General features: G+C 28.7%; 1 protein-coding gene across 1 annotated transcript; it reads left to right on the forward strand.

The window, feature by feature from the left end:
- Positions 1-2326: 2326 nt before the first annotated feature.
- Positions 2327-60717, forward strand: hwt (SH2 domain-containing adapter heavyweight). Its single transcript, XM_075301372.1, has 8 exons — positions 2327-2524; positions 16140-16274; positions 49134-49839; positions 50383-52982; positions 53045-53246; positions 53760-53943; positions 54008-54127; positions 58910-60717. Exons 1-8 carry the CDS (start codon positions 2327-2329, stop codon positions 59094-59096), a joined length of 4332 nt encoding a protein of 1443 aa, XP_075157487.1. The 3' UTR covers positions 59097-60717.
- The last annotated feature ends 11372 nt before the right edge of the window (positions 60718-72089 follow it).

Genomic DNA, 72089 nt, shown 5'->3' on the forward strand with positions numbered 1-72089 from the left:
TACGAGTATAAGGGAATATACCCATAAGCAACTGTTTGAAAAGCAATGAAAAATAAAATCGGTCGGCTGTACAGATTTGATAAGAAAAATCAAACTGTAAAAAGAGAGTAAAGGAATTAAAAATTGTAAAAATCAAATGGTTAAAATTCTTCTATGTGTGTGCCTGCATCAACTGGTACCCAGTAAAAAAGCGTCGCCAAAAAAGGTAGTGAAAATGTGCTTTTTGGATCCGGAAATAGTGCAAGAACAGGGGCTTGTCATAGGACGGATGTCCACAATTTCAAGAGCCTTGCATAGAATCTGCATCATTTCTTAAGGTGTGATCCGAATTCAGTATTTTGGATGTTAATTTAAAAAAATTGTGATATTTTGCAAAATAAAAAAAATTATTTTTTTTTTGATTTTTTAGCATTCTAGCCATTGTCTGACCTCAAATATTTTCAAAAATTCTGAAATTTTCTAGAAAAAAATTAGTCTTTTTTTTCGAAAAAAATGTAGTAATTTATACCATTTTTTTGAAGCAAAAAAGTTAATATTACCCATTAAAAATATGAAAAAATGGAATTATAAAAAATTGTATTAAAAGAAATTCCTGTGTAGTCAAAATAAAAAACATCTTTGGGAGGACATTTTTGGAAGTGTTTCCAAAATTCCATTTTTTTCTGGGTAACATACTGTAATTTTTTAGTCTACGCATCATCTAGGGTTAGTATAGGGCATCGTACATTCGAAACCACCAACCTCCTCCTTATTTGGTTTTATCAAAACGGTTTTATATTGGCATTTATTTGCCCATGATGGCCATGCATAAGTTTTTTATTATTTTCTTATTTTTTCTCCTTCTCTTAAGATTTTTCGCATTTCGTATGACCATCATCCCTTACCAATAGGTTGATTACCAGTTAATATTTGTAAACCTCTAGAATCCACTTTAGTTCTGTAACCAAAGCATGATTGCAGGATAATAAGCTATAAGCAACAGGATAACAACATTGATTCTTTCGCTAAGAGATTTCGGTGTTGAGTTGCCCAATAGCTAAAATATTTTTACTGTCCTGCCCTGCCCAGAACCAGCTTGTGGAACCTTGGAAACTCTATGAGAGGGCTAAAGGATTCGTTGCCTTGCCGTTTTCCAACTCCCCTCCCAACATTTTCGTTTTTGGGCTAACAAGATTTTTTCATTAATTTTAAATGAACTTTGTGTTCTGTGGAAATGCGATGACTACGAACTTTGGTTATTCTCCGGTTGCCTGAACTACTTTCCTAGGAAGGCAGCAGCAATACATGATGTGTTTTTTTTGCTTACCAGCTCCTTTCAATTCTAGTTACAAAGCTTGGTGTTATATTGGCATTGGTAACCAGAGCAAGTTGGTTCAAAGAATTTTTGTCATACTCTGGGTGGATTGCAGCACATGAAAATATTTAACCAGAAACATTTTGTGGCCAAAGGACTCGAGCGCAAAAGATGCATTACCCATTTTAGGGCTGCGATGCTGATGGTGGTGATGACGATGATGATGATTCCGCCATGGTGGTATGAATCACTTCAAATCCTTAGAGTTCTAGTAAAATTGTGCAATTCGTTTGCTGGCTTGCCCTCAGTCAATTTGGCCTAAGTCCAAAAACAAGAATCATGTCAAAGAATTGCCCCAATGGCTATAGGGCCATATGGTGGCAAATGTCGTCTTAGTTTTTCTTTTTTTGAAGCAAGTGAATTTCTGCCATTAAAAGAAAACCTCAAAACGTGTAGCCTCTAACACCCGGTCTCTCTATCCTCTTCCTCTATGATTAGGTGGGTGTTATTAGAAACATTTTTAAATATTTATGGCCTAGCATTCAATGGCCCTGAATGGATGTTCCATATCACTTTTCTCCATTGAAATTATGAATACCAAAAAAAAAAAAATATAAAAAAAACCTAAAACAAATGACCAGCCTAAGGCCATTCTTTTTTGTTGGTTGGTTGCATCTATGACGTGGATGGATACATGAGAGCAAATATTGTGAAATCCTTGAAGACACCATGCCTCAGTTCATTATCTAGAAAAAAATATTCTCCATCAGTGAAAGCAAACATCAGAGTGAGGTGAAAAGGGCTTAGCTTTTTATAAATTTTAATGACTCTCTTGGGGGAAATGGTAACGGAAAAACAAAGAAACAATAACAGCAGATGCTGTTTTTAGCTACGGCTACGAAGCAGACCATCACCAACTTTGGTGCTTGCTTAAGTTACTTAATACTTTTTACACTTTAGTGGCCACAGACAGTTTGCCAAGTAATTTCTTAACGTTTGCACCTGGCCATCACTTATACGCAAAATCTCGCTATGTTTTGCCGTCGCTGTTGGTTAGATTTTAAACCCAAAGATACAACCATTCAATGTTCAGGTCCTTGTGCCTGGTTCTATCATCCTCAGTGTGTGCAAGTCCCATTAGAGGTGGCCAGAGAAAAGCAAAACAATTCGGAATTGGAGTGGTATTGTTGGCAGTGTCGTCAATTGTATCGTTTGCAGTTGTATTTTGAGGTATATCCCCCAATCCTTTGTCAAGCCCTATATATACCGAAGATCCTTTTTCCTATGAATAAAATAAAAGTGTTGATGAATCACCTGACCTGATATTTGGAAACCTTGACATTTAAAAGACTTTTTCTCATTAAAATATCTATAAGAGTAAGTGTATGTGTATGTGTGTGCGAGTGTTTGTGATGTAAAACAAAAGAGGCAAAAATTCTAGCCCTCACCAAGTTCAAAATGCGTTTCAAGTGTAAATTTATTTTTATAATTTTTTCCATTGCTTCCTTCTAAATATATTCAAAACAAACACAAAAAATCCATTTGCTTAAACACGTACGTTGTAAAGTATTTTACAAAGACCCCTCTTGAGTTCGAGCACCAGTACAGCGCCACGCCACTAATCCCAGCTATGGTTTCAAATGACCTTCAACTTGAAAATGTCTTAACAAAAGGTGTGCTAAATCACCAAACATACACTGTACATACATACACATATATAGTGCTAACACGTAGGCACTACATATATGTGTATGGACAGTGTGTGTCTTTAGAGAGATGCATGAAAGAATATACATATGATGGCATGAACCAACCTCCAATTGTATTGAAAGCTTGAGTTTGAGATTTGATTTTCACCAAACCAAATGATTGATAGCAAGACAAGATGTGGTGTAATGTTTTGCCCCACAAAATTGTTACATTAGTGATGTGAACCTTTAAAAATGAGAGTTTTGAAGATAACTATCATAGAAGAGAGAGAGAGAGAGAGAGAAAATATTTATAACTCCAAAAACAGAATTAAAGTCGAAGAGAGTTGAAAACGAAGAGAGCCAAATATAAGGAAATCAATAATCTATAACAGGGATGATAAATGGTGTTGATGAAAAAGTAATAGAAATTTACTTTTCGAAGCCAAAAGGTGCTAAACTTACAAAATATCAAATTTAAAGACTACTGTTAAAGTATACGTATATTTAATCCTAGACCGATTTGGACAATTTTTTAGACTTTCTAAAAATAATCTTATTTTGCAAAATTTTATTTCTATAGAAAATTTTGTTAAAATTTTATTTCTATAGAAAATTTTGTTAAAATTTTATTTCTATAGAAAATTTTGTCAAAATTTTATTTCTATAGAAAATTTTATCAAAATTTTATTCTTATAGAAAATTTTGTCAAAATTTTATTTCTATATAAAATTTTATCAAAATTTTATTTCTATAGAAAATTTTGTCAACAATTTATTTCTATACAAAATTTTGTCAAAATTTTATTTCTATAGAAAATTTTGTCAAAAATTTATTTCTACAGAAAATTTTTGTCAACAATTTATTTCTATAGAAAATTTTGTCAAAATTTTATTTCTATACAAAATTTTGTCAAAAATTTTTTTCTATCGAAAATTGTGTTAAATTTTAATTTTTTTTGAAAATTTTGTCAAAATTTTATTCTTATAAAAATTTTTGTCAACAATTTATTTCTAAACAAAATTTTATTTTTGATTTTTATAGAAAATTTTATCAAAGTTTTATTTGTATAGAAAATTTTGTTAAACATTTTATTTCTATAGAAAATTTTGTAAAAATTTTCTTTCTATAGAAAATTTTGTCAAAATTGTATTCTTATAGAAAATTTTGTCAACAATTTATTTCTATAGAAAATCTTGTAAAAATTTTATTTCTATAGAAAATTTTGTAAAAATTTTATTTCTATCGAAAATTGTGTTAAAATTTTATTTTTATAGACAATTTTGTCAAAATTGTATTCTTATAAAAATTGTTGTCAACAATTTATTCCTATACAAAATTTTATCAAATTTTATCAAAGGTTTATTTGTATAGAAATTTTCTATCGATAGAAAATTTTGTCAAAATTTTATTCTTAAAGAAAATTTTGCAAAATTTTATGTCTGTAGAAAATTTTGTCAACATTTTATTTCCATAGAAAACTTTGTCAAAATTTTATTCTTATAGAAAATTTTGTCAAAATTTCATTCTTATAGAAAATTTTATCAACAATTTATTTCTATAGAAAATTTTGTCAAAATTTTATTTCTATACAAAAGTTTATTTCTATAGAAAATTTATTTCTATACAAAATTTTGTCAAAAATTTATTTCTATCGCAAATTGTGTTGAAATTTTATTTTTATAAAAAATTTTGTCAAAATTTATTCTTATAAAAATTTTTGTAAGCAATTTATTTCTATACAAAATTTTATCAACATTTCATTCTTATAGAAAATTTTGTTAAAAATTTTCTTTCTATAGAAAATTTTGTCTAAATTTTCTATCTATAGAAAATTTTGATAAAATTTTATTCTTATAGAAAATTTTGTCAAAATTTTATTTTTATAGAAACTTTTGTTAACAATTTATTTCTATTGGAAATTTTGTCAAAATTTTATTCTTATAGAAAATTTTGTTAACAATTTATTTCTACAGAAAATTTTGTCAAAATTTTATTTCTATAGAAAAGTTTATTTCTATAGAAAATTTTATTTCTATACAAAATTTTGTCAAACAATTTTTTTGACAACAATTTATTTCTATAGAAAATTTTGTCAAAATTTTATTCCTATAGAAAATTTTGTCAACAATTTATTTCTATAGAAAATTTTGTCAAAATTTATTTCTATCGAAAATTGTGTTGAAATTTTATTTTTATCGAAAATTGTGTTGAAATTTTATTTTTATAGAACATTTTGTCAAAATTTTATTCTTATAAAAATTTTTGTCAACAATTTATTTCTATACAAAATTTTATCAACATTTAATTCTTATGGTAAATTTTATCAAAGTTTTATTTCTATAGAAAATTTTGTCAATATTTTCTTTCTATAGAAAATTTTGTCAAAATTTTATTTCTATAGTAAATTTTGTCAAAATTTTATTCCTATAGAAAATTTTATCAAAATTTTATTCTTATAGAAAATTTTGTCAACAATTTATTTCAATACAAAATTTTGTCAAAATTTTATTTCTATAGAAAATTTTGTCAAAATGTTACCCTTAAAGAACATTTTGCCAAAAATTTATTTCTATACAAAATTGTGTTAAAATTTTATTCTTATAGAAAATTTTGTCAACAATTTATTTCTATAGAAAATTTTTGTCAACAATTTATTTCTATAGAACATTTTGTCAACATTTTATTTCGATAGCAAAGTTTATTTCTATAGAAAATTTTATTTCTATACAAAATTTTGTCAAAAATTTATTTCTATTGAAAATTGTGTTAAAATTTTATTTTTATAGAAAATTTTGGCAAAATTTTATTCTTATAAAAATTTTTGTCAACAATTTATTTCTATACAAAATTTTATCAACATTTGATTTTATAGAAAATTTTATCAAAGTTTTATTTGTATAGAAAATTTTGTTACAAATTTTATTTCTATAGAAAATTTTGTAAAAATTTTCTTTCTATAGAAAATTTTGTCAAAATTTTATTCTTATCGAAAATTTTGTCAACAATTTATTTCTATAGAAAATTCTGTCAAAATTTTATTTCTATAGAAAAGTTTATTTCTATAGAAAATTTTATTTCTATACAAAATTTTGTCAAAAATTTATTTCTATTGAAAATTGTGTTAAAATTTTATTTTTATAGACAATTTTGTCAAAATTTTATTCTTACAAAAATTTTTGTCAACAATTTATTTCGATACAAAATTTTATCAACATTTCATTCTTATAGAAAATTTTGTCAAAATTTTATTTCAATAGCAAATTTTGTTAAAATTTTATTTTTATAGAAAATTTTATCAAAATTTTATTCTTATAGAACATTTTGTCAACAATTTATTTCTATACAAAATTTTGTCAAAATTTTATTCTTATTGAAAATTTTGTCAAAATTTTGTTCTTATAGAATATTTTGTCTATAGAAAAAAAATCTATAGAAAATTTCGTCAAAATTTTATTTCTATAGGAAAGTTTACTTCTATAGAAAATTTTATTTCTATACAAAATTTTGTCAAAAATTTATTTCTATCGAAAATTTTGTCAAAATTTTATTTTTATAAAAATTTTGTCAAAATTTTATTTTTATAAAAAATTTTTGTTAACAATTTATTTCTATACAAAATTTTATCAACATTTAATTCTTATAGAAAATTTTATCAAAGTTTTATTTGTATAGAACATTTTGTTAAAAATTTTATTTCTATAGAAAATTTTGTCAAAATATTCTTTCCATAGAAAATTTTTTTAAAATTTTGTTTTTATAGAAACTTTTGTTAACAATTTATTTCTATAGAAAATTTTGTTAAAAGTTTATTCTTATAGAAAATTTTGTCAACAATTTATTTCTATAGAAAATTTTGTCAAAAATTTATTTCTATCGAAAATTGTGTTAAAATTTTATTATTATAAAAGATTTTGTCAAAATTTTATTTTTATAAAAATTTTTGTTAACAATTTATTTCTATACAAAATTTTATCAACATTTTATTCTTATAGAACATTTTATCAAAGTTTTATTTGTATAGAAAATTTTGTGAAAAAGTTTATTTCTATAGAAAATTTTGTCAAAATTTTCTTTCTATAGAAAATTTTGTCAAAATTTTGTTCTTATAGAAACTTTTGTTAACAATTTATTTCTATAGAAAATTTTGTCAAAATTTTATTCTTATAGAAAATTTTGTCAACAATTTATTTCTATAGAAAATTTTGTCAAAAATTTATTTCTATAGAAAAGTTTATTTCTATAGAAAATTTTATTTCTATACAAAATTTTGTCAAAAATTTATTTCTATCGAAAATTGTGTTAAAATTTTATTATTATAAAAAATTTTGTTAAAATTTTATTCTTATAAAAACTTTTGTAAACAATTTATTTCTATACAAAATTGTATTAACATTTTATTCTTATAGAACATTTTATCAAAGTTTTATTTATATAGAAAATTTTGTGAAAAAGTTTGTTTCTATAGAAAATTTTGTCAAAATTTTCTTTCTATAGAAAATTTTGTCAAAATTTTATTTCTATAGTAAATTTTGTCAAAATTTTCTTTCCCAAGTTGTAGTAGTAGTACCAAGTGGCTCGCGGTCGTGCCACGGTGCTTTTGGCAGTTGAAATGTATCAAGTGTCAACTTTTCTCAACCCTGATCTATACAAAAAAATGAATTTGTTACTTTCTTTAAGAAGTGAGGGTCAGAGAGAAAATATCAACTCAAAATTTTATTTCTATGAAAAATTTTGTCAACAATTTATTTCTATACAAAATTTTGTCAAAATTTTATTTGTACACAAAATTTTATCTAAATTTTCTTTCTATAGAAAATTTTGTCAAAACTTTATTTGTACACAAAATTTAGTCTAAATTTTCTTTCTATAGAAAGTTTTATCAAAGTTTTATTTGTATAGAAAATTTTGTTAAACATTTTATTTCTATAGAAAATTTTGTCAAAATTTTGTCAACATTTTCTTTCCATAGAAAATTTTGTCGAAATTTTATTTCTATAGAAAATTTTGTCAAAATTTTGTTTCTGTAGAAAATTTTGTCCACATTTTATTTTTATAGAAAATTTTGTCAAAATTTTATTTCTATAGTAAATTTTGTTAAAATTTTCTTTCCCAAGTTGTAGTAGTAGTACTAAATGGCTCGCGGTCGTGCCACGGTGCTTTTGGCAGTCGAAATGTATCAAAAAAAGCACATAAATGTCAACTTTATCAACCCTGATCTATACAAAAAAATGAATTTGTTACTCTCGTTAAGAAGAGAGGGTCAGAGAGAAAATATCATAACTCCACAAAAAAAAAATAAAGTCGATGAGAGCCTTTTATACTCATAGCCCTTACATAAAAAACAAATTGGTGACACTTCTTAAGAACACAGAGAGAGAGAAATATTTGCAACTTCAAAAAATTAACAAAAGTCAAAGAGAGCCCACCATACTAAATGAGTGGCTAAAACGACAAATGTGTGACTAATTTTAAGCAAGATGGGCAAGAAGGTGAAACTCTGAGAGGATCTTCCAAACTAAAGAGCTAATGGAAGAGCTAAAATGTAAGAGACACGATTGTATGAAAGGTTTAACCTCATTTTTGGGTGTGTGTTAGTCAGATTATTTAGGGAGCCATCGTGGTGCAATGGTTAGCATGCCCGCCTTGCATACACAAGGTCGTGGGTTCGATTCCTGCTTCGACAGAACTCCAAAAAGTTTTTCAGCGGTGGATTACCACCTCAGTAATGCTGGTGACAATTCTGAGAGTTTCAAAGCTTCTCTAAGTGGTTTCATTGCAATGTGGAACGCCGTCCGGACTCGGCTATAAAATGGAGGTCCCTTGTCATTGAGTTTAACATGGAATCGGGCAGCACTTTTTGGGAGATAGAGCAGATTTGGAAAGTCTTTTATAAAAGAGGAATTTATGACACTTTTTACGAAAGATGGACAACGATCTTCACAGAGAGGTGGAATTCTACAAGGATCTGCGTAAAGTTGGAAATTTTAGATTACATGAAAGCGTTTTTACTTTGAGGTATGGAATGGAGGAATCTTCTTAAAAACATGAAATTGATATTATAGTATGCAAAAATGTGCTGATTTAAGTTTCTCTCTATTGTCGAAGAAAATTCGAAAAGTTTAGTCATTGCTGGTGATTTGTAATTTTACCACCATCGTTATGGCAAAGAGAAATACATTAATAAATTAAATTGCAAATTTTGCAAAAAAATAATAATAATAATAAATATATGCCCCCATGGTATTCTATTTAATATACATCATACAGTCCACGATCCTCGAGAATATTAGAGGTTATGAAGAAGAAGTGATAGCTTTCAGATTGATATATAGCAAGAGCATTTCCTTTAAAGCTCAATTTGAAAATTTTTAATTTTGACCTTTTCAAAATTCTATTCAGTTCTAAATGCAATTTAATATTTAAATCTTGAAAATAAAAGAGAAAATTAATAGTAATTATACGCACCATGGTACCATATTTAATATACATCATACGCTCCAATATCCTAGAGAGTTTTAGGTACTTTAAAGAATAAAGGAAACGTGTAGGACCACAAATGATAATACCATGAATAAATGGGCGTAACTCCAAAAACCCTTAAGAAACATGTTTTGGCATTTGATTGAAAAACTTCTCTTCTGCACCACCTCTAAATTGGGCATTGTTGTCTTATATCGACTCTGTCTTATTTCTATGGTATTTATGGTGTTCTTTTTTTCCTAAACTCATGAAGGATATTTTTAAATACCATTTGTAATCGTTTTATATTTTTAATATCCTCTTAAAGATTGTGTATATTCTGAAAGCATTCTAATTTATGATTTTCTAAACGTTCTACATTTTTTTTATCAAATATATTAAAATAAATTGTAATATTCTAAAGATCTCAAAACAATGTCATTTGATAAAATTTTCACATAGGATTCTCTATGATGGAGAGTATACTAGACTACTTCTGTTCCCATAAAGCCTTGGAGCTATCACCATAATCCTATATGTAATCCACTTTTCAACCGTTTATCAGCATTTATTTACAGACAGAAAACAAAAAGCCCCGTATTTATGGTTTTCAGTTTGATGCATCTGCTAAGGGAAATACAACTTTATGGGACTGCCTTGGAAATCTCCCGCAAATATAGAAATTCTTCGCGCTTATGTCTATGTGAAAACGATTTTTAAGACTCACTCATGCCATCTTAATTTCTCAAAAATTATGATTTATATGCTTTTATCATCTGGGCGAATTGAAAAGAAATTCCTAAAATGTGTACATTTTGCCATGCCTACGAAAACGAAGAATGTCTATGATGCACGATTTTAAAATGTTTCCTTCTTGCCTCCCCCCTACCCATTCCAACCAGCATGCTATTCAGCATTCCTCATTCATTCATTCATAGTCGCCCTGTCCTTACATACAAGGAATGATAATTATTTTCTTGAAAATGATAGCAAGAACATAACATAAAGCAGAGAAGTGTATGAAATTGCTCTCTTACTCCTCCCATGCGAATTAGCTTCCTAGCACTGCCGGCCGCCTTTATAGCACTTTAAGCTAAACAGCTGCTTAAGGAAAGAAGTTGGACTTTTTTTTTTTTGAGTAAGTGATGCCTTAGCATTTTGGAGTTTTCATTGTTTCCTAGTTTCCCGAACAAAGAGCTTTTAGAAGAATGAATAATTTCTCTTTGGATTTCTGAGGAAGCAAAAAGGAGCTAACAAATGGGAACAAGCTGACAAATGAGAAGATGAATACACATAAAGAAAAATTGAATTTCTATGATACTGTCTCTAACGACAAAATTTCTATGAAATTTTCTCTGAAGAAAAAAAAAAATTCTATGGCAAAATTACAATGACATTTTGGAATAATATTTTCTCAAACGGCAAAATTGAAATGAAAAATTAAAATTTCTCTAGCGATATAGCTTTATATAAATTTTCTCTATCAACAAAATTTAAATGAAATTTTCTCTATGTAAAGCTTTTAATAATATTCTGTCTAAAGACAAAAATTCTATGAAATTTTCTCTTAGGAAAAATTCTATAAAATTTTCCCCAAGGAAAATATTTCCATGCAATTTTCTTTAACAACAAAATTTCTATGAAATTGTCTCTAAAACAATTCTATCAGATTTTCTCTAAAAAAAATTCTATGAGATTTTCTCCGAGGAAAAAGATCTATAAAGCTTTCTCTTAGGAAAACAATACCTTAAAATTTTTGCTAAAGAAAAAAATTTCTACGAAGTTTTCTCTAAGAAAAATATGTATATTAAATTTTCTCTAAGGAAAAAAAATTAAAATTTTCCTGAAAAAATCATAAAATTTTTTCTATCTACAAAATTCTATGAAATTTTCTCTAAGAAAAAAGATCTCTATAAAATGTTCTCTAAGGAAAAAAATTTTATGAAATTTTCTATCCTCAAAGAATCCTATAAAATTTTCTATGGAAAAATTTATACGAAATTTTCTCTAAGAAAAAATTTATACGAAATTCTCTCTAAGGAAAAACTTTCTACGCATCTTTTCGCTAAGAAAAAAATTCTATGAAATTTTCTCTAACGAAAAAATTCTATGAAATTTTCTCCAAGGAAAATTTTTGTAAAATTTTCTAATGACAAAATTTTACAAAATAAATTTCATGACAAAATGTACATGAAATTTATGCTATCTAAGGAAAATATTTCAATTAAATTTTCTCAAGGAAAAAATGTCTATGAAATTTTCTCTAAAGAAAAAATGTCTATTAAATTAATTTTTTTTACATTGTTTATAAAATTTTCTCAAAGAAAAAAAAATTATGAAATTTTTCTATTGACAAAATTTTATGAAATTTTCTGTAAGAAAAAAAAATCTTATGAAATTTTCTCCAAGGGTGAGTATTAAGTTCGAGTTTAGCCGCTAAAATCGCCATTTTTCATGATTACTTTTCTTTAATAATACTTTTTAAGGAATACAACCTTTGTGAAAACTTGCTTTGGGCTATGCCCCATCAAGTTATAATAAAATCTGCAACAAATATGTATAATTTTATACTTTTTTTAATGATTTAGTTTTCACTTTAGTGAAAAAACTCGAACTTAATGCCCACCTTAAGGGAAAACTTCTATGAAATTCTCTCTAATGAAAAATTTCTATGAAATTTTTTTAAAGGAAAAAATTTCCGTTTAATTTTGTCTATGGAAAAATATTCTATGACATTTTTTGCAAAATGTTCTCAAAGGAGAAAACTTCTATAAAATTTTCTCTAAAGAGAAATTTATACGAAATTTTCTCTAAGAAAAAATGTCTATGCATTTTTTTCTCGAATGAAAAAATTTCTATGAAATTCGCTCTAAAATAAATACTCTAAAATTTTCTCTAGGAGAAAAATTCCATAAAATTTTCTCTAAGAAAAAAATTCTATGAAACTTTCTCTATAGATGGGAGCCACCGTGGTGCAATGGTTAGCATGCCCACCTTGCATACACAAGGTCGTGGGTTCGATTCCTACTTCGACCTAACACCAAAAAGTTTTTCAGCGGTGGATTATCCCACCTCAGTAATGTTGGTGACATTTCTGAGTGTTTCAAAGCTTCTCTAAGTGGTTTCACTGCAATGTGGAACTCCATTCGGACTCGGCTATAAAAAGTAGGTACCTTGTCATGGACTTAACATGGAATCGGGCAGCACTCAGTGATAAGAGAGAAGTTCACCAATGTGGTATCACAATGGACTGAATAGTCTAAGTGGGTCTGAAACATCGGGCTGCCACCTAACCTAACCTAACCTTCTCTAAGGAAAATTTTATACGAAATTTTCTCTAAGGAAAAATTTATACGAAATTTTCTCTAAGAAAAAATTTATACGAAATTTTCTCTAATAAAAAATTTAAACGAAATTTTCTCTAAGGAAAAATTTACGCATCTTTTTCGCTAAGGAAAAAAATTCTATGAAATTTTCTCTAAAGAAAAACTTCTATGAAATTTTCTCCGAGGAAAATTTTTGTAAAATTTTCTCTACAAAATTTTTCAAAATAAATTTCATGACAAAATGTACATGAAATTTATTCTATCTAAGGAAAATATTTCAATTAAATTTTCTCAAGGAAATACTGTCTATGAAATTTTCTCCAAGGAACAAATGTCTATTAAATTTATTTTTTTTCAAATTGTTTATAAAATTTTCCCAAAAACAAAAAAAAAACAATTAGGAAATTTTTCTCTTGACAAAATTTTATGAAATTTTCTGTAATAAAAAAATTTCTATGAAATTTTGACTAAGGGAAAAATTCTACGAAATTTTATCTAATGAAGAAAAGTCTATGAAATTTTGTCTAAGGAAAAAATTTCAGTGAAATTTTGCCTATGGAAAAATATTCTATGAAATTTTCTTTAAAGAAACAAATTCTGCAAAATGTTTTCAAAGGAGAAAAATTCTTGAAAATTTTCTCTAAAGAGAAATTTATACGAAATTTTCTCTAAGAAAAAATTGCTATTTTCTCTAAGAAAAAAAATTGCTATTTTCTCTAAGAAAAAAAATTGCAAATTTTTCTTAAAGAAGAAAACTTCTATTAAAAAACAACAATTAAGAAATTTTTCTATCGACCAAAATTTTATGAAATTTTCTGTAAGAAAAAAAATTCCTATGAAATTTTCTCTAAGGGAAAAATTCTACGAAATTTTCTCTAATGAAGAAAACTCTATGAAATTTTGTCTAAGGGAAAAATTTCCGTGAAATTTTCTATATGGAAAAATATTCTATGAAATTTTCTTTAAAGAAACCAATTCTGCAAAATGTTCTCAAAGGAGAAAAATTCTTTAAAATTTTCTCTAAAAAGAAATTTATACGAAATTTTCTCTAAGAAAACTTCTGCAAAATATTCTCAAAGGAGAAAACTTCTATAACAAAAAAAAAAAAAAAAAAAAAAAAAAAAACCATTAAGAAATTTTTCTATCGACCAAAATTTTATGAAATTTTCTGTAAGAAAAAAAATTCCTATGAAATTTTCTCTGAGGGAAAAATTCTACGAAATTTTCTCTAATGAAAAAAAACTCTATGAAATTTTGTATAAGAAAAAAATTTCCGTGAAATTTTGCCTATGGAAAAATATTCTATGAAATTTTCTTTAAAGAAACAAATTCTACAAAATGTTGTCAAAGGAGAAAAATCCTTTACAATTTTCTCTAAAGAGAAATTTATACGAAAATTTTCTCTAAGAAAAAATTTTTATGCATTTTTTTCTTGAAGGAAAAATTTTCTATGAAATCTAAGGAAAAATTTTTATGAAATATTTTCTAAGTACAAAATGTGTATTAAATTTTCGCTAAGCAAACAATTCTCTAAAATTTTCTCTAGGAGAAAAATTCCACAAAATTTTCTCTAAGGAAAAAAATTCTATGAAACTTTCTCTATGGATAAAATATAAAGTTATTTCAAACGACAATATTTTTATTAAATTTTCCCTAACGAAAAAATTCGTAAAAAAAAATTCTCTAAGGACAAAATATTTATGAAAATTTTCTAGGGCAAACATTCTATGAAATGTTCTTAATCAAAAAAAAAAATTCTATAGGATTTTCTCTGAGGATAAAATTTTTATGAAACTTTCTTTAAGAACAAATATATATATATGAAATTTTCTCTAACGACGAAATTGTAATTACATTTTCCCTAACGAAAAAAAATCTACCAAATGTTTTTTAAGGAAAACGCTTCTCTAGAATTGTCGCTAAGGAAAACATTTTTATGAAATTTTCTCTACGGATAAAATTTCTATGAAATTTTTTTAACGACGAAATTTTTATTAAATTTTTCCATCAGGGAATAACGAAAAAAATTCTCTATGGAAAAAATTTCTACAAAATTTTCTATAAGGAAAAAAATTTTATGAAATTTTCTCTATGAAATTTTCTTTAACGCAAAAATTTCTCTAAAATGTTCTCTAAGGATAAAATGTCTATAAAACTTTCTCTAAGGAAAAGTGTATATGAAATTTTCTCCAACGACAAAATTTTTATTAAATTCTCTCTTACGAAAAAATTTCTATGAAATTTTCTACAAGGAAAAAATGTCTATGAAATTTTCTCTAAGGAAAAAATGTCTATGAAATTTCCTCTAAAGAAAAAATGTCTGTAAATTTTTTTGTAAAAAAAATATTTCTACAAAATTTTCTCTAAACAAAAATGTCTATGAAATTTTCTCTAAGGAAAAAAATTCTATAAAATATTGTCTAAGGAAAAAATTCCCATAAAATTTTCTCTCACAACAAAATTTCTCTGCCACATATTTACTTTTAATAATTTTTTCACCTCACAATTTTCTCCAAGTGTAGTGTTAAGTCACAAAACTGGCTGTTAAGAATCATTTCAGCATATTCAACTTTAGCTGGGATGATAATTACAAAATACTTTTGCTTTTGCCGCATAATAATAAGGACAAATATGTTGTGTGGGAAAAGTTGGAGGTTGGTTTTTTCCTCAAAAGGTTTTTCTATACGATGTGTGAGCGTGTATGTGAAAACAGACAAAAGACCAAAAAGCTCTTCAATCCTTGGCCACAAAATTTGAGCTATTTTTTGGGTAAATTTTTTCCTAAGGAATGGATAGATAGAGAGATGGATGGATGGATGGTGTGTTAACATTTCGTCTCATTTGCTGACCTTCTGCTTGAGGATGCTGTTGCCTTTGTTGAAGGATGTGGCTTTTGTCTTCTCGCATCCTTAAGGTTTTTTCGTGCATTGTCTTTTTTTGAAAGTCCCATGTTTTTCCCCATCTTACAGCCAGTGTTGATGGCACATTATTTGTTTTTGGATTTCGTAAATTTTTTTGTCTCTCCTTTGGTCTTGATGGGGGAGAAAAAAACTCTGTCGAGAATACGTGCTTAACTTGTGAGATTTAAGGATTATTTTCTTCGTACATGAAAATAAAAGCAAAAGTGCTCTCCTTATAGCTCGTTCGAAATCAAGGGTGGCATATTTGGTGGCATTAACATTTCCCATGATGGTGGTAGTAGCTTCTATTGAGTTTCCCTAAGATATGAATGAGGGTAGCATGATGGCCATCATTTTATCCTAAGGCCATGATTATTATGAAGTAATTTGAAATATGTTTAATTATTTGAGAGAAACAATTTACAAATTACTAAAATGAGTTTCCTGTTTTCGTTTTTTTGCTTTTCAGATTGCTATCTGTGATGATTATAGTCTGCCTGTGGACTTTGTTAAAAAGCGACCGTCCAGTTTTGATCCCTGTTTAGCTGAGGCATTACCAACCAATCCGGAGAATTGGGTAGCCGCTAGTCCCCAACAGGAATTTGTAAGTATTCAACCACAATACCAAAAAAAATGGAAATGCTAATTTCTTTATTACATTTAATTATAATTATGGAAATGTCATTTTAAATAATCTAATGGCAAATACAAAAAGGGGAAAGGGAAAAGCTGCCAAGGGAGAAAGTAATTATAGAATATTTAAATATATTAAGATAAAAAATATTATATAAGAAAAGAGAATTAGGGATATTTTTAGGTTTTAAAAAATTGGGTTCCTATAGTCCTTTCTTTCCCAAAGAAAATTTCAGAATGATTGCAGAAAGATTCTTACGGGGCATAATCTACTGAAGTTAGATACTATGAGTCAATTATACACATGTTGACATACCATAATCCCTAATTTCCTGGACAAACTGACTGAAGATCACATCAATGAAGGCGCTGTAGTGATGAAAAATTCATTTTCTAAAATGAAAAAAACAAAAAAAAAAATAAAAACATTATAAATAATTTTTAAATAAAAAAATGTCTATGATATTTTTTTCTCTAAAAAAAATTCTTATGAACTTCTTCTAAAAAAAAATATTTATGAAATTTTCTTTAAGGAAAAATTTTTTATGAAATTTTCTCTATAGAACAGCATTTCTATATAATTTTCTTTATAGAAAAAAACTACTACGAGAGAAGAGAATCTTTTATATTATATTCTAGTATTTTAAATATTCTCTAACGTTTTTTCTATGAAATCTCTCTAAGGAAAAAATTTCTATAAAAATTTCTCTAAAAAAATATCTATCAAACTTTCTTTCTTTTCTGCAATATTTTCTCTAAGGTATGAAATTTTCTCCACGGAAAAAAATTTGTCTAAGGAAGATATAACATATCTATGAAATTTTCTCTGTGGTGAAAAATTCTATAAAATTTTGTTTTAGGAAAAAAAATCATATAAAATTTTTCTCTAATAAATAATTTTTAAATAAAAAAATGTCTATGATATTTTTTTCTCTAAAGAAAAAATTTGTATGAACTTCTTCTAAGAAAAAAATATTTATGAAATTTCCTTTAAGTAAAATTTTTTTATGAAAATTTTCTCATAGAACAGCATTTCTATACAATTTTCTCTATAGAAAAAAACCTACTACGAGAGAAGAAAATCTTTAATATTCTAGAATCTTCTATTATTTTAAATGTTCTCTAACGTTTTTTCTATGAAATCTTTTTAAGGAAAAAAATTCTTTAAAAAAATATCTATCAAACTTTCTTTCTTTTCTACGATATTTTCTCTAAGGTATGAAATCTTCTCCACGGAAAAAAGTTTCTCTAAGGAAGATATAACATATCTATGAAATTTTCTCTGTGGTGAAAAATTCTATAAAATTTTGTCTAAGGAAAAAAAATTTTCTCTAAGAAAACAATTCAAAAAAATTTTCTCTAAAAAAAAAAATTCTATGAAATTTTCTCCAAAGAAAATTTTTCAATGGAATTTTCTCTCATTAAAAAATCTTTAAAAGTTCTCTAAAGTCGAAATTTATATATATATATTTTTTTTAATAAGAAAATATTTATAAAATTTTCTCTAATGAAACAAACATTTTCTCTAATGAAACAAACAAACATGAAAACATTCCTATGAAATTTTCTATAACGGCAAACTCTACAGAAGTACACTCCTGTGGTATTACAAGGGATTGAATAGTCTCAGTGAGCCTGAAAATATGGGCTGCCACTATATCTAACCAAACCTTATCTAAACTAGGATATATTCTCTAACAACAAAAATTTCTATAGCAACAATATTTATACAAAAAATACTCAAGATAAAATTTTCTCTAATCATAAAATATCTATGGAGGTTTCTCAAAAAAAAAATCGAAAAAAAATTCTATGAAATGTTTTTTTTTTTTTTTTTAAGGAAAACGCTTCTCTAGAATTGTCGCTAAGGAAAACATTTTTATGAAATTTTCTCTGCGGAAAAAATTTCTATGAATTTTTTAACGACGTAATTTTTATTAAATTTTTCGGTCGGGGAATAACAAAAAAATTCTCTATGCAAAACATTTCTACAAAATTTTCTCTAAGGAAAAATATTTTGTGAAATTTTCTCTATGAAATTTTCTTTAATGAAAAAATTTCTATAAAATGTTCTCTAAGGATAAAATTTCTATAAAACTTTCTCTAAGAAAAGTGTATATGAAAGTGTAAGATATCTATGGAGGTTTCTCAAAAAAAAAATTAAAAAAATATTTCGATGGACAAAATTAGAGGTTATACTCTAAAAAAAAAACTTCATAGAATTTTTTTCTTAAAGAAAATTTTATAGAATTTTTTCCCTTAGAGAAAATTTAAAAAAAAAAATTCTTCGAGAAAATTTCATAAAAATTTTTCCTAAGAGAAAATTTCATAGAATTTTTTTCCTTATTCAAAATTTGATAAAAATTTTTACCTTAGAGAAAATATTACAGAAAGTGTTTCGTTAAAGACAATTTCATAGAAATTCTTTTGTTAGAGAAAATTTCATAGAAATTTTTTTCTTAGAGAAATTTTCATAGAATTTTTTTCTTAGACAAAATTTTATAGAAGTTTTTCCCTTAGAGAAGATTTAAAAAATTTTCTTCGAGAAAATTTCATAAAAATTTTTCCTTAGAGAAAATTTCATAGAATTTTTTCCTTATTCAAAATTTGATAAAAATTTTTACCTTAGAGCAAATATTACAGAAAGTGTTTCCTTAAAGACAATTTCATAGAAATTCTTTTGTTAGAGAAAATTTCATAGAAATTTTTTAGAAAAATTTTTATAGAAATTTTTTCCTTAGAGAAAATTTCGTAGACATTTTTTCCTTAGAGAAAATTTCGTTGAAATTTTTTTCCTAGAGAAAATTTCATAGAAAACTCGTTAGGGAAAATTATAGAATTTCTTGCCTGTCCTTTTTCATGTAAATTTTTTGGTAGAAATATTTTCTTATAGAAAACTTCATTGAGATTTTTTCGTTAACAAATAAATTATAACAATTTTTTCTTTGGAGAACATTGGATAGTATTTTTTTCCTTGGTGAAAGTTTTTTATATTTCTTTTGTTGGAGAAAATTTTATAGAAATTTCTTCTTTAGAGAAAATTTCATAAACTTTTTTTCCCTCGAAAGATTTTATAAACTTTTTTCTAACGAAAAAATATTATAAAATTGTTTTTCCCTAGAGAAAATATCATACAATTTTTTCGTCCATAGATTTTTTTTCGTTAAAAAATGTTTATGAAATTTTCTTTAGCGAAAACATATCAATGAAATTTTCTCTAAAGAAAGTTTTACTATGAAATTCTTTCTAGGAAAAAAATCCATTAATATTCGCTAAGGAAAAAAATCTATGAAATGTTCTTTAAAGAAAAAAAATTCTATAAAATTTTCTCTAAGGGAAAAATATCTATGAAATTTTCTCTAAGACAAAAATTATATAAAATTTTCTCTAAGGGAAAAATGTCTATGAAATTTTCTCGAAGAAAAAAATTCTATGAAATTTTCTCTAAGAAAAAATTTTCTATGAAATTTTCTCTAACAAAAGAATTTCTATGAAATTGTCTTTAACGAAACACTTTCTGTAATATTTTTTCTAAGGTAAACATTTTTTATCAATCATGGTATGACCCTCCGATGTAGGAAAAAATTCTATGAAATTTTCTCTAAGAAAAAATTTTCTATGAAATGTTCTCTAAGAAAAAATTTTCTATGAAATTTTCTCTAACAAAAGAATTTCTATGAAATTGTCTTTAAGGAAACACTTTCTGTAATATTTTCTCTAAGGTAAAATTTTTATCAAATTTTGAATAAGGAAAAAAATTCTATGAAATTTTCTCTAACAAAAGAATTTCTATGAAATTGTCTTTAAGGAAACCTTTTCTGTAATATTTTCTCTACGGCAAAAATTTTTATCAAATTTTGAATAAGGAAAAACGTGTTCTTTAAGAAAAAAATTTCTATTTAAATTTACCCTAAGCAAAACATTTTTACAAAATTCTCTCTAAGGAAAAAAGTGTCCATAAAATTATCTCTTTAAGGAAAATTTTATAAAAAATTACAAATTAAGGGAAATTTTCTATGAAATTTTCTCTAAGAAAAAAATTGTATAAAATTTTCTCTAAGGGAAAAATGTCTATGAAATTTTCTCTAAGAAAAAATTTTCTATGAAATGTTCTCTAAGAAAAAATTTTCTATGAAATTTTCTCTAACAAAAGAATTTCTATGAAATTGTCTTTAACGAAACACTTTCTGTAATATTTTCTTTAAGGTGAAAATTTTTTATCAATCATGGTATGACCCTCCGAGGTAGGAAAAAAATTCTATGAAATTTTCTCTAAGAAAAAATTTTCTATGAAATTTTCTCTAACAAAAGAATTTCTATGAAATTGTCTTTAAGGAAACACTTTCCGTAATATTTTCTCTAAGATAAAAATTTTTATCAAATTTTGAATAAGAAAAAAATTTTCTATGAAATTTTCTCTAAAAAAAATTCTATGAAATTTTCTCTAAGAAAAAATTTTCTATGAAATTTTCTCTAACAAAAGAATTTCTATGAAATTGTCTTTAAGGAAACCCTCTCTGTAATATTTTCTCTAAGGTAAAAATTTTTATCAAATTTTGAATAAGGAAAAAAATGTTCTCTAAGAAAAAAAATTCTATTTAAATTTACCTAAGCAAAACATTCTTACAAAATTCTCTCTAAGGGAAAAAGTGTCCATAAAATTATCTCCTTAAGGAAAAATTTATAAAAAATTACGAAGATTTTTTCGTTCATAGAATTTTTTTCGTTAAAAAAATGTTTATGAAATTTTCTTTAGCGAAAACATATCAATGAAATTTTCTCTAAAGAAAGTTTTTCTATGAACTTCTTTCTGGGAAAAAATCCATTAGTATTCGCTAAGGAAAAAAATCTATGAAATGTTCTTTAAAGAAAAAAATTCTATACAATTTTCTCTAAGGGAAAATGTCTATAAAATTTTCTCTATGAAAAAAATTGTATAAAATTTTCTCTAAGGGAAAAATGTCTATGAAATTTTCTCTAAGAAAAAATTTTCTATGAAATTGTCTTTAACGAAACACTTTCTGTAATATTTTCTCTAAGGCAAAAATTTTGTATCAATCATGGTATGACCCTCCGAGGTAGGAAAAAAATTCTATGAAATTTTCTCTAAGAAAAAATTTTCTATGAAATTTTCTCTAACAAAAGAATTTCTATGAAATTGTCTTTAAGGAAACACTTTCTGTAATATTTTCTCTAAAGTAAAAATTTTTATCAAATTTTGAATAAGGAAAAAAAAATGTTCTCTAAAAAAACAGTTCCTTTCAAATTTAATCTAAGCAAAATATTTTTACAAAATTCTCTCTAAAGAAAAAAGTGTCCATAAAATTATCTCTTTAAGGAAAAATTTATAAAAAATTACAAAGATTTCTTTAAGGAAAAATTTCTATAAAATTTTCTCTAACAACAAAAATTCTATGAAATTTGTCAATTTTGCTATGTGATGTCCATGAAACTTATATCCTTGCTTTAGAATTATCAAATAAATGCAATTAAATTTTAATATGCATCTTCAATATTAGCTCTTATCTTTCTGCTCGATAAATAAGAATTTTAATCCAGTAAAATATTTGAAATGGAATGCTTTGGCTCATATGTCAATACAATAAAATTCTGTATGCTTTTATTGAGATTTATTTTGAGGCATATTGGAAAAATAAAATATGCTAAGGCCATACTGGAAAGAAATGAAATCAACAAAATAATAAAATTTCTTATTTTCTAGAACTCTATGCCTGTCTTAAGATATGCTAGTAAAACTCAAGGCTTGTTGTCATGATGTTTTCATTGGAAAGTAATCTAATATATGGGGGAATAAGATTTGCTTTCAATATGAATCTCATATGTGAAGTCTAGTAGTATTTGCCCTTAAATGGACTCTTTTTTTGCGTTGGAGAAAATATTTGATTTTTCTTCTAGTGACTGTTTTCGCGCATCGCCTAGAATGTCATAAAGTCATAAATGTATTTTATTTTCTTATTATTTGCTTTAGCGGAGAATATTTCAAGGGCTACAGACTGCCATAGCATTAAACCAAGGATTTTGCAAAAGGACATAAATGGTAGAAAAAAAAACAAAAATATTTTGCCAATATTTGGCTTAAGGGGGAACAATTTAACATCAATACCAACAGGCATATCTGGCAAACACATGAGTCCAACCTGGGGGGACTTTAGGGCTTTACATTCAGGTTGTAGCTCTTCAAAGCCTCCGCATTTAGTATGGGAATCGTAGACTTGCCATCTCAATGCTTTTAGTGAGGTTTTATGGATGAACACATTTGTTAATAAATATGAACGCGTGTTTCTACACTTGAAGGGGCTTAAATAAGCTTAGCAAATATCAGCAATTTAAGCGAAACAAAATTTAATTTTTTTTGTAAATGAAATTTTTTTAAAATCCATTTTGCCTATTGTGGTTAAATCAAAATTTGAACATTGGTTTTTTAATGGAAAAAAGATTTATTTTTGAAGCTCTTTGTCTAAGCCAGGTAGAGTAAGGCCATGGTGTTTGAGATGTGATGTTTCCGCCTTGATTCAGCGTTATTAATGTCTGTGTCTGCAGATAACCAGAATTCATTTTTATTTCGGCATTGTTATCGTAACTTTATGGCCTCATTCAATGACTGTCAAATCATTATTTTTTTTTTGTTACCAGTATAAAGGAAGGAAGAATAGAAGCGAAAAAAAAAACAAAAATGACGACAATTTTCAATACCATTAAAGGTATTTAACTGGGACTGTGGTTTCCAAGGGAGATGGCTTTTATTTAGTGGCATGAGTTTTGTATCCAAAAACAAAAGGAATGAAGATAAATGCAAAACCCTGAAATCCTAGATTTAAAAACAAAAAATTAAAAAAAAATACATCGAAAAAAATATTAAGAATTTTATAGTAATTTTGTAATAGAATTTTTTCATTAGAGATTTCTTGGGAGAGAAATTCCACAGAAAACTTTACGTTAAAAATTTTTTGTAGAAACAATTTCATAGATTTCATATCATTTTTGCCGTTAGAGAATATTTTATTGTAATTTTGGCTTGAGAAAACTTTAATAGAAGTTATAGAAAAATTTTATAAAAATTTTTCGTTAGAGAAAATTGTATAGAAAATTCCCGGAAGATTTCTTGGGAGAGAAGGAAAATTAGCTTTAATATAATTAATCTAACTTAATGCAAATACTAATTAAAATTTTTTCATTAGAGGAAACTACACTAATAGAAAAAATTGCGTCTTACAATCGTGAACGGACGTTGTCAAAATGAAACGGAAACGTTCACAAAAAATCAACACGTAATGTTCACGATATCGTCCACGGGCGTTCACGATTTCATGAACGGCATTTGTTTTTCTTTGGCCATGAAAAGTCTTAAAATAATCGTTAGACGTTGTTATGGCAACTCCGCCGTTGGTGCAATGTGCTAAGGCGACTGCTAACGCCCATCGTGCAAGCAACACAGGTTCGAGTCACGGTAGTGGAATAATTTTTTTTTTTTTTATAAATTCGTAACCATTACGTTTTCAGATCATGAACGCTGGTTGTTGTTTTGACAACGTGTGGTGTCATTTTTACATTGTCAGATTGACCCCATCTGTTCTCACTTTGACAACACATGTGTGTTAATTCACTTTCATGAAGGGATCGTTTCAAAATGACCATGTCGTTCATGATTTTTTCTATGGGTGTATGTTTTATTGTAAAAACACATTCATAGATTTCATATCATTTTTGCCGTTAGAGAATATTTTCTTGTAATTTTGGCGTGAGAAAACTTTAATAGAAATTATAGAAAAATGTTATAGAAATCTTTCCTTAGCGAAAATTTTACAGAATTTTCCTAAAAGATTTTTTTTGGTAGAGAAGGAAAATTAGCTTCCCCATATTTTTCTAATTTAATGCAAATACCCAGCAAAAAAAATTGAAAGTTCGTCCAAAGGCACAACTTTAAAATCACTTCCAGAAGATGCACTCCCAATGACGTTCTTTATTTTAACTACCCAGGAAGTTCTTTTAATTAAATTTTTTGCAACTTGTTTTTTTTTCATACTTTTAATGGGTAATTTTAATTTTTTTTTCTTCAAATAGGTTAAAAACCGAGTAAGAATTCATAAAATGGTACAAACCATTTAAATTTTGTCGAAAAAATGCTAAATCCAATCTGAAAAAATTATAAATTTTTGAAAATATTTGAGGTCAAACGTTTCCGACAAGCGTTGGAATTCATTAAAAATTATAAAAATTATTTATTTGATATCACAGAATTTTTTAATTTACATCCAAACCATTGAATTCGGATCACACCTAAAGAAGTGATGCAAATTCAGTGCAACGGCTGTTGAAATGGAGGACTTCCGCCCTATGACAAGCCCATGTTAAATTCAACGCTTCTGCGTCAATTTTGCACCACTTCCGGATCCAAAAAGAACATTTTCATTACTTTTTTGGCGACGCTCTTTTTGCTGGGTACTCATTAAAATTTTTCTTTAGAGAAAAGTTTCATAGAAATTTCCTTAAATATTTCGTAGGGGAGAAATTTCACAAAAACTTCTACGTTATAAAATATATTTTATTGTAAAAAAATTCAAAAATTCAAATTCATAGATTTTATATGATTTTTACCCTTAAGGTGAGTATTAAGTTCAAGTTTAGCCGCTAAAATCGCCAATTTTTTATGATTACTTTTCTTTAATAACACTTTTTGAGGAATACAAACTTTGTGAAAACTTGCTTTGGGCTATTCCCCATCAAGTTATAATGAAGTCTGCAACAAACATGTACAATTTTATGCATTTTTTTACTGATTTATTTTTCACTTTAGTGAAAAAACTCGAACTTAATACCCACCTTTAGAGAATATTTTATTGCAATTTTGGCGTTAGAAAATTTAAATAGAAATTCTATAGAAATTTTCTGTTGGAGAAAATTTTATAGAAAATTCCTGGAAGATTTATTGAAATTGTAGAAACATTTTATAGAAATTATAGAAATTTTTCGTTAGAGGAATTTTTCGAGAAATTTCCGAGAAAATTTCTCGGGAGAGAAGAAAAATTGTTTTGCCATTTTTTTTTGTTTTAATGCAAATACTAAAAATTTTTCATTAGAGAACAATTCATAGACTTTTCCTAAAATATTTCGTAGGAGAGAAACTTCTACGTTATTTGTTTTTTTTTTCGTTAGAAAATTTTATAGAAATTTCCTAGAAAATTTCTTGAGAGACAAGTTACACCATTTTTCTGTTTTAATTCAAATATTGAACATTTTTTGCTAGAGAACAATTTCATAGACATTTCCTAAAATATTTCGTAGTAGAGAAATTGCACAATAACTTCTACGTTAAACATATTTTATTGTAAAAACAATTTCATAGATATTATATTATTTTTTTGTGGTTAGAAAATATTTTATTGTAATTTTGGCGTAAGAAAACTTTAATAGAAATTCTGTAGAAATTTATCGTAAGAGAAAAGTTTATAGAAAATTCCTGGAAAATTTCTTGATATTATAGAAAATTTTATAGAGAGATAGAAATTTTTTCTTTCTTTATAGGAATTTTAATAGAAATAATAGAAATTTTTCTTTAGAGGAATTTTAATAGAAATTATAGAAATTTTTCTTTAGAGGAATTTTTCTGAAAATTTCCCAGAAAAGATTTCTTGGGAGAGAAGAGAAATAGCTCTGCCATTTTTTCTGTTTTAATGCAAATACTAAATATTTTTCGTTAGAGAAAATTTTATAGACATTTCCTTCACACAAACTTTTACGTCAAACTTATTTTATTGTAAAAACTAATTCATAGATTTTATATTATTTTTGTCGTTATGGAATATTTTATTGTAATTTTGGTGTGCGAAAACTTTAATAGAAATTCTATAGAAATTTTCCGTTAGACAATAATTTTTTATTTTTTTTTAATTTTTTTTAAATTTGGCATGAGAAAACTTTATAGAAAAATTTTATAGAAATTTTTCGTTAGAGTAAATTTTATAGAAATTTCCTAGAAGATTTCTTGGGAGAGAAGAAAAATAGCTTTGCCATTTTTTTTGGTTTTAATGCAAATGGAGAATATTTTGTTGTAATTTTGGCGTGAGAAAACTTTAGTAGAAATTATAGAAAAATTTTGTGGAAATTTCCTAGAAGATTTCTTGGGAGAGAAAGAAAATTTTCTGTTTTATTGCAAATACTAATTAAAATTTTTCATTAGAGAAAAGTTTCATATACATTTCCTAAAATATTTCGTAAGAAAGAAATTTCACAAAAACTTCTACGTTAAATATAATTTATTGTAAAAATTAATTAAAAGATTTTATATAATTTTTGTCGTTATGGAATATTTTATTGTAATTTTGGTGTGCGAAAACTTTAATAGAAATTCTATAGAAATTTTCCGTTAGACAAAAAATTTTACAGAAATATTTCTTAAAAGATATTTTGGAAGAGAAGGAAAATTAACTTGGTCATTTTTCCGTTTTAATGCAAATATTAATTAAAATTATCTACAGCTTTATTAATAAATATTCTTCTTTTTATTATCTTTATTTTGTGCTGATTTATAATTTTCTCTTTCCCAAACCCACTGTCTTACATTGATAATGACAATGATGACTAAGCGTATCAGCCATAACTTATACGCCTAGTGTGACTCTCACACTTTCCTTCTTTTCAAAACAGACTGTGGTTACATGTCCACGTATCGTGTCGTGTATATATATTACATGTAGTTAGATAGAAAGCAACGTGTGGTCCCACAGACTTGATGTGCTATGTGAATGTGTGTGCCTGTTTCATTCTTTGCAATATTAATGGTGGCGTAGTAGCGAGAACCCAAAGCCTAACGAATAAACTACGCCACGGCCTATGTAGCTCAAACATCCATTCCATCATTGATGATGGCTATGCCTATGATATCTATGACAACAACAAAAGTCGCAAAACTGAGTCTATATATAGCTGCGTGTGTGTGTATTTTTGCATAGTCTGGTTAGGCTCATGTTGAGAGCGTAAAAAAGAGAAACTGGTGGAGGTGGGGGCATATCAAAAGCTTCGTTTGTTTCTTTCGGTATTTTACAACTCGACTCTTATGCCTACAACTCGTATTGCTGTAGTAGTTGTTGTTGTTGTTGTTGGTTTTGTTATTGTTGTTATTATTACCATTGTGTATTGTTGTCGAAGTAAAATATGCGTAATTTTATCTTAGTGTTGTGTTATTGTTGTTGTTGTTGTATTCAATGCCATTTAGCCTATTGTAGTTGTTTGTGCTGCTGCTATTTTTGTTGCGATATTAACGGTAAAAGCATCAAGAGTGAAAACGTGCATAGCGTATGTCGAAAGAAGCATTAGTGTTGGCTGCTGGGCCATGGTTGGTGTTATTGTTTGTTTCGTGGTTATGGATGGCAACGTACATACATACACACTCATACACTCACAATCACGGGAGATGAAAAAAAAACAAACACAAATAACGAAAAGAACACCATGGGGTGCTATAAACAACAACAGGCAGTATCACTAGAAGCAGCAGCCTTTTGCCGCATAAGGCATTCAGGGGCGGGGGCCGGCATACAAACAGCAATTGCACACAACAATGTAGACATTTAAGAAGGCAAAACTCGTTGGGGAAAAATCACACAAAAAAATCCTACGTGGCCTCCACTCCCGCCCTCGAAGGAAAAAGGAAATAAGTGTAGCACATAAATGTTTGTAGGGTTTCCGTTTTTATTAATTTCAATAAAATGTCGACAAACCTACACCACGTACATGTACATATGCACATGAACTACATTCATTGGAAAACTTACAGGATCACGTGTAATCGTAAATACTTCGAGTATGCAATCATGTATGTCTCTCAGACATGTATAAGGATTTCAAATTTCAGAAAATATTTGAAGTGTTTTCAAGTATTGCTTCTCGTTTAGTTATTGATGTTTTATACTCACATTGAAGTATATCCTTATTTTTAATATCTCATCATAAAATTGTTTTGTTTTTTTTTTTTTTATTTGCTTCCAAAAAACCCTCCTACAATGAATCTGTAGTACTTCTATGTAGCATAAAGAGTTCTCCATTTACCTTAATTATGGCGTATGTTGTTTTTGGAGGGGAGAAATTGTAAGAAGGCTAAGTACCAGTTAAGGAAAATATTTTATCAATCTGGTGAAAGCAAAGTGGTATCCAATCCATTGAATAACGGTTTGATAGCTTGAGGACGTAGAAGCCATAGGTATGATAGCCTTTTGTGAACTTTGCATGACTATCTGCATTTCGAGTTTTCTGTTTAAAATCAATTCAGACGATAATTTTAACAACCATGGTACTTTTATTGATATGACGTATGATTGATTTTATTAAAAAATTCTATGATCTTTGGTATGAAACACCTGTCGTATGATCAATTTTAATTTTGTTAAAAATAATCATTTAAGTTAAATAATACAATTCTGCAGCAATTCAACCTTTTTAATTTGTTTGGAGCTCTTATAGTTTTCCAAATGCGATATTAATGAAGCTATGTGACGTATGATTGATTTCATTAAAAATCCAATGGTCTTGCTTATGACACTCCAGCCGTATGATCAATTTTAATAGTTAAAAAAATCATACGGCATGCAGCAATATTGATCAATTTTAATTTAATCATTCGACCCTTTAGTTAGCAATCGTAAGGCTGTAAAATTTCGTTCCGCACCAATTCAAGTTTTCTAATTGTAATGAATCTCTAATAGTTGTTCCGATAGAATATTTTATTGAAGCTGTATGACGTATGATTGATTTCATTTCAAAATTCTGTGATTTTTGGTATGAAACAACTGTCGTATGATCAATTTTAATTTAGTTAAAAATAATCATTCGACCACTGAGTTTACTGTCGTAAAGTTGAACAGTTCTATACCCGATTCATTCAACCTTTATACTTCTAATGAGCCTATACTAGTTGACCAGATAGGATTTTTTGTTTTGAAGCTTTGTTACTTTTGATTGATACAATAAAAAATTCTATGTTCTTTAAATAAAATAATCATTCGGCCCCAGAGCTTAAGTTAAATAATTCAATTCTGCAGCAATTCAACCTTTTTAATTTGATTGGACCTCTAATAGTTTTCCAAATGGGATATTAATGAAGCTATGTGACGTATGATTGATTTCATTAAAAATCCTATGATCTTGCTTAGGACACTCAAGCCATATGATCACTTTTAATAGTTAAAAATAATCATACGGCATGCAGCAATATTGATCAATTTTAATTTAATCATTCGACCCTTTAGTTAGCAAAAAATCCATTCCGAAGCAATTCAAGTTTTCTAATTGTAATGAATCTCTAATAGTTGTCCCGTTAGAAAATTTTATTGAAGCTATATGACGTATGATTGATTTCATTTCAAAATTCTGTGATTTTTGGTATGACACATCCGTCGTATGATCAATTTTAATTTAGTTAAAAATAATCATTCGACCACTGAGTTTACTGTCGTAACGTTGAACAGTTCCATTCCACACTCATTCAAGCTTTATACTTCTAATGAACCTATACTAGTTGACCAGATGGGATTTTTTTTAAGCTTTCTTACTTGTGATTGATATATTAAAAAATCCTATGATCTTTGGTCTGACACATTATCATATAAGCAATTTTAATTTAGTTAAAAATAATCATTCGGCCCTCAAGGATACTCGTAACGTTAAATAATTCCAATTTGTGGGCATTTAAAGTTTCTAATACTGTGGGAACTCTACTAGTTGTTCATATGGGATTTTTTAATGAAGTCTTTAATGAAGTATTTAATTAAAAATTCTATGATCTTTGGTATGCCACACCCGTCATATGATCCATTATAATTTCGTTCAAAATAATCATTCGACCCATGGGGTTACTATCGTAAATCATACGACCCATTGGTCCACAGTCCAACTTATATAGTGTAAGTCGTAAAAATCCATAATATAAACAAAAAGAATATATTTTTACAATCAGAACTTAATATTTCAAGATTATTTGCATACTTTTCTTAAATTATATTCATATCTCCACATAAGTTATTTTGCTTTTTATCCCTTTGTATTACAATATCCAGCAATATTACTTAATGAATCATAATAGCCATGAGAAAAATCAAAGAAACAAATAACCATAACAACACTTTCAAAATGCAAATATCAATAAAATATTTTTCCTCTATCGTTTTGAATAACTTTGAGCTACTTGTAAATGTTTGATTTTCTTTTTTTTTTGTTGATTTTGGTTTATATTACCAATTTATTACTTTTTATATTCACATTCACTTTAGTTGTGATTTATGAAAATTGATTGGTATTTTATTATACACAAATGTAACATTAATTATCAATATAACATTTCCATGTGAAAAAGATGTTATCTTAATTACTTGGGTTGGGCAAAAAATGTCAAATCGCTAGGGTAGAAAAAAAACATATTTTCCGTTTTTTGGGGCCACAAAGGGAAGCACATGAAATTTTGATTTATTTCGTAGAATATGAATACACAAGAAAATGCTTTAGCAAATATTCTAAATCAAGGGAAGAAATATAATGAAAAATTATTGGCTTTCTATTAATATTGAAATAACACACACAAATATAAAATGTTATGGAAAATATGCAACTAAAGACAACAATCGTAAGAATTTATATGGTAAAAGTAGCCTGAAAGTTTTCTTTAATTTTCTTGTATATTTTTACCATATCAATTCCTGCGATAAACTGTCAACAAATCATGTAGAATATGAACAATCGGTATTTGAAAAATTTCGATTTTTCAAAAAACAAAAAATAAATATAAATATTTCTTGACATACCAATTTAGGCTAGATAAGCTTCATAGAAAATTTTCCATAGAAAAAATTTCATTGACAGTTCTTTGCCAAAGAAAATTTCATAAACATATATTCTTTGGAGAATATTTCATTAAATTTTTTTTAATAATTTCATAATTTTTTTTCCTTTGTGAGAATTTCATGAAATTTTATTGTCAGGGATAATTTCATAGAAATAGAAAAAAATTTATAAAATTTTGTTTCCTTACAGAAAATTCGTTAGAGAAAAATAATAAAATTTTTGTCTTAGGCAAAATTTCATGAAAAATTTTTTCTCAAAAAAAGTCATCGATTTTCTTTTTTAGAGAAAACTTTACTGTCCTTTTTTAGTTAAAAAAAAGCAAGAAATCGTAAAATTGTTTTCCTTAGAGAATTTTTTCCTTTTTCAGAATTTCGTAAATTTTTTGGTCAGAGATACTTTCAAAGAAATAGAGAAAATTTTATAGATTTTTTTCCTTAAAGAAAATTTCTTGGAAAAATAATAAAAATTTTTCCTTAGGCAAAATTTCATGTACAACTTTTTCTCAAAAAAAAAATCATGGATTTTTTCCTTAAGAGAAAATTTCACTGCCCTTTTTTAGTAAAAAAATAAAAACCAAAAAATCATAAATTTTAAATTAGAGATTTTTTTCCTTTGTGAGAATTTCATAAATTTTTCTTGTCAGGGATAATTTTATACTAATAGAGAAAATTTTATAGATTTTTTTTTCTTACAGAAAATTTCTTAGAAAAATCGTTAAAGAAAAATAATAAAATTTTTTGCCTTAGGCAAAATTTCATGTAAAACTTCTTCTCAAAAAAAGTCATAGATTTTCTTATTAAGAGAAAACTTCACTGCCCTTTTTTTGGATTAAAAAAAATAAAAACCAAAAAATTGTAAATTTTTTCCTTAGAGAATTTTTTTCCTATGTGAGAATTTCATAAATTTTTTTGTCAGAGATAATTTTATAGAAATAAGATTTTTTTAAGAAAATTTATTAGAAAAATCCTTAGAGAATACTAATAAAATTTCTTGCCTTAGGCAAAATTTCATGTACAACTTTTTCTCAAAAAAAAAAAAAATCATGGATTTTTTCCTTAAGAGAAAATTTCACTGCCCTTTTTTAGTAAAAAAAAATAAAAACCAAAAAATCATAAATTTTAAATTTTAAATTTTAAATTAGAGAATTTTTTTCCTTTGTGAGAATTTCTTAACATTCTTTTTGTCAGGGATAATTTTATACTAATAGAGAAAATTTTATAGATTTCTTTTCTTACAGAAAATTTCTTAGAAAAATCGTTAAAGAAATATACTAAAATTGTTTGCCTTATGCAAAATTTCATGTAAAACTTCTTCTCAAAAAAGTCATAGATTTTCTTTTTAAGAGAAAACTTCACTGTCCTTTTTTTGGATTTAAAAAAAATAAAAACCAAAAAATTGTAAATTTTTTCCTTAGAAAATTTTTTTCCTATGTGAGAATTTCATATATTTTTTGTCAGAGATAATTTTATAGAAATAGAATTTTTTTCTTAAGAAAATTTCTTAGAAAAATCCTTAGAAAAAACTAATAAAATTTCTTGCCTTAGGCAAAATTTCATGGAAAACTTTTTCACAGAAAAAAATCATAGATTTTCTTCTTAAGAGAAAACTTCACTGCCCTTTTTTAGTTAAAAAGGATAAAAAACAAAAATTCATAAAAATTTTTTCCTTAGAGAATTTTTTTCCTTTGTGAGAATTTCATAAAATTGTTTTGTCAGAGATAATTTCATAGAAATAGAGAAAATTGTATAGAAATATTTTCCTTACAGACAATTTCTTAGAACAATCGTTAAAGAAAAATGATAAAATTTCTTGCCTTAGGTAAAATTTTATGTAGAACTTCTTCTCAGAAAATAACCTAGATTTACTTCTTAGGAGTAAACTTCACTGCCCTGTTTTACTTAAAAACAAGTATATACGGCCGTAAGTTCAGCCAAGTCGAAGCTTATGTACCCTCCACCACAGATTGCGTAGAAACTTCTCCAGAAGACTGTCATCCACAATCGAATTACTGGGGTTGCGGTAACACTTGCCGATGGCAAGGTATCTTAAAACTTTCTAACACCGTCTTCTAAATTACAAGGTAGTCCTTACGTAGTATATATTAAACTAATTAATATATACTACGTAATATAATTAAGTGTAAAGTTTCTATAGAAATAAAATTTTGACAACATTTTCTATAGAAGTAAAATTTGGAAAAAATTTTTTATAGCAATAAAACTTGGAAAAAATTTCTATAGAAATAAAATTTTGACAAAATTTTCTATAGAAATAAAATTTTGACAAAATTTTCTAGAGAAATAAAATTTTGACAAAATTTTATATAGAAATAAAATTTTGACAAAATTTTCTATAGAAATAAAATTTTGACAAAACTTTCTATAGAAGTAACATTTTGACAACGTTTTCCATAAAAATAAAATTTTGGTAGATTATTCTTGGCTCGAGTGGCAACCACGGATATGAACCGATATGGATCAATTTTGGCATGGATATTAGCGGCCTTACACTAACACCACGTTGCAAATTTCAACCTGATCGGATGAATTTTGCTCCTCCAAGAGGCTCCGGAGATCAAATCTGAGGAACGGTTTATATGGGGGCTATATATAATTATGGACCGATATGGACCAATTCTTGCGTGTTTGTTAGAGACCACATTTTAACACTATGTTCCAAATTTCAACCGGATCGGATGAATTTTGCTCCTCCAAGAGGCTCCGGAGGAAAAATCTGGGAATCGATTTATATGGAGCTATATATAATTATGGACCGATATGGATGAAATTTTCGTTTCTTAGAGGCTCCGCAAGCCAAACCGGGGGATCGGTTTATATGGGGGCTATATATAATTATGGACCGATGTGGACCATTTTTTGCATGGTCATTAGAGAACATATACCAATACCATGTACCAAATTTCAGTCGGATCGGATAAAATTTGCTTCTCTTAGAGGGGGATCGGTTTATATGGGGGCTATATATAATTATGGACCGATGTGGACCAATTTTTGCATGGTTGCTAGAGACCATATACTAACACCATGTACCAAATTTCAGCCAGATCGGATGAAATTTGCTTCTCTTAGAGCGATCGCAAGCCAAATTTGGGGGTCCGTTTATATGGGGGCTATACGTAAAAGTGGACCGCTATGGACCAATTTTTGCATGGTTGTTAGAGACCATATATTAACACCATGTACCACATTTCAGCCGGATCGGATGAAATTTGCTTCTCTTAGAGCAATCGCAAGCCAAATTTGAGGGTCTATTTATATGGGGGCTATACGTAAGAGTAGACCGATATGGCCCATTTGCAATACCATCCGACCTACATCAACAGCAACTACTTGTGCCAAGTTTCAAGTCGATGGCTTGTTTCGTTCGGAAGTTAGCGTGATTTCAACAGACGGACAGACGGACGGACGGACATGCTCAGATCGACTCAGTATTTCACCACGACCCAGAATAAATATACTTTATGGGGTCTTAGAGCAATATTTCAATGTGTTACAAACGGTATGACAAAGTTAATATACCTCCATCCTATGGTGGAGGGTATAAAAATCATAAAATTTGTTTCCTTAGAGAATTTTTTTCCTTTGTGAGAATTTCATGAAAATTTTTGTCAGAGATAATTTCATAGAAATACAGAAAATTTCTTAGAAAATCTTTAGAGAAAAATAATAAAATTGTTTGCCTTAGGCAAAATTACATGGAAAACTTCTTCTCCGAAAAATCATAGATTTTCTTCTTAGGAGAAAACTTCACTGCCTTTTTTACTTAAAAACAAAAAAACATATTTTTTTTTCCTTAAAGAACTAGATATTTGAAACATATAGATCGTTTGCTATGTCTATCAAATACATGCAAATGAGGTATAAATTCAAAAGACTAATATGGAAAAAGGCTTGTGAAAAAGACTTTTCGGCTGTTAATATTTTTTTCTTTTAATTTTTTTGTTCAGTGTTTTAAATATTAATTGCACACATAAAAACTAATACAATACTTGGTATAATCACTTATATAGTAAATATTAAAAGCTACCACTTTCTTCATATCAATTCTAAAAGAGCCTTAAATCATCATGATTTTCTTTAAAAAACCAGATGTTCTTCAAAAATTATATTTATTTAAAATTTATTAATACGAAATCGCACACATTGGAACTTTTACATAAATTTTCTTTCCACTAGTCATTATTTTTATTTTGTATATATACATAGGCTCTATCAATTTCTATTGCGTAGAAAAATGCTGTCAAAACCATATTACTCAAAGTGATATAACCCCCTCTATAAATTGGCCCACCTATCGTATGATTTATTTGATTTCATTCATATTAATTATACAGCCCGGAGTACTAGCAAGTATTTTTTCTTTTCCTCTATGATAATAATGTAAATTATATACCCTTTAAAGGCATCAAAAATATATTAAAATGTGTAAGGTGAAAAACAATTTTTCCATTGTTTTCTTTACCATGTATATATGGTATATTCACGGGGGCCATGTTGTGTCCCATGTGTACATTAAAAAGAATATAGCAAAACAGCTTTACACACAAAATGATTCTTTCATAAATGCTAATTAGTATTTGTGACACGTATTTAATATCACTGACGTTTAATTAACATTTGCTTTTTTTCGCTTGCTGTAGTAGAAGAAAGAATATTCCTTTGAGTATAATGCTTTAATTGTTAAAATTTTAAATTCAAGAAAGCATTTAAGATTTATGTAATAGAAATTTTCGCAGATAATTGGAACTTAGATATTCGTGATTTGATTTAATTAACAAATGTTTAGTTTAGTCTAATATTTAATGGCGTTGTATTTGTATATAAATTATTTTTTTTTATAAATATTAAGATTAATTTAATATATAACCCTCTAATGCCCCACTTTTGCCAGCTAATTAAATATTCAATGTTAACGACACAAAACAAGAAAACCAAACAAGAGAAATTAATACGGTAAAATTCAGTATATGCTGCAAAGCCTTTTGAATAGTTTTAACTAAGTTTTCTTTTTATTTTACCCATTATTGTTGTCTTAATGTGTGGTTTACTAAAAGCTTCTTGATTTAACGAAGCCCGCCTAAAGGCTAATTTAGGGGGGCTTCGTTTGTTTTTTGATCAACAACAAACAAAGTTAAAAATAGGAAATAAATATAACCCATTTTTGGTCATTTAGGGAAGGACGTACGTGATGTATATATTGTAGGTTTGATTTTTCTGTTAATAATATTTACAGTGGAGTATTTACTGCATTTCCAATTTTGTTTTGGTTTTTAGTTTAGCGGGGGAAATTTTCATTTTATGTCCTTTCTAGAGATTTTTAATCTTTTTTATTTTCGACATGTTTCTATTGTAATATAATCAAAAACTGCCTTTTATCTATTCCTTGCAACCAGAATAAGGGATGTCACATATTTTATAGTTAAATTCAAACATTAACAATAATTCCCATAATGACTTTTGATATAAAAATATTTAGCATTTTCCAGATTTTTTATTTTTTTATTTTCTGGGAAATCTAGCGGGTTTTAGTGAAAAAAATCTGGCAACGCTAACAGTGGACACCCTGTCTTATAATTAATTTTAATAGAATTAATAGTACTTATACGACCTATGGTTTTATCTAAATATGTTTGTTATATATTGATATCTTACCATAAATTCTTTCAAACTGATGTTTTGGAACTTTTTTCTAAAGATCTTTCTAGCTGGAATTAATTATGCCTGAATTTAGGAATTAATAGGAATTAATTTGAGAATGTATATGGGTATTTATTCATCTAAAATTTTAAACCAAAAAACCGGACAAAAAGCCTTCACTAATTAGATATATGTTCCCCATTTAACCAACGAAATATCTCACATTAGTGTTGAAAATAAAACCCGATTTAATAAATATAATTAAAATTCTATTTGCTGTCACTAAACTTTATTTCAGTTAAAATTCATTTTAATTAAAAATAAATTTTGTCTCTTTGTTTTTTATCTTTGCATATTGTTGAACATTTTGTTATCTTTCTACTCCATTTGCGAAAATATAACAGAATAAATCCTTGGCCAGTTGTGCTAGTCAAGCGTATGGACATGTGCAATATTAACTCTAGACTTATAATTAATATAATGAAAACGGATGTGTTTGTAGCTTGGTAGCAACAAATGTCTGGCTATCTGTGTTATGTTCAAAAAGTTTTCATTTTCCGTGAAACTTTTTCTGACCTGGTTTATATCCTGAACAAACAAGGCAAATATGAACTTTATTAAAAAAAAAAAAACGAAAAACAAGAACTGTATCAATTTTGCTAATTAAGATTACTGGTGATTGAGAATTAAAAGAGCACTTGAACTTTAATAGAAGTCAGCTATACTCGTATGGGGCTTAGGGCCCTTCTACTAGGGCTCATATATCGATATTGATTGAGCTTTGATATCAGTGTAAAACTAAAGGAAGGAAAGAAATATTATAGGCCAAATAGCGTTTATTTTCGTAAGGCCTTTTGGGTCACAATTCAAGAATCAAGTTTTAACAACAATATCTTATAGCTCTTGAAGTAATTGAGGTAGGTTCCAAAAATTAAAATTTTTGTTCTACATGCTGTTAGTACAAGTAAAAACAGAAGAAAAATTAAAGTTTTTAACATTAGCTTTATTTGGATAGTGAAAGGGTTAAAGGTGAATGGGTAGGAGTATTGCGTCCGATTCTTTCAGTGGGCAAACATGGTGGCACCAATTTTTTTTTTTTTCAATTTTTTCGTTTTAATGTTCAAAAGTAAAAAAAATCTCTGGAATAACATAAAATTTTAGAACCATGGGCTATATAGGCACATTTGTTTTGTATAACACAATATAAACCCATCTATCTCTCTCTCTCTTTAAAATTATCTGATTTCATTCTCTTTAAAAAATTCAGGTGTTGGCTTAAGATCTCATATACTTGAGTACATTGAAGGTACTCAACTCATTCTCACATGCACTTTCAAGAGAGCCATGTTAATTTGTTTGTAAACCTTCTGAGCTATATATTTTAAAAACTGCAACACATTTATAGTCAATAATAATTAAATTTATTTATGGCATACATACCACACTACCATCGCTTTGTACCAGCATTAATTTATTTGCAATAACTTTTATAGGAAATTCTTGTAAATGCTTAATTAAAGTGAAAATATACTACGTTGATAAACATGGAGAATATGAGAATGAATGTATGTGCATGTGTATGCGTGTGTGTGTGGGCATGAGCTGGTAATGCAATACCACTATTGTTGAGCTATGATATTTATGGCTGTTGCTTGCAAACATCGATAAAGTATCACTTTCACTTCTCTCCCTTTCTCACACACACACACACACTTTGTCTCTCTCTACAACTCAGAGGTCTAATGAATGATGAAGTTTATGTTGATGACGATGATGGCTATGTTGATAGCAGTGACTATGAAAATTCTGAGTACTTGAATGTAAATGAAAATGGTTAAGGTTTTGTGGTTGACTCTTATGACATTTTTTGGGGGTATTGGTCTAAAGCCTTGACTTGTTATTCATGTTCACAATTGTTTGTGGTAAACAATAATGACTATTGTCATTTCTGTCATCATCACGTAGACGCAATGCCCACTCCTTGATATCCGGAGTCCTTATTATGAATAGGTACACTTTGCCAAATGAAATATGAGACAAAGATAAATATCTTAACAAATGGATATGCAACCCTTTAATTCAAAAGATAACATTTATGAAAAATGATAATAATTTTTTAAAAGATCTTGGGTGAAGTTTGTAAACCTTCTGCCATGATTGAGAAAAATAAACGGTTTTAATTTTTGCTACACCGGTTTTGAAAAGTCTTTGGAAATTTAGACTATAAACTTTCATAAATCAGCAAGAACTATATCCTATAAATATTAAAATTTTTGAATATCGTTTTATATGAGTCACTATTTTAGGCATATATATAACGTCCATTAACAAACTCGACCCATTTGCTCAGTTAAGAGGCCCCATAAATCATACAACCCATGGTCCACTTATTAATATTTATTTATTATACCACACATGGTACATTAATTAAAATAAATCATACCACCTAAAGTACACCAATGAAAATTAACAATAAAACTCCTTCGCCGATAGCTATAATAGATAATTATCAAAATGTTCAATATTTAGACTTGATGTCTTTTTCAGGTATCAATAACACACCTAAGGCTTGTGTGTTGCTTATATATCCTATATCCTTTAGCTCTCTAAATAATCAAAAGTGCAGTTGTTGGCCTATCAATAAATTTCAAAGCAAATACCTTAACTATAAATTCTATTTGCATTGCCTTAGGCAATTTCCAACAAAATTGAAGCCTTTGACTAATGATGTCCTCTGCAGAGGACATTCGAAAACGACACCAAACTCTAACTCCCCATTAAGTTTCGATTTATTTCTCGATTTTATTGTAATGTAGATTCTGTAATCCAATTACGCTATTTTTTCATTTTTAGAATCCTATTTAGCAATCAACGAAAAACACTAAAAAGCCCAGTTTGAACAACTATAATAGAAAAACTCTAATTTTCCATTTAATTTCGATTTATTTCTCGATGGTATTTTAATTTTAATATTGATGGGCATTAAAATACATTTTTAAAAAATTTTTTAACAATCAACGGAAAATATGCAATTTTGAGCCAGTGGACATCCAAATGGACATAAATACAAAAAATTTAGCTGATATTATTTCAGATTCTTTTTTGTATTTTTCTCACTCGTCAAGAGATTTCAGAGGCTATATAGGGATCATTCACTTTAGTTTTTTTTTTTTATTTTATCCATGGCATCGCTTCACATTGAATATAAAAAAAAAAATAATATTTTTCCCCAAATTAAATTTTGACTGCATACTTCTTTGCTTCACTGTAAGCGAAAAAAAACAGAAAACGAGCATTTTGTAACCACAAATGTTGTAACATTTGCAGTATTGTGTTATCGATACATTCACATATAGAGCTACACACGTCCCCCATTTCACAATAGGCTTCAATCGTATGTATATTGGAGCTACCCACCTCTTTCCCCAAAATATATTTACTACCTTACATTTAACCATCTGAACATCTCATTTGTATGATATGAACAGCTTGTCCAGACACACGTTGTGTTTTAGTAGCAATGCCAAAAATTGAACAATAAACCTTAGCTATCATTATTTGTCAGTCAGTCAGTAACTGTAGTGTCTTTAGGCCCAGACACTCATGTCTGACTGTGTGCTGTGTGCATTTATTTTCGTCCTTTCAACTTGTAATGGATGAGTTTTTATTGTTGCCAATATTAGCAACATGTCATTGTCAGTTTATAAGGTAATGACAATGGAGGGTAACAATAGGTTACATAGAGAATGGAATACTAATATATTGGATGATAAGGACCACACACATACTTATGTGTGTGTCCTTTTTCTAAGGAACTGTATGTAGAAGTTCTCCATTCACTCTTGCAGTTCTAAGCATTTATTGTTCATTTAAGTTTAATTTGAATTCCAGTGAATGGAGTTATTGCATTTCTCTTTTTTTCTAAAATTGATGGGTATATATTTTATGAGGAATGCAATTTTGTTGTAAAATTGCCTAAGGCAATGCAAATAGAATTTATAGTTAAGATATTTGCTTTGAAATTTATTGATAGGACAACAAATGTATTTTAGATTATTTAGAGAGCTAAAGGATATAAGGTATATAGACAACACCCAAGCCTTAGGTGTGCTATTGATACCTGAAAAAGACATCAAATCTAAATATTGAACATTTTGATAATTATTTATTATAGCTGTCGGCGAAAGAGTTTTATCTTAAATTTTCATTAGTCACCAATTTATTATTTTTATATATTATATACATATTTATATCATAAAATTGGTGTACTTGAGGTGGTATGATTTATTTTAATTAATGTACCATGTGTGGTATAATAAATATTAATAAGTGGAGTGGATGGGTTGTATGATTTATGATTAATGTCTATACCAAAGGTGATTTATAATACAAATATTTTACTAAAAAATTAACAAAAAAAACCGAACCGGTGGTTTCATCAAAATTTTATTTATATAGAATTTTTTTAAATATTAATTAATTGGAAATTTTTTTTTTAAATATTATTTAATTGGAACATTTTGTCAAAATTCTATTCTTGTATAGAAAATCTTGAAAAAAATTTATTTCTATAGAAAAATTTGTCAAAATTTCATTTCTATAGAAAATTTTGTCAAAACTTTATTTCTATAGAAAATTTTGTCAAAATTTTATTTCTATAGAAAATTTTGACAAAATTTTATTACTATAAAAAATTTAGTCAAAATTTTATTTCTATAGAAACTTTTGTCAAAATTTTATTTCTATAGAAAATTTTGTCAAAATTTTACTTCTATAGAAAATTATCTTAAAATTTTATTTCTCTAAACAATTTTGTCAAAAGTTTATTTCTATGAAATATAATTTTGTCAAAATTATATTTCTACGGATAATTTTGTCAAAATTGTATTTCTATAGGAAATTGTGTCAAAATTTTATTTCTATGGAAAATTTTGTCCAAATTTTATTTCTACAGAAAATTTTGTCCAAATTTTATTTCTATAGATTTTTTTTTTTTTAATTTGATTTCTATAGAAAATTTTGTCAAAATTCTATTTTTTGTATAGAAAATTTTGTCAAAATTTTATTTTTATAGAAAATTTTGCCAAAATTTTATTTCTATAGAAAATTTTGTCAAAATTTTGTTTCTATAGAAAATTTTGTCAAAATTTTATTTCTGTAGTAAATTTTGTCAAAATTTTATTTATATAGAAAATTTAGCCAAATTTTATTTCTATAGAAAATTTTCTCAAAATTTATTTCTATAGAAAATTTTGTCAAAATAAATTTTTCTATAGAAAATTTTTCAAAATTTTATTTCTATAGAAAATTTTGTCATAGTTTCATTTCTATAGAAGATTTTGTCACAATTTTATTTATATAGAAAATTTTGTCAAAATTTTATTTTTATAGAAAATTTTGTCTAAATTCTATTTCTATAGAAAATTTTGTCAAAATTTTATTTCTATAGAAAATTTTGTCCAAATTTTATTTCAATAGAATTTTTTTTTTAATTTTATTTCTATAGAAAATTTTGTCAAAATTCTATTTTTGTATAGAAAATGTTGTCGAAATTTTATTTCTATAGAAAATTTTGTCAAAATTTTATTTCTATAAAAAATTTAGTCAAAATTTTATTTTTATAGAAAATTTTGTCTCAATTTTATTTCTATAGCAAATGTTGTCAAACTTTTATTTCTATAGAAAATTATCGTAAAATTTAATTTCTTAAACAATTTTGTCTAAAGTTTATTTCTATGGAAAATCTTGTCAAAATTTTATTTCTATAGAAAATTTTGTCAAAATTTTATTTCCCTAGCAAATGTTGTCAAAATTTTAATTCCATAGAAAATTATCTTAAAATTTTGTTTCTATAAAAATTTTTGTTAAAATTTTATTTATTTATGTTGTTAAAATTTTATTCCTATAGAAAATTCTCTAAAAATTTTATTTCTCTAAACAATTTTGTCAAAAGTTTATTTCTATGGAAAATTTTATCAAAATTTTATTTCTATTATTTTGTAAAAAAAATATTTCTATAGAAAATGTTGTCAAAATTTAATTTCTATAGAAATTTTTGTAAAATTTAATTTGTATAGCAAATTTTGTCAAAATTTTATTTCCATAGAAAATCTTGTCAAAATTTTATTTCTATAGAAAATTTTGTCAAAATTTTATTTCTATAGCAAATGTTGTCAACATTTTATTTCTATAGAAAATTATCTTAAAATTGTTTTTCTCTAAACAATTTAGTCAAAAGTTGAAATCTATGGAAAATCTTGTAAAAATTTTATTTCTATAGAAAATTTTGTCAAAATTTTATTTCTATAGATAATTTTGTCAAAATTTTATTTCTATAGAAAATTTTGTCAAAATTTTATTTCCATAGAAAATTTTGTCAAAATTTTATTTCTATAGAAAATTAATTTCTATAAAAAATTTTGTCAAAATGTTATTTCTATAGAAAATTGTGTCAAAATTTTATTTCTATGGAAAATGTTGTCAAAATTTTATTTCTATAGAAAATTTTGCCAAATTTTATTTCTGTAGAAAATTTTGTCAAAATTTTATTTCTATAGAAAATTTTGCAAAAATTTTATTTCTATAGAAGATTTTGTTAAAATTTTATTTCTATAGAACATTTTGTAAAATTTTATTTCCCTAGCAAATGTTGTCAAAATTTTATTTCCATAGAAAATTATCTTAAAATTTTGTTTCTATAAAAAATTTTGTTAAAATTTTATTTATTTATGTTGTCAAAATTTTATTCCTATAGAAAATTCTCTTAAAATTTTATTTCTCTAAACAATTTTGTCAAAAGTTTATTTCTATGGAATATTTTATCAAAATTTTATTTCTATAGACATTTTTGTAAAAAAAATATTTCTATAGAAAATGTTGTCAAAATTTAATTTCTATAGAAATTTTTGTAAAATTTAATTTGTATAGAAAATTTTGTCAAAATTTTATTTCCATAGAAAATCTTGTCAAAATTTTATTTCTATAGAAAATTTTGTCAACATTTTATTTCTATAGCAAATGTTGTCAACATTTTATTTCTATAGAAAATTATCTTAAATTTTTTTTTCTCTAAACAATTTAGTCAAAAGTTGAAATCTATGGAAAATCTTGTAAAAATTTTATTTCTATAGAAAATTTTGTCAAAATTTTATTTCTATAGATAATTTTGTCAAAATTTTATTTCTACAGAAAATGTTGTCAAAATTTTATTTCTATAGAAAATTTTTTCAAAATTTTATTTCTATAGAAAATTATCGTAAAATTTTAATTTCTATAAAAAATTTTGTCAAAATTTTAATTCTATAGAAAATTTTGTCAAAATGTTATTTCTATAGAAAAAATTGTCAAAATGTTATTTCTATAGAAAATTTTGTGTGACAGTTCATGTTGTTATTTTACAAAAGCATTTTGATCTATTGCATTAACATAAAGCATAATCATTTTCGAGTAGAATTTTTTCTTTCTAATTTCAAAACTTGTATGAATAATTTCAACTACAAGTCGCCTTACAATTATTCTCTCACAACATTCATGATTTATAGCCTATTTTGTATCAAATTCATAATTCTTGCTTTCGTTCTCCTCACGAAATCTTGCACAATGTTATTTTAAAATTAATTACATGTGGTTAACATCAGATAATAGTTCATATTCAACAATTAAGGATATTTTACCGCAAACATGTTTGCTGTCACAGGTGCATGCCAAGACATATGTATGTGTACGTTTGTATCTCTTCACAGTGTTGAATATTTTTCAGATGTCCTAGACAATTTTTCATTTTAATTGCAATAAAATACAGGCTGCAATTTTATAAAGACGAGGCACGACCTCAGGGGGGGGAGAGTAAGGGAATGGGATACATGTTTTACATGTAATAAATTATGGATATTACGGCTCTTCACCGCATATCTTCTCACAGGTTTGGAATGGGGATATTTTATGGAGAAAAACATATGTCTGTGACATTTATAATTATAATTAAAATTTTCCTACTGATGGTTATAGAAATTTTACAAAATATCGAAGAGGAAGTTCCAAGGATATTAGTAATGCCAAAAATCTTTGAAGGCCTACAGGCCATAAATTATGAAAATATAGCAATTAAGCTTTTGTGAGTGAATGTTAATGGTGTTCAATGTCACATACAACAAGAGAGGCCATAAGAGATAGCTGCCCATATGACCCTCTCTCTTTTTCTCTTCAAGTCTTCACACTATAAGAGAATAATGAAAGCATTAAAAATGACTCAATGATTCCAAATTATGGCGGGTTTTTAATCATCTACCATAAATTTCAGATTTTAATAAAAATTTTCCACTTCCTTTGTGCTGCAACTATTTAAAATGATTTTTCCATGGAAACATTAAAAAACAGGCATATTAAGAGAGTTGAAGTAAGGAAGGAAAGCTATAGAGACAGACTGGCAAATTATTTCTATAACCTAAGGCTGTCTTTCGTTTTGGCCAAAGTTTATGGTTTTATTAAAAACTTCCTTCTCAATGTTCTATAATTATGCTAAATTGAAAGCAAAGCCCATATGGCTTTGCCATCAGCTCCATAAATATTTCCATTTCAGAGACTAAAATGTTGTATCTTTTTTGTCGCCGCGTTAATGATGACGTTGACGATGGCAATGGTGTGGAAATGGCATCATTAATGAGTTGCTTTAGGCCTTTTTTTCTTAGCTACGCCAAACACTGCTACTAAGTACCATGGCCTCCGAAAATATTACCATCATCCTTAACTCAAAGATTTTAGTTATGTGATTTTTTTTGTTATTAGTTTTGCCTTCAAAATAAGAGGGAAAATTAAAAATTCTTAACCGAAACTTAAGGGGTTGGGTTAAAGTAAATTGGATATAATTGAGTCAGTACTTAATAGACAGTGATATCTTTGTGACATAGGAAATGCCTCTTAAAGATCCAAGGTTTATAAAATTATGAAAACTATATGATGTCCTTAAGCTTAGATAGGAATTCTCTCAAGGGTCTTAAAAAACTTGAAAAAAAAATGTTGAAAATCAATTTATGATTTATAATATGAATATACCGATATTCTTATAAAAATATTTTTATAAAAATATACCATATATTTTTATTAAAATATCCAACGGATTTCTTTATTATTTAGGATTGATGAACGGATATCGCTGGCTTAGATAAAATTGTTCTTTGTAGCCCTTGAAGACACAACCAAAAATTTTGAAACTACAGAACTGTCGAATTTTTTTAAATATAGAATTTTTGGATTTTGCATGGGTATGACTTAAAAAAAATTATAATAAACTTATTTATAGATTTTTTTTTGTTTCAAAATCGTCAGCTCAATCATTCGCAATTTTTAAAAACCGAGCATTTCAAATACGCGATTTTTTTTTTAATTTTTTATATATGATTTTTTTCCGCCTGTTATGTATTACTCAAAAATAAAGCTCAATATATTTTTTTAATTTTATTGATTAAAATCAAAAAACATCTCAGAAATAATATCAAATTTTAGATTCAGTTTAGATGTGCAGGAACTGGCTACCTTTGGCATGAATTATGACCTTAAAACTTGGCAGCCGTTTTAAGGTCATAATTCATGACAAAGGTAGCCAGTTCTTGCATGGTTGCCACTCGATCCATAAATAATCTATCAACATTTTACGAAAAAAAACTACCAAATAAAAAAAAACTTATTTTGCAGTTTTTGATTTTTTAGAAAATTTTGTCAAATTTTTCCATAGAAATAAAATTGTGAAAAAAATTTTCTATAAAAATAAAATTGTGACAAAATTTTCTATAGAATTAAAATTTGGGCAAAATTTTCTAAAGAAATAAAATGTTGACAATTTTGTCTATTGAAATAAAAATTTGACAAAATTTTCTCTAGAAATAAAATTTGGACAAAATTTTCTATAGAAGTAAAATTTGGACAAAATTTTCTTTAAAAATCAAATTTGGACAAAATTTTCTTTGGAAATAAAATTTTGACAAAATTTTCTTTGGAAATAAAATTTTGACAAAATTTTTTTAGAAATAAAATTTTGACAAATGTTTGTTTAGAAATAAAATTTGGGCACAATTTTCTTTAGAAATAAAATTTTCTATAGAAAAAAACATTTTGACAAAACTTTCTATAGAAATAAAATATTGACAAACTTTTCTTTAGAAATAAAAATTAAAAAAAAATCTATAGAAATAAAATGTTGACAAACTTTTCTTTAGAAACAAAATTTTGAAAAAAAAATCTGTAGAAATAAAATTTTGACAAATTTTTGTTTAGAAATAAAATTTGGACACAATTTTGACAAATTTGGACAAATAAAATGTTGACGAATTTTTGTTTAGAAATAAAATTTGGACACAATTTTCTTTAGAAATAAAATTTTGAAAAAATTTTCTATAGAAATAAAAATCTTGACAAAATTTTTATTTCCATATAAAATGTTTACAAATTTTTCTATAGAAATAAAATTGTGACAAAATTTTCTATAGAAAGAAAATTTGGACAATTTTTTTTAGAAATAAAACTTTGACAAAATTTTCTATAAAAATAAAATTTGAACAAAATTTTCTATAGAAATAAAATTTGGACAAATTTTTCTTTAGAAATAAAATTTTGACATAAATTTCTTTAGAAATGAAATTTTGACAAAATTTTCTATAGAAATAAAATGTTGACAAACTTTTCTGTAGAAAAAAAAATTTGAAAAAAATCTATAGAAATAAAATTTTGACAAATCTTTGTTTAGAAATAAAATTTGGACACAATTTTCTTTAGAAATAAAATTTTGAAAAGATTTTCTATAGAAATAAAAATTTTAACAAAATTTTCTATAGAAATAAAATGTTGACAAATTTTTGTTTAGAAATAAAATTTGGACACAATTTTCTATAGAAATAAAATTTTGACAATTTTTAGTTTAGAAATAAAATTTGGACACAATTTTCTTTAGAAATAAAATTTTGAAAAAATTTTCTATAGAAATAAAAATTTTGACAAAATTTTTATTTCCATATAAAATGTTGACAAATTTTTCTATAGAAATAAAATTGTGACAAAATTTTTTATAGAAAGAAAAGTTTGACAAATTTTTCTTTAGAAATAAAATTTTGACAAAATTTTCTATAGAAATAAAATGTTGACAAAATTTTCTTTAGAAAGAAAATTTTGACAAAATTGTCTATAGAAATAAAATTTTGACAAAATTTTCCATGTAAATAAAATTTTGACAAAATTTCTATAGAAATAAAATTTTGACAAAAAATTTCTATAGAAATAAAATTTTAACAATTTTTTTTTAAATAAAATTTGGACACAATTTTCTTTAGAAATAACATTTTCTATAGAAATAAAATTTTGACAAAATTTTCTATAGAAATAAAATGTTGACAAACTTTTCTTTAGAAATAAAATTTTGAAAAAAAAATCTATAGCAATAAAATTTTGACAAACCTAGAAATAAAATTTTTACAGAATTTTCTATAGAAATAAAATTTTGACATAAATTTCTTTAGAAATGAAATTTTGACAAAATTTTCTATAGAAATAAAATGTTGACAAAATTTTCTGTAGAAAAAAAAATTTGATAAAAATCTATAGAAATAAAATTTTAACAATTTTTTTTTAAATAAAATTTGGACACAATTTTCTTTAGAAATAATAAAATGTTGACAAACTTTTCTTTAGAAATAAAATTTTGAAAAAAATCTATAGCAATAAAATTTTGACAAACCTAGAAATAAAATTTTGACAGAATTTTCTATAGAAATAAAATTTTGACAAATTTTTGTTTAGAAATAAAATTTGGACACAATTTTCTTTAGAAATAAAGTTGTGAAGAAATGTTCTATAGAAATAAAAATTTTGACAAAATTTTCTATAGAAATAAAATGTTGACAAATTTTTCTTTAGAAATAAAATTTTGGCAAAATTTTCTATAGAAATAAAATTTTGCAAAATAATTTTTTTTTTGGTTTGGAATTTTTTTTTTGTACAATTTTCTCCAAATTTTGGTAGATTATTTTTGACTCGAGAGGCAACCGTGGATGCAGCCCTTTCAGTATCACAATAACGATGGCACGAGAACCAAAAGAGTTATTCATTAGCGATTATTAAATTCTCTATGTTTGAAGTATGTGTCTTTTTTTAAAAATTCTGAAGCCTTGTATACAAAAAATTACTCCGCTAAAATCTACAATTTACATTCAATCTACAAGTCCAACCATCTCTCTGTTTCCCCTTTTTATTTAATAACTTAACTTTGTAAATTTATTCAAGACCCTTAACAAAATTTACGTTAACCAAAAATGTTTTTCTCTTTTCTATGATTTTAGCTAACATTTGCCGAACTACAACAACAGCAGCAGCAACAACAACAACAATCTGAGCCTCAGGTACCACCACCTCCGGCTCCCTTATCGACTTTACCCTCCAGAGTTAATGCCCAACTCTTAGCTGCTGCTGCCTCAAACTCAAATGCTGAGGCACCAACAGCCCATAGCACATTGCCCACACACCAATCATCTGGCGTAGTTCACCAGAGCAACCAAACGCAACCCTCACAAACTCTTCAACAACAACATCACCATCAGCATCAACAGCATCAGAAAAAAGCACATACTCAACGAAGCCAGACACAACAACGTTTACCACATCCGTCAGCTGCTGCTGCATCTTCTTCAGCTGTAATAGCATCGACAGCCACCACTTCCACATTACAAGTGGTTGCTGGTGGAGGTTTAGGAGCTGTTGCCGGATCCGGCCCCAATACATCAGTGGTCAGTGGCTTAACCACTTTACAAAGTCAGAATTCGGCCATTAAACAGGCATCAGTCAAACTCATCGAAGGTTATTCGGATCCCAAAGATAGCAAACGTCATAAAAAAGTCTATCACAAGAAGGCCAAAAGGAAAGCTCAGGCCAAAAGGCCAGCATCGCAACAAGCACAAAACCAAGCGTCGAAGACCCCATCTGGTAATGGGCAAACATTAACAACTCCTCAAACCAAGGAGAAGGATAAACGCAGCAATTACAGTTCAGGTAAGTAGGCAAGGCAGGGGGATGGAATAAAACAATTTAGCCATAAAAAAACTCCTAACATCTATCAATGGTCCATTGGATCTATCCATTTGTTTTCATTGCTGTGGAGTTTGATTGAGGGTCATTCGTCAGTCAATCCTTGGCTTACAACAATTGGCAATTAGTTACACATGGTTCTGATCTATTCTCCGTGGCCATATTCGAAAGCCATTTGCATGGGGCAGGGGAACTCAAACTAATCTGCATGACCACCATGGCTACGAGTCTCAATTACTTGGCAAACTCGCAAACTCTTTAGCAAACTTTCAAATGATTTTAATCAACTTTCACTTACCCGTTAACAACTGCAGCAAATAAATTAACTTTCCCGGCAGGTTGGAGGCAGAGACAGAGCACAGCTGCAAGACCCGCCAACAAACTTTTTTTTTGTGCCATTGACAATTTAATTATTTTCTCCTCAGCACCTAACTGCAATGGTGGTGAAGCATGAAATAGATTTTTGCTAATCCTTCTCTCTCTCCCTCCTTTATTCTCTTTTCACAGATTCATCGGCTCCCAAGTCCTCGGATGATGAAGACGATAATCAATCGATTAAAGTTCCTGATTTAAATTCACCCGATAGCATCTCGGATGATTTGGTGAAACCTTTGCCCTCACAATCACATCGTAGTCCTCGTAAATTGACAGCCTCTCAATCGGAATACGGCAGCAAACGTAATCCCTCACCTTATTACTATTCCGATTTACTGAAACCCAAAGATCCCACTTCCTCGGTGTCAGCCCAGACTCTCAACGAAAAGGAGTTGAAACAGAAAAGTCGTCAATCCACTGTCTCGGAGCCTCCACCATCATCCTCCCAAATATTCTCTCAGCCTAGTCAACCTTATCGCAAAAGTACCAGCTTAGACGTACCCGAGCGCTCGGAACAAGAACGTGAAGAGCAGGAGCAGGAAGACGAATTTGATGTCACTGAGGCTACCACCAGCAACACTGTATTGCCTGCTGGTGAGGACTCGGCCAAGCGTTACTCCTTTACCGAGGACGGCGTTCATATCATACGTTGCGATTCTCCCTCCACCACCACTTCGGAGGAGTCCGATTGCAGCGAGTGTCTAAAACGGAGGGAGTGGCATGCTCGAGCTTTAGCCTTGGTGCGTAAGACTTGTAACGTCCAACCCTTGATACCAGCTGCTGCCGATTACGGCAATATTTGTCAAGAGCCCTCGGAGGATTTAAATTGTGGCAATTTCGCTGAGCAAACTACCACACCATCGTCAATGCCACCGCATAGACTGCTGGGCCCAGCTGCAGTTTGTGCCTGTGTAGCCCCCTCGATTGGTGATGATATAGACGAGTACTTTAGGCCTCGCAGTATCTTCTATGTCCATCCCCATGGCGTTCATGAATGTGTTGACTGTGCCCCAGACTCGAAGAATTTAAATCACAACAGCTCTCGTAGCATTTTGGACTCGCAGAGTTTGGCCCAATCGGACAACGCCTTGGACGAGGTTTCCACCGTTGGTGATCTAGAGGACGATATGTCGGGACGTACTCGACAAATCTATGAGACGGCTTTTGATTGCAAGATTGCCAAGTCCGATGATGACTTGGATGAGGTGGATCGCATCAATAATCATGCAGTACTGCTGCAGCTAAACAATGGCAATGGCCCACCACCGAAATCTGAAAGTCGTAACTCTAAGGCCAGCAGCAAGAGTCGTTTGGATGGTAAACGCCTGAAGAATTCCAAGAATCAGGCCATACAAGAGCAAGCCACCAATTCGGGAGGCAATAATAGCGGAAGTGGCTCACCACTTACGGTGGGGGCTGGTAACCGCAGCACAGAACCCCTGGCCACCTCCAGTGTCTCTGGGCTCTCTGCGGAATTGAACAATGTCCACATACGAGAACCCGAAGTTGATCAGCAAAATAATCCCACTACGTCCAGCTCACAGCTGCCTATGCGCGGCTATACGCCATCGCCTCCATCCACAGCGCCACTGCCCATGAAATTTCCCGGCAAGCATGAGCGTTTTTTTATGAACAGCATACGAAGTGCACCCAACCTGCCATCATCGAATCCGGCCCATCCACGTTTGCGTGACCTCCGTCTTCCACTGCAATCAAATTTGGGGCGACAGCAGGGCCATCAACAAACGGTCTCCTCGCTGGCCACCAGCAATGAGAACAGTCTTACCGATAGTGCTTACGTAAATCCACCATCTTCCATAGTACACCACCACCACCAACACCACAATAACAGTCACCACCATCAACATCACCTCTCATTGCATCAGGGCGCGAATAATGTTAGCGGCAGCTCCAGATCCCGCAGCCGGCCCCGGTCCTTTGTGCTGGAGTCGGGGCGGGTGCTGGAGCTGCGAAAGGGTCACGCCTCCCACCACCACCACCATGTTGGCAATGGCAGTCGCAGGCCGCATAACTACTCCTCGACCGAAAGCATAGCAACATCGAGTAGTGGTGGCAGCATGGAATCGCTACGCTCGAGCACCAGCGAAGGCAATCGTAGCACATCCAGTTCAGAGTCAAGGCACTCGACCTCGTTGAGTTCACATAGCTCTGAATCTGGCAGCTCGAGTGTGGCTTTTCCCCTAAGAGCACCCGTGGTCATACATTCCAAATTGCATATACTAAGTCCCATATCAGACAAATCGTCCCAGGAACCGGCCTCCGAGTTGTCTGAGCAAAACAAAACCCAAAACGCCTCACCCGAAGATGGAGCCCCGGCAACGGCGGGCAACGATAATCTACATCACCAGCAGCAACAGCAAATGCAACACTCACAGCAGGAGCGAGAGAATATGAGACCCACACCCCAACTACAAATAGACGCTTTGAAGAAACGAAGACCACCGGCCAATAAAACGCTAATGCAGTTGACAGATGAAATTCTAGGCTCGGACAGTGGTATTTCCCTGCATTCGCGTGAGGATGGCAAACCACTAATGGGCCTACAGAAGTTCACCTTGCCCACATTGAATTTCCCGCCCAATGACAAGGGCAACAATCACAGTGATATTAGTGCGGTAGGAGCCATGAGTAATAGCGTGGGTCTACCGCAAGATTTGAGAGATCTTCCCTTTGATATGCCAAAGCTAAGGAGAAGAAAAACTTTACAACAGGTAAGTATTGGGTTATAGGGGGGGAGCTGAGGTGATGATTGATTGAATTTCTGTGATTTTAGGATGCTTGTACTTCGGGCAGTGCCACATCGGTGGATTTGGGTGATCTACCATTCGATATGCCCAAATTGCGTAGACGCCTGAGAGCCAATCAGGCTGAAATCAATAACCTTATGATGCATAGTACAGAGTCCAGTGGTATATCCCAAGCCTCATCAAGTCACTCTATGAGGGATGACAATAATAAAACAGCAATGAAACTTGGTAAGTTTAAGGAGCAATAGAAGTTGAAGTGTAGGAGATGAACAATAATGAAGGGTTAGACATTAAAAACTCATCATTGAGGAATTTTTATGAACTGGACAACAGCAAAGTTTTCTGAATTTGCAGTACATATATGAAAATTCTTCGATTCCTATAGCTATTCATTGCATGCAATGTTTTGTCTAAATCCTTCTTTTTCTCACACCATTGACGTGGGATTTAATTAAACCTCAGACTTATGGAAAGACAAACAATGTGATTACAATGATATGAATGTTTCCATTCCATTGCTTTGATTATTTTCACATGATGACGGTGATGATGATGAATAATCATCCCAACAGCTAACAATTTCCGATGACATTTTTCAATTAACCTCATTCTGCTTAACTGACTCCTATGCAAATGTGACCACAAGCCAGTTTTTTGTGTATTATCCTCATGTGAATGCTTCACTGGATATAATAAACTTTATTGAACTTTTTTCTCTTTGCTTTCCGTTTTTTTTTTTAGATTCTGCAATGTTCCGTCAAAATCTTACTTTAAATTTAAATGAACCAAGACAAACCAATAACAAATTTGGTAGCTTGGATTTACGTGGTATCTCCAATAACAAGGAACTCAATTTGAATCTCAATCAAGGATTTGCCAATGCTGTTGATCTTATAGATGTTTCCATACCCCTAGAAAGACAAGGGTAAGTTATGAAATTCTAAGATTCCGAACGAAAATTTCTTATTGCTTATATTTCTCTTTTGCAGATGGTATCATGGTGCAATTACCCGTATAGAAGCTGAAACTACTTTGAGACCCCTAGCTGAGGGTAGTTTTCTGGTGCGCAATTGTGAATCAACTAAACAGGATTATTCATTATCTTTGAAGTAAGTTTAGAGAGCATACCAAACAATTAAGATATTATTAAGAAATGGCAGGGATATTTGATTGTCATAGCATTGCATAGAGAAGGAAGATGAGATCAACCTCACTCCCTTATTTGCATATTTTTTTTATGTTTTGGAAACTTAATTTCTTGACGATTAGAACTGCCATGGTTAGCATGCACTCTTTACAAACCGAGGGATTAGGTTTGGTTAAAGTGTTAGCCCGATTTATTTCAAGCTCATTTAAACTATTCAGTCCATTGGTCCGAGGATTATAGTCATGGTCTTCTGATCTGGTCCGGTCATGAAAACTTCTACATAGCTTTCCTTCAACCAGCAGATGTGCCCCAAATAACCTCGCTTGTTTAGACAGTACGAAAAGGATCTTCAAGTAAAGAACGGATCCTTGTCGTCGAAGTTCTCTGGAACGTCTTTACTGTAGAAGAGAGTCTTCTCTGGAACCAGGGAGAAGAACGGAGAGCTCGCTAAGCTTTTGACATTGGGTGTTAGCAAGTGGAACAGATATAAGGAGACGATGATTAAGTTCTACGAGTCCATTGGTTATCTCCCGGTATATATCCCAGTATTAATTTATACAGTGGCGAAATCTGCATCTGTAGCGACTAAAGAGCTGAAACATACTCCGGGACCCAATGCATAGTTATACTCGTACCATATACAAAAGACGATACTAAGATTCTAAAGGGTGATACGGTCAAAATTTGGTCAAGGGAAAACGCGTGTAAATCGGTGAAATCGTTTATTTAAAAAATCAAATTAGATTTCTTTTTCAAGTTCAATTAGTATAAAATTCAGGAAAAATATTCAGTTAGGCTTTCGCTTTTCCAAATCCGAATTGCCGGGCCTCACGCTTGACACCTGCCATCAGATTTTGTACAGCCACCTTGTCCACCTTCTTCGACGCAGAAAGCCAGTTTGCCTTGAACTGCTGCTCGTCCTTAGCAGTTTTTTTGGTCTTCTTTAGGTTCCGCTTGACAATAGCCCAGTATTTCTCAATTGGGCGGAGCTCTGGCGTGTTGGGAGGGTTCTTGTCCTTGGGAACCACCTGCACGTTGTTGGCGGCGTACCACTCCATGGCCTTTTTACCGTAATGGCAAGATGCCAAATCCGGCCAAAACAGTATGGAACAACCGTATTTCTTCAGGAAAGGCAGCAAACGTTTATTCAAACACTCTTTCACGTAAATTTCTTGGTTGACAGTCCCGGAAGCTATGAAAATGCTGTTTTTCAAGCCACAGGTACAGATGGCTTGCCAAACCAGATATTTCTTTGCGAACTTTGACAGTTTTATGTGCTTGAAAATATCTGCTACCTTTCCCCTTCCTTTTGCCGTATAAAACTCCTGTCCCGGAAGCTGCTTGTAGTCGGCTTGGACGTAGGTTTCGTCGTCCATTACCACGCAGTCAAACTTCGTCAGCATCGTCGTGTACAGCCTCCGGGATCGCGCTTTGGCCGTCGTATTTTGCTTATCATCGCGATTTGGAGTCACTACCTTCTTGTAAGTCGATAGTCCGGCTCGTTTTTTGACTCGATGCACGGTTGTAGACGATACACCCAGCTTATTTGCAGCATCTCGGAGAGAGAGTTTAGGGTTTCGCTTGAAACTACCGGCAACTCTCTTTGTCGTCTCAGCGGCTGCCGGTTTTCGATTTCCCCCCGATTCAGACTTCCTGGCTGTCGACAAACGTTCCCCAAACACTTTAATTACATTTGTAACTGTTGATTGGGCAACTTTTAGCGATTTTGCCAGCTTTGCGTGCGAGTAGCTCGGATTTTCGCGATGCGCGAGCAAAATTTTGATACGCTGCTCTTCTTGCTTGGACGGCATTTTGACAACTGAAGAGTGAATTCCAAAATCAAAATAGGAGCAACATTCTACACACACACCTTCAAAATGAGGGGTGTTCAGGTTTTTTTAAATGCAAAATTGAAAGAAATACGTCAAGTTTATATTGACCAAATTTTTACCGTATCACCCTTTACGAGTCCCTAAATAGGATTATCTTCAACCGATGGCGAAAGCTCTAAATGCAGTATTTACAGTAGCAATATCGGTGAGTGACTTCCTGGTCACTTCGACCTGGTATCTCAAGTTATTTGAGACACTGAACCCACGAACTCAGGGTGAATGCTTCAAATCATCTCACATCGCAAAACACATGAATCACTCTGCAGTTTTTAGTCGCTACCAACAATTTTTCCTCAATCTTTTGCTTATAGATCTCTGCTTTTCAAACCTCGATGTGATGCCTCAAGGTTTCGGACCCAAAGTGGATTAATTCTCAAAATATTTCCTCCCAGGGTGTGAGGATCGGCCCTTAGAATTTCGTTCTGATATCTCAAGGTATTTGCACCTTCATCTTTCATTTTCGAACTCAGAAATTCTGGATGAATGCTTCAAGTTTAGCAACATTCCTCAAATTATGATGAGACCATCAGACCATGAGACACATGACAGCAGAATCTGATAAATTATAGTTGGATAAACTACCCACATTATACCCCATTCAAAGGGAGCAAATCACTTTCAGGTTCGATTTGATATCTATAGGAATTTGAGGAGAAATCTTTTATTTTTTAAAATAGAAAATTAGGTTATATGCTCGAAATGTAGCTCCCAAGGAGGCTTTACTATCTTCGACTTGGTATCTAAAGATATGACTCTTCTCACTTTTTAGTCGCCTTCCACAATTTTTCCACAATCAACGGCATAGAGATATCTCAAGGTAATTGATCCTTCGCCGATCTTATGTCCTAATTTGAAGAACAATCTCTTATATCGGAATCAATAACAGGATGAATACTCGAAATGTTTCCTACAGGGTTTGTAGTTGCAGTTTTGCTATTTACGATTTGAAATCTCGAGGTATCTGAGCTTTCATCAGTTTTAAACCCCGGATTTACTCAACCGTCTGCCTATAGAAACAGGATCGATGTTTTTACATTCACAATCTAAGTCCTCAAGGCATTTGAAGAACAACCTCTTATATTGGAATCAAAAATAGGTTTGATACTCAATATGTTCCCCTGAGAGATAAGCATTTTTCGATCTTCGTCATATCCCGTTTCTGAACCCGAGAATTCTGTGTGAATGTTTCAAGGTTAGGAACATGGCTAAAATCACACTAGAGTCGCTTCCTTAATATTCTACCTATAGAGACATAATTTGTGTTTTTCCATTATCGATCTGATGTCCTATGGCATTTGAAGAGTAATGTTTTGTGCAGTTCACGCTTTTCAATATTCGATCTCAAGGTTTTTCAGCATTCACCTCTCATTTCTGATCCCAGGTTTGGAAAGTTTAGGTTAGGTTAGGTTATGTGGCAGCCCGATGTATCAGGCTCACTTAGACTATTCAGTCCATTGTGATACCACAGTGGTGAACTTTTCTCTTATCACTGAGTGCTGACCGATTCCATGTTAAGCTCAATGACAAGGGACCTCCTTTTTATAGCCGAGTCCGAACGGCGTTCCACATTCCAGTGAAACCACTTAGAGAAGCTTTGAAACCCTTAGAAATGCTTAAAGTTTAGCAACACACCTCAAATTACGAGCAGAAATTGAAACACGTGACTCGTTTCGCAATTTTTAGTCGCTTCTGACAATTTTTTCTCAATCGTCTGCCTACAGAGATATGATCGATGTTTTTCCATTCTCGATCTAAGGTACTAAGGTATGTGATTAGCAATCTAGGGTGTGCAGTTCGCGCTTTCCCATCTTCACTCTGCAATCTCAAGGTATTTATAACCTCCACCTCTCGTTTCTGAACCAATGGATGCTCAAATGTTCCCCCAGGGATATCAGTGATTTCCCATCTTTGATTTGATATATCGATGTATTGTCTCCTTTCTGAACCCGACACTTCTTTATGAATGCTTCATGTTTTGCAACAAGCCTCAAATTGTGAGCAGATAGCATGACTCGCGCCGCAATTTTTACCAGCCGCTGACATTTTTCCTCAATCGTCTGCGTATAGAATTTTTTCATTTTTGACCTAGGGTCACTAGGTATTTGGAGAACAATCTTTTATCTCGGAATCAAAGATAGAAAAAAGACGCGAATCGTTTTCCCCAGGGAGATCTGGGATTTCGCCTCTTCGATCTGATATCTCAAGGTTTTTGACACGTCCCAAGAATTCTGGACGATTGCTTAAAATTTAGCAAGAAGCTTCAAATCATGAGAAAATCATGTCTTTCATTCGCTCTGCACGTTTTATTGGCGGTCAACAATTTTCTCTTCGCTTCCAAGAATTTTGTATATGTCCTTGTATACCAAGATAAATATGAAGAAGATGAGATCTTCTTATAAGAATCCTTACATTTCGCTTATGAATAAAAAAATTCTAGAATAATGCTCCAGAAATTCATGATGAATGCTCCAAAAGTGACCACTCGCCTTACATCAAGGGTTGATAATGAAATCGCCAAGTCAACTCCAGCTATTCCTCGCTCGATTACATCCTATCTATGGGAAGAATGGAGCTGCCAATAATCCAATATTTTTTTCTTTAAAACTCTGAGTTTTCCCAACTTGAAATAAGTATAATACATCAAGACTATAATATATATTAGAGCACATCGATCCAATTATTACTAATAAATAATAGAATTAATAAATCATAGTTTTTAAAAGTATGTTGTACGATTAATCTTGCAACCCGTTTGGACTATAATCCAAATGATCTCTGAAACTACTCTTCTTTAATGATTTTCCCTTTACACTCTCTAATATCTTTTCTACTTTCTCATTCTTTATTTTCAGGGGAGCCAAAGGCTTTATGCACATGCGCATACAACGCAACGAATGTGGCCAATATATTTTGGGGCAATTTAGTCGTCCATTTGAAACGGTACCCGATATGATAAGGCATTTTTGCCTCAATCGTTTACCCGTCCGTGGTGCCGAGCATATGTGTTTGATTGAGCCCGTAATTGCCCAATTACTTTAAAAAAGTACATGCTATTCTTACTTCCAATCAAACAAACCAAAAAAAAAACAACAAAAAACGATAACAACAATAACACAACAAATGTCATCCATTTATTATATTATCTCAAGAAGAAGAAGAAGGAGAACAAAATTACATATAATCTAATAACAACAACAAATATATGAATAAAACACTAAACAAAATCTCATAAGATAAATCTTCCATAAAAAGAGAAAACCGAAAGTGTTACAACCAAAATGAGAAGGAAAGAGATTAAGAACAAACTTTACTATACATACATACATACACATATACATATATACTAAAAGCACCCATACTTCTTAATGTTAGAAACACTTAAGGATGTAATTATTATTAATATTTAATTTTTTTATTTGTATTTTATTTTAGTTACAACTCACTAACGACAATATTATTGATATTTAGTTTGTTTATAAAAAAATAATTTCGATTTGAATGTATAACGGTTTCTTTAATACTCACTATTCACTCTCCAGACTACAGAATCCACTTAAGTGTATGTCATTCACTAGCATAGATGAGATATAATTGTGTGAGAGATGAGTCTAATTCAAAGCCAGAGAAAGAGAGAGAGAGAGAGAAATATAAAATTAGTGAGGAACTTGTAAAACTCTTCACAAAATATGTGATTTGTCACAATAGTTTTGATACCTTCAAGATGCTCAAGAAAGAAAATTCGGAGATTAGTTTGTATGATAGATATCTTATTATGGGTGGATATAGACCATAGAATGATATGCCCCTAAAGGCGAAAAGTAAAAACTCATAGCATAGCTGAAGAAATGTGTCAACGCCTCTAGTTAATTCGCAACGATTTTTTTTATTTGCAGTGTGCACACTCATTTTTTTGGAGTATAAGTTGCCGTACAAATCAGTCAATTTGCATCACAAATTTATGTACTTAATATACAAATTTTATATTATTTTACAAAATTTGATGTGTTTTTTTTTTAAGAAGAAATTAAATTAAAACTCATTGTTTGGCTGAAGAAAAGGCGCCATCTAGGGTGTGCAAAAAACAACTGAGCTGTGAGTTGACTTTAGACGTCTATTCTCATACCGAAATTCCATTGGATAGGACGAAAAAAAACTTCAGGATTCTAAAGAAATCAAATCAAAATTTACAGTTTTATTTTTAGTTCAAAAGAGAAACTAAATTTAAAATCATTATTTGGCAGAAAAAGAGGTGTCATCTATGGTGTGCAGAGAAACTTTTATGGTCATACCGAATTTCCAACAAAAAAACTTCACGACGCTTATGAAATCAAATCGAAATTTTCTGTTTTTATTTTGTTCAAAAAAGGAAATAAATTTAAAATCATTAATTGATAAAAACAGGGTCGTCATCTATGGTGTACAGGTCAACAGCTGGGCTGTGAGTTGACTTGAGACGTCTATGGTCATAGGAATTTCCCATTTGATAAGAAGAAAAAAAGCTTGAGGACGTTTAAGAAATCAAATCAAAATTTGTGTTTTCAAATCTGAGGATCGGTTTATTTATGAGCTATATCTACATATAGTCCAGTAAGTCCAATTTGCAACAAAAATTATTTGAAGCAAGATTCAATTCAATTTTGACAAAATTTTTTATAGAAATAAAATTTGGACAAAATTTTCTATAGAAATAAAATTTTGACAAATTTTTCTATAGAAATAAAATTTTGAAAAAATTTTCTATAGAAATAAAATTTTGACAAAATTTTCTTAGAAATAAAATTATGACAAAATTTTCTATAGAGATAAAATAGAAAAAAAAATTTACAAAATTTTCCATAGAAATAAAATTTAGACAACATTTTCTATAGAAAAAAAAAATTTGACAAAATTGTCTATAGAAATAACATTTTGACGAAATTTTCTATAGAAATAAAAATTTGACAAAATTTTCTATAGAAATAAAATTTTGAGACAATTTTCTATAGTAAAAAAATGTTGACAAATTTTTCTATAGAAATAAAATTATGACAAAATTTTCTATAGAGATTTTTGACAAAAATTCCTATAGAAATAAAATTTTGACAAAATTTTCCATAGAAATGAAATTTTAACAAAATTTTCTATAGATAAAATTTTGACAAAACCTTCTATAGAAATAAAATTATGACAAAATTTTCTATAGAGATAAAATAGAAATAAAATTTTGACAAAAATTCCTAAAGAAATAAAATTTTCTATAGATAAACTTTTGACAAAACCTTCTACAGAAATAAAATTTTCTATAGAAATAAAATATTGACAAAATTTTCTATGGAAATAAAATTTTGACAAAATTTTCTATAGAAATAAAATTTTTACAAAATTTTCTATAGTAATAAAATGTTGACAAAATTTTTTATAGAAACAAAATTTTGACAAAATTTTCTATAAAAATAAAATTTTGACAAAATTTTCTATAGAAATAAAATTTTGACAAAATTTTCTATAGAAATAAAATTTTGACAAAATCTTCTATAGAGATAAAATTTTCAGAAAATTTTCTATAGAAATAACATTTTGACAAAGTTTTCTATAGAAATAAAATTTATACAAAATTTTCTATAGAAATAAAATGTATACAAAATTTTTATTATGGGAATATAATTTTGACAAAATTTCCTATAGAAATAAAATTTTGACAAAATTTTCTACAGAAATGAAATGTTCACAAAATTTTCTATAGAAATAAAATTTTCACAAAATTTTCTACGGAAATACAATTTTGACACACTTTTCTATAAAAATAAAATTTTGCAAAAATTTTCTATAAAAATAAAATTTTGACAAAATTTTCTATAGAAATAAAATTTGGACAAAATTTTCTATAGAAATAAAATTTTGACAAAATTTTGTATAGAAATAAAATTTTGACAAAATTTTCTATAAAAATAAAATTTTGACAACATTTTCTATAGAAATAAAATTTTGACAAAATTTTCTATAGAAATAAAATTTTGACAAACTTTTCTATAGAAATAAAATTTTGACAAAATTTTCTATGGGAATAAAATTTTGAGAAAATTTTCGATAGAAAAAAATTTTTACAAAATTTTCTATAGAAATGAAATTTCGGCAAAACTTTCTATAGAAATAAAATATTGACAAAATTTTCTATAGACTTCATGTCAAAAAAATTTCCTATAGAATTTCCTATGACAAAAAATTTCCTATAGAAAAAAAATTTTGACAAATTTTTCTATAGAAATAACATTTTGACAAAATTTTCTATAGAAATTAAATTTTGACAAAATTTTCTATAGAAATAAAATTTAGGCAAAATTTTCTATAGAAATAAAATTTTGAGAAAATTTTCTATAGAAAACAAATTTTGAGAAAATTTTCTATTCTAAAAAAATTTTGATAAATTTTTCTATACAAATAAAATTATGACAAAACTTTCTATATAGATAAAATACAAATAAAATTTTGACAAAATTTTCTATAGAAATAATATTTTGACAAAATTTTCTATAGAAATAAAATTTTGACAAATTTTCCTATAGAAATACAATTATGACAAAATTTTCTATAGAATATATAGAAAATTTTCTATAGAAATAAAATTTTGAGAAAATTTTCTATTCTAAAAAAATTTTGATAAATTTTTCTATACAAATAAAATTATGACAAAACTTTCTATATAGATAAAATACAAATAAAATTATGACAAAATTTTCTATAGAAATAAAATTTTGACAAAATTTTCTATAGAGATAAAATTTTGACAAATTTTCTATAGAAATAAAATTTTGACAAAATTTTCTATAGAAATAAAATTTTGACAAAATTTTCTATAGAAATAAAATTTTGACAAAATCTTCTATAGAGATAAAATTTTCAGAAAATTTTCTATAGAAAATTTTGAATTTAACGAAATTTTCTATAGAAATAAAATGTATACAAAATTTTCTAGAGAAATAAAATGTATACAAAATTTGCTATAAAAATAAAATTTTGACAAAGTTTTCTATAGAAACAAAATTTTGACAAAATTTTCTATGGAAATAAAATTTTGACAAAATTTTCTATAGAAATAAAATTTTTACAAAATTTTCTATAGAAATAAAATTTTTACAAAATTTTCTATAGAAATAAAATGTTGACAAAATTTTTTATAGAAATAAAATTTTGACAAAATTTTCTATAGAAATAAAATTTATACAAAATTTTCTATAGAGATAAAATAGAAATACAATTTTGACAAATTTTTCTATAGAAATAAAATTTTGACAAAATTATCTATAGAAATAAAATGTAGACAAGATTTTCTATAGAAATAAAATTTTGAGAAAATTTTCTATAGCAACAAAAAAATATTTGAGCCAAGATTTAATCCAATGTCTCCACTAATTCGGACGGATAAGACTACACCGAGTCAAAATTTTATCACGATGAAGAGTACACTTTATAGAGTTTGTGAAACCCCATAAAATAGTATTAGAAAGTGTTTGGAACAGAATTACAATATTAGATACCCTTCCCATCATATGGTGGAGGGCACAGAAAATTTTTCGATAAAAATAAAATTTTGACAAAATTTTCTATAGAAATGAAATTTTAACAAAATTTTCTATAGAAATAAAATTTTTACAAATTTTTCTATAGAAATAAAATTTTGACAAAATTTTCCATAGGAATAAAATTTTGACAAAATTTTCTATAGAAATAACATTTTGACAAAATTTTCTATAGAAATAAAATTTTGACAAATTTTCCTATAGAAATACAATTATGACAAAATTTTCTATAGAGATAAAATTTTCAGAAAATTTTCTATAGAAATAAAATTTTGACAAAATTTTCTATAGAAATAAAATTTTGACAAAATTTTCTATGGAAATAAAATTTTGATAAAATTTTCTATAAAAATAAAATTTTGACAAAATTTTCTATAGAAATAAAATTTTGACAAAATCTTCTATAGAGATAAAATTTTCAGAAAATTTTCTATAGAAAATTTTGAATTTGACGAAATTGTCTGTAGAAATTTATACAAAATTTTCTATAGAAATAAAATGTATGCAAAATTTGCTATAAAAATAAAATTTTGACAAAATTTTCTATAGAAATAAAATTTTGACATAATTTTCAATAGAAATAAAATTTAGACAATATTTTCTATAGAAATAAAATTTTGGCAAAATTTTCTATAGAAATAAAATTTTGACAAAATTTTTTATAGAAATAAAATTTTGACAAAATTTTCTATAGAAATAAAGTTTTGACAAAATTTTCTATAGAAATAAAATTTTAAGATATTTTGTTTGGTAGTTTTTTTTGTAAAAATTTGTTCCCAATAACTATGCAAAATAATTTCTCTTTCTCTCTCGCTCAATGTGTCTCTGTTTTCATCTCTCATCTATTTATTCTGTAGCTTAGTAATTGAGTAATGTAAAATTTTGTATCGTAGCGTATTGCAACGTAACGTTTATCGATTATAGAAGAAATAAACACTAAAAGAAAAACACGGAAACTTTGTTGATTAATTTTATGTAAACCGCTTAAAACTACTAATGCAAAAAAGGCAAAAAACAAAAGACTCTCAAAGAGTATAACTATCTCTACATATATCTTAAATATATATATATTTGCTTATGACCGTTACCGATCATATTAATATTAAGCTACATAGGAGTTACAAAAAAAAAATCATAACACCGTCTTAGCTAAACGGTTATTTTTGATTTCATTAATTTAGCTCTATATTTTTCAGTGCAATATTATGTTTTAAATTAGCATTTAAATTTAAACAATAAATATTTTTTTTGTTTTTGTAAAATCCCGAAATCATAAAAATTTTAGTTAATGAGTCGTGTGCCAAACAATAAATTTCGTTGAGACTTTTTTGGTTAGCCAAAATGAACTTTAATTTTTTTAAAGTGCAATAACTAGACTTGTAGTAATCCTTATATATTTTGTTAAATTTTTTTTTTTAGAATTTATTATTTTTTTTTTTCAAATAAAAACAAATTTTGTTAGCTTTTATGAAGTTCTTTCCATACTCCATTACCATATAAAATGTCATTATTATTATTCTATGCTAAAGTTTTGCTAATAAAATAGTAATAATAAAATAACAGTAACAACAACAAAAAAGGTAAATATGATGCTAATGCATATATATTGGCATCCTACTTATTATGAAGAACTTTAGAGAGTTTAGTATACAACAGCAACAACAACAACAACATTTCCATATTTTTAGATTTACTAAAAAGCAAACAAACAAAAAATCTCCCCATGAAAGACAACAACAAATAAAGAATAACGTAACAACAACAAACATATTATTATTATTAAACAACAACATGATATACATATTAAAAATTATTAATTATATGAAAAAATAAAAATACAAAAACCATACCAACAAAATTCAAAAACCAAAAATGTAATACAAAATAAAATATTGTATTGTATAGTTTTTAGAAGTTCATACATAGAAATAAAAAATGAAACAATTATTACATAGAAAACAATTATTTTGAAGTGTTTTTCATTAATTTAAAATAGGAAAATAGGGAAACGAGAGAGAAAAGGACCCCAACTTCTCTGAGAGAAATGAAATGAATGAGAAACATATCTCTGGAGAGAGAACACCATAAGGTTAAGTCAAAATAATATTGGTTTTAGAATTGGCTATTGCCCTATTGTTCTACTGTGAATGATTTCTAGCAAATTAACAACACAAAATAAAGAAACATCCAATCACAATTAGTAATTATGTTCACCAACCCTCATATATTTCGTTGCCAATCACAATTCTAACCGCTGTACAAAGATGTGGATAACAAGATGTCGCAGGCGTATCCCAATAGAGGTCGCTGTTGATGATTAGCCCAATCGTTCTCTCATTGGAAAAGTTTATTTCTAAACTTGCACTCAAAATAGCACAGACACATTCTTAACGTAGTTTTGGTTGATTTTACCTCACACCTGTTTCAAAGGCAATTTTTATATTCTCTATTGCCGCATAATAATAATGTTAAACTAACATTATTTATGCATATCAAGATAGTACATATATTTGCAACACCCAGAAGGAGACGAGGTAGACATATGGTGTCTTTGGTGGGCTCCTGAGTCGATACAGCCATGTCCGTCTGACCGTGAACAAATTTTTGTAATCAAAGTCTAGGTCGCAATTTTAGTCCAATCGATTTCAAATTTGGCACAAGTATGTGCTTTGGCTCAGAATAGAACCCTATTGATTTTGGAAGAAATCGGTTCAGATTTAGATATATCTCCCATATATAGCTTTCGCCCGATATGGACTTATATGGCCCCAGAAGCCAGAGTTTTACCCTGATTTGCTTAAATTTTTGCACAAGAAGAACAATTAGTACTATAGTAAAGTGTGCCAAATTTTATTGAAATCGGTTCAGATTTAGATATAGCTGCCATATATATCGTTCGCCCGATTTACACTCATATGACCACAGTGGCCAATCTTTTACTCCGATTTAATTGAAATTTTGCACAGGGAGTAGAATTAGCATTGTAGCTATGAGTGCCAAATTTAGTTGAAATCGGTTCAGATTTAGATATAGCTCCCATATATATCGTTCGCCCGATTTACACTCATATGACCACAGTGGCCAATCTTTTATTCCGATTTAATTGAAATTTAGCACAGGGAGTAGAATTAGCATTATAGCAATGCGTGTCAAATTTGGTTGAAATCGGTTCAGGTTTAGATATAGCTCCCATATATAGCTTTCGCCCGACTTACACTCATATGACCACAGAGGCCAATTTTTTGCTACGATTTAAATGAAATTTTGCACAGGGAGTAGAATTAGCATTGTAGCTATGCGTGCCAAATTTGGTTGAAATCGGTTCAGATTTAGATATATTTCCCATATATAGCTTTCGCCCGATTTAGACTCATATGACCACAGAGGCCAATTTTAACTCCGATTTAGTTGAAATTTTGCACAGGGAGTAGAATTAGCATTGTAGCTATGCGTGCCAAATTTGGTTGAAATCGGTTCAGATTTAGATATATTTCCCATATATAGCTTTCGCCCGATTTACACTCATATGACCACAGAGGCCAATTTTTTGCTACGATTTAATTGAAATTTTGCACAGGGAGTAGAATTAGCATTGTAGCTATGAGTGCCAAATTTGGTTGAAATCGGTTCAGATTTAGATATTTCTCCTTATATAGCTTTCGCCCGATTTATACTCATATGACCACAGAGGCCAATTTTTTGCTACGATTTAATTGAAATTTTGCACAGGGAGTAGAATTAGCATTATAGCTATGCATGCTAAATTTGGTTGAAATCGGTTCAGATTTAGATATATTTCCCATATATAGCTTTCGCCCGATTTACACCCATATGACCACAGAGCCCAATTTTTAACTCCGATTTAGTTGAAATTTTGCAAAGGAAGAGAATTAGCATTGTAGCTATGCGTGCCAAATTTGGTTGAAATCGGTTCAGATTTAGATATAGCTCCCATATATATGTTTTTCTGATTTCGACAAAAATTGTCAAAAAAAAGCCAACATTTTCCTTGTAAAATCGCCACTGCTTAGTCGAAAAGTTGTAAAAATGACTCTAATTTTCCTAAACCTCTAGTACATATGTATCGAGCGATAAATCTTTGGGACAAACCTTTATATATAGCCCCCAACACATTTGACGGATGTGATATGGTATCGAAAATTTAGATCTACAAAGTGGTGCAGGGTATAATATAGTCGGCCCCGCCCGACTTTAGACTTTCCTTACTTGTTTTATTAATTATTTATCAAACATTAAAATGAACTTCTCGTAAGGGGACACCACCAAAATTTAGGCCACATGAGTGTCGAATTCTAACTTATTAGGGGCACAAATTAATTACGGTTAAAAAAAAAACAAATCGTTCAAATTTTGTGCAACATTTCTTCGACCATAGCTTAAATGCAATTCTAAAATGGCATTTCACTCAACGGCCTCTTTTGGAATAAAATGAACTTCCAGTTGCAACCAACAGCGACATCTATACAACCAAAATTATCCACACACTACTGGGAAAATGAATTTGCCTCGTCTTTATAATGAAATCTATTCAGTACCAATGTAAATCTAATATATATGCAATTCTCTTAGAACTCACCTCAAAATCGTCGTTTATGTCATTTTTTCATTTATGTTCTATGGAATTAACTTTTATTTGCTAATAGCAAAATACCAAACAACGGAGTACATAACTAAATAAAACACTAAACACATAAAATGATCTACCGCCGCATAAAATTAAACCGAACGAGAACAAAGTACAAAACGAACTAACAATGTTAAGCAATGCATGCATTGGTGGTGGTGGATACTATGCAAGAGCGGATACAGATCTCTACTCCAAACAAATGGAAACGGAAATTTTCTCTCCCCAGCTATTAGAGAGCATAAAATATGGAGAGTTCTTTGCAGAAAACTTTACAAAAACAAATCTTTTAAGCACATTGGCAACGGAACGAGTATCAATGCATGCATATTTGATATTATTAGCGGGAATGGAATGCAAAAACAAAAATATATTCTACAATGAAACAAAGTCTCTAATTTATCAAGAAATTTCCGTGAATAGTTATAATTTTTCCAAAAATTATTTATGAAATAACATATATGTAAAGACATCGACACGAGAACCAGTATAGAAAATTATGGTCAGGAAAATAGGACAACAATTAACAATAAATCATCGTATAAACGAATGGCAGTTATCTTATATCAAAATATTTTCTTTCATAATTTACTAGATCTGTATGTGCAGTATAATAACTCGATGTAATTCTAAGATGTATGTATTCGCTTATAACTCACCTCAAACACGCCGTTTATATAAATTCATAGTATATTTTCACTTTTGTTTAATATGAAATACCGAGCAATGGAATACAAAACGGAATAAAACACTAAACACACATGAATACATAAAGAGATCAAGGCTCAGCAACCGCGACACAAAACATAAACCGAACGAGGACAGAGTAAAAAAAACAAGACTAAAAGCGTTAAGCAATGTATGCGTTGGTGTCGGATGCCATGATCTCTACACCAAACAAATGGAGACGGAAATTTGCTCTCCCCAATTATTGAGAGACTCTCGTGTACAGCACGAGAGCACAAATTATGGAGAAGAGTTTTTTTTAATGGCACTAAAGAGGCCATTTGGTGCTTTTTGGAAATCAAAAAGCACTAAATTGGCACCACTGGTTATGAGAGATTTTTGTGGAGTTTTCTACAAACAATTCTCCATAATTTGTGCTCTCGTGCTGTACACCAGGGATGGAAAATACAATTTTAAGAAAGTACAAAAAAGGTATTTTTTTTTTTTAGCGAAAAAGAACTTTTCACTAAATTTCAACAAAAATCCCATTGGATGGTTATTGTTCAGAGCTTCGTTAGACTGAATTTAAAGCGAATACAATTTTGTTTGTCAACTCCTCAATTAAAAAAAAAAATGAAAAAGTTTTCTATAGAAATAAAATTTTGAGAAAATTTTCTATAGAATAAAACTTTGACAAAATTTTCTATAGAAATAAAATTTTGACAAGCTTTTCTATAGAAATAAAATTTTGACAAAAATTTCTATAGAAATAAAATTTGGACAAAAATTTCTATTGAAATAAAATTTTGCCAAAATTTTCTATAGAAATAAAATCTTGACAAAATTTTCTATAGAAATAAAATATTGACAAAATTGTCTATAGAAACAAAATATTGACAACATTTTCTATAGAAATAAAATTTTGACAAAATTTTTGATAGAAATAAAATTTTGACAAAATTTTTGATAGAAATAAAATTTTGACAAAATTTTTGATAGAAATAAAATTTGACAAAATTTTTGATAGAAATAAAATTTTGGCAAAATTTTTTATAGAAATAACATTTTGACAACATTTTCTATAGAAATAACTTTTGCCAAAATTTTCTATAGAAATAAAATTTTGACAAAATTTTCTATAGAAATAACATTTTGACAACATTTTCTATAGAAATAAAATTTTGACAAAAATTTCTATAGAAATAAAATTTTGGCAAATTTTCTATAGAAATAAAATGTTGACAAAAAACAAAATAAAATTTTGACAAAAATAAAAATATTTTGACAAAATTTTCTGTAGAAATATAATTGTGACAAAACTTTCTGAAGAAATACGAGGGCAGTTCGGAAACTTCTTAGCCTAGCACAATAAGCGCGGTATAAACAAAAAAAGGTAAGTGTTTTGGAAACTTCCATCTCTGTTATGAACACATGTTAAATTTTGTTTCGATCTGGTAACTCCTTCAGATAGAAACAGTTGTTCAAAAAAGACGCATCCGCAATTTTTTTACAACGGAAAAATTAGAAATGCGTGCTGTCATTAAATATTTACATAAAAAAGATTTATCGGGGCAAGAAATTCATAATGATATGGTGAATGTGTTAGGTGAAAGTGCTCCTTCATATGCAACAGTAAAAAATTGGGTTGCTGAATTGAAACGTGGCCGTACAAGCATTGAAGATGAACCACGTAGTGGACGTCCAAAAACTGCAATAACAACAGAAATTGTAGCCAAAGTGCATGATATGGTATTAAATGATCGACGAATAAAAGTGAGTGAAATTGCTAATATCATGGGCATCTCAAATGATCGAGTCCATTTAATTTTGCATGAAGAACTACAGATGAAAAAGCTTTCTGCAAGATGGGTGCCGCATTTGTTAACAATCGATTAAAAACGCATAAGAATGAACATTTCTCAAACTTGTTTGGATCCTTTTAAGCGAAATAAAATGGATATTAAACGTCGTTTCATAACTGTTGAAGAGACATGGATCCACCACTATACTCCAGAGACAAAAGAACAATCCAAACAATGGACAGAAGCTGGAGGAAGTGTCCCAAAGAAGGTAAAAACAATTCAATCGCCTGGTAAGGTAATGACAACGGGTTTTTGGGACTTCAATGGTATTTTATTGATTGACTATCTGCAAAAGGGTAAAACAATAAATTCAGAGTACTATTGCAACCTTTTGGATCAATTAAATGTACAAATTCGAGAAAAACGTCCTGACCTACAACACACAAAAATAATTTTTCATCAAGACAACGCACCAGCGCACAAGAGAAGTTTTAACAATTTCTAAAATCAACGAATTAAAGTACGAGTTGCTTGACCACCCACCTTATTTTCCCATGATTTAGCTCCCAGTGACTTTTACTTGTTCGCAATTACAGTTGTAAACCACTATTTTGAAGACCTTGAGGAAAACTATCTTAATCAAGGGATAGAATTGTTATAAAAGCGTTGGACTAAGTGTATTGAAGTTTCAGGAGATTATATTGAAAAATAAAAATATTTTTGAAAAACTAACTATTCTCTTTCATAGATAGGGTATGAAGTTTCCGAACCGCCCTCGTACATTTTTGCAAAATAATATTTTTTGGTGGTTTTTGGTTCGCATTATTTTAGTAAGCGATCGATAACTTCTCATCTAGAAAATGTTCGTGTGGAAGCGTAATATAGAAACGCGTGAATTTTTCAACTAAATCATTCTTGGAATTCAATAAATTTGTGTTTTTAACTATGGCTTTTACAAAATCGAGATTTTATTCCCGCATGAACTTGTCTGTTTTGCCAAATTTGTAAAAGATTATTAATTAACAAGTTTGTTAAAGACTTTCTCAAAATATTAAAATATTTTGTCAAAACTATTGTCTACACAAAAGGTACGAAATCATTCGCGGGGGTACTACGGTACTGACCAGGGTGGAAAAGTATTGAAAAAAGTACTATAGTACTGCATTTTCCATCCCTGCTGTACACGAGAGTCTCTCAATAAGTTGGGAGAGCAAATTTCCGTCTCCATTTGTTTGGTGTAGAGATCATGGCATCCGATACCAACGCATACATTGCTTAACGCTGTTAGTCTTGTTTTTACTCTGTCCTCGTTCGGTTTATGTTTTGTGTCGCGGTTGTTGAGCCTTCATCATTTTATGTATAC

This window comes from Haematobia irritans, chromosome 3 (assembly GCF_050003625.1).
Source record: "Haematobia irritans isolate KBUSLIRL chromosome 3, ASM5000362v1, whole genome shotgun sequence".
Taxonomy (NCBI): Eukaryota; Metazoa; Arthropoda; class Insecta; order Diptera; family Muscidae; genus Haematobia; species Haematobia irritans.

Bases quoted from the DNA above. Each gene is read 5' to 3' on its own strand.
- hwt (XM_075301372.1), top strand. From the start codon at position 2,327: ATGTTTTGCCGTCGCTGTTGGTTAGATTTTAAACCCAAAGATACAACC. The intron at 16,275-49,133 runs GTAAGTATTCAA...CTATGATTTTAG, and splicing joins CTAGTCCCCAACAGGAATTT to CTAACATTTGCCGAACTACA. The intron at 54,128-58,909 runs GTAAGTTTAGAG...CTTTATTTTCAG, and splicing joins GATTATTCATTATCTTTGAA to GGGAGCCAAAGGCTTTATGC.